We start from the raw sequence: 71,655 nt of genomic DNA, 5'->3' as shown, positions 1-71,655 counted from the left end.
AGGGAATAAGGTGGAGAGTGATAGAGAGAGAGACATTTGACATTCTCCTTTGGCCTACACACACATGAATCCCCTGGCATGTATATGCACTCATGCACCGTACACACATGAAATTTAAAAAAATCAGAAAAGCACTGCAGATACAAGCATTCACTTGGGGAAATAGCAACAAGCCCAACCCTAGGGCAGAGGAAGCAGCACAGAAGGCACAGTGAGTGTGGCTGTGAGTTCCGTGCATCTAGGCTTCCCACCCGTGGATGCCTGCAAGGCTAAGATCAGGGGCTCAGCTGGGCGTGCCTCCTTTCTCCCACTTGCCCTGGAAACTCAGTCTGCCTTGTGACTGCCACCAGGGCTCTTCTAGGAAATAAACACCTCCCTCACAACCACGTCTATGACATTCATGGCCCCCATGTTAGGAGCCGGTCCCCCTTCGCAGAATAGGGTTTGTTTATTCTGCGGCAAAAGTCCCTGTAGTCAACTAAGCACGCAAGCAAGCAGCTCACCTGTTCACCCAAGGTGAGCCAGTAGGTCGGGGCCAGTCACTTCTATCTAGGCTCCTTGTTGAATACAATCACTAACGCCTTTCATTTCCCCCAGTGAGCCAGTTTGGCGAGCCCTGTGGGTGGTACCTGCCGATGGCCAGTCCTGCAGTACAGAAAGTCCTTCTAAAACTTCTGGAAGCCTCAACACTCTAAGATCCAAGCCATGAAGACAGTGTAGGCTCATGGGGATCCTAAGGCCACATGGGCTCACCTTAGAGACGCTGTGTGGGGGCAGGTTGTTTTGGCTGGACTCTATTCCTGGCTGCCCCCGTGACTCTGTGGGAGCCACCTTCCTTCTTGTATTTCAGACCCCTCCCCTCTACTCCACTGGAGTTTGCTTAACAGAGAAATCACATCACTAGAAAGCACTAGGTCCTGCTAGTGCTTCTGCAGGATAAAGCAGCCCGTGTGCCTCTGTGCTTGCTCTCTGATACCCCCAGGTCTGTCATCTGCTGGGGTCGAGGGTACCAGGACAGACAGAGTGGCACTGACCCCAAGGGCTTCAGTCTAGTGGGAGAAGGACTTCTAGAGAGATAGCCTAGACTGGGCACTATGGGTGATCAGGCTAGTGTCTGAGCTGTGTGTGGCACGGGGCCTTCTGGGCTAGGTACTGTGGGTTATGGGTAGCCTGCCAGGCTGAGCACTTCAGAGGAAGAGTAGCCTCCTGGGATGGTCGCTAAAGGTGATGGGGCAGCTTCTTAGGCTCCTCCCGCCAGAGCTGCAGTCATGGATCTGTTCTCTTGAATGTTCTGGATGTGGCCCTACTTCATACTCAGCCTCTTGCTACAATGGAGCTAACTGCTGGGCATCTCCCAGACCAGTCCCTGGTTCTGGCACCTGTAGGGCCGACTGATCTTCTGGAGGCTAGCGGGGGTGGGGGTTATCTGAGTGTGGATGGCCCTCCCGTGCTTTGCATCCCAGAAAGTGCAGACACACAGGGACCACATCCAAGAAGCGGTACTTGGCCAAGCCCTCGGGACCAGGGTTCCATGAGAACCGTTTTTTATTGAGAATTGTGGTATGTAGCGGATTGAGAAATTGCCATAGTCGGAAAAAACAAGTGGAAACCCTTCCAGAAAACAAACACTGCAGAAGGAAGTGCCAGGGCAGGGAGTGTGGAGCCGGTGGGAGACTGAGAATGACTTCGGAGGAGTGCTGGGCCAGCCAGGTCCCGGGGCCTGCGGATTTGGCCCGGTGGCAGCTCTCACTATATTTCAGGTCTGAGAGATTCTTTGATTAATTTCTGTGGACTTCACCAGAGTTACAGCAACTCCCCGAGCACTAATTAAGGAAGAGAGGCGGACAGTGACTCATGCTGGAAAGAACCCTCCCAGCCCTAAGAAAGCATTTCAGGTCCTCACGCAGTGGGAATGGCCTCCAATCAAGGCGGCTCTGGCGGAAGGTCAGCAAGATAATGGCCAGAGTTCCTACTAGTCTCTCAATCTCTCTCTCTCTCTCTCTCTCTCTCTCTCTCTCTCTCTCTCTCTCTCTCCCTCCCTCCCTCTATGTCTCTCCCTCACCGTCTCTCCCTCTCCCCCTTTCTGTGTGTGTGTGTGTATGTGTGTGTATGTGTGTGTGTGTGTATGTGTGTGTGTATGTGTGTGTGTGTGTGTGTGTGTGTGTGTGTGTGTGTATGCCCACGCTCACAGGCTCCAGGTTCCAATTGTGTGTTTCCTAGAAGAGCTGACAGGGACATCTGGCATGGCTTCTGTTTGCTAGAAGCTGACAGAACTTCTGGGGTTTAAGCCCAGGGCCTCACATATGTAAGGCAAGTGGTTACCCCTGAACTGTGCTCTAGTCTCCCCAGAGTTAGATTTCAGAAACCCATGACAAGGTACTGCCACCACCCAGGTTGGGAGTCACAGCATCCATCTGGCTCCAACCATACAGGGCCGTTTTGGCTGACCAAACATTTTCTTGAAAGCTTGGGTGGTAGAGAAGGAGACCAGAGGTCATTGCCTCAGTCACATGCCGGGGAAGGTTGACAAGGCACACACCACACTTATCCAGCATAGAAACAGAGCGTGCCAAGAAGGAGAGCAAATTCAAATGTGTATTTTCTCTCCAAGTGAGAAGTAGCTTGGAGACTTTCCTGCCATGTGACTGCTCTGGCTATGGATCTGACCTGGGGGACCACAAAGGAACCACAGCCTGGGACTCTTTTAGGAGCCAAGGACCGAGCAACAAGGGTAGACCTTATCCCTAGTAGAACTTGGTCCAGGGCAGACAGAGAGCTGAGTGCCGCAGGTAGAGTGTTATTGAACACCAGAAGAGCAGCCTTCTGAATGGCTGATGGAGTACTGTGCTCTTACAGGGCTGCTTGTCTCCAGCCTCCATTCCTGTGAACATTCTGCATACAGATAAGAACCAGCTTGCTCTTCAGCCAAAGGGAATAAATCTTCTTTAGACCAGGAATGGGTCCTAGGGTCTGAGTCTGGACAGCTGGGCAAACTACAAGTGCCGAGAACCTTGCTGGAGCTGACAGAGCTGTCTGGGTTGAACAATGCAGAGCACCGGGTCACACAGCTCTAGCCACGCAGCCAGTAATGGTCTAAGCAGCATGCTGGAGACCAGAGACCCAGCACGGAGCACACACATGGTAGCCAGGTCCTCACGGGACGGGAGTTGACGGCAGAAGAGCAAGCTCAGACTGTGTCCTCTTGGGTCTCACAAAGGGAAGTGAGGGGAAAGCGTTGTTGGCAAGAACAAGAACTGGGGAGAAAAGGGGCTGGAAGATTCAAGAGCTGTTTATGCTGTGGAGGCTTTCACTGATCACACAGAGAGAAGTCATAAACCCAGGCCAGAGTTCACCCAACACTGAAGTCACCTTTCAGTTCCAGCTTCCCCATGGTGGTTGCTCTCCTTTATCTAGTTTTAGTTTATGGGTATGGGTCTTTGTCTGCATTTGTGTATATGCACCATGTGCATGCAGTGCTGGCAGAAGCCAGAAGAGGGCACTGTATCCCCCAGAACTGGAGTGGCAGGCAGTTGTGAGCCATCATATAGGTGCTGGGGACTAAACCTGGGTCTTCTGCAAGACCTAGCAGTGTTCTTAACCACTGAGCTATCTCTCCAGCCCCTTCACTGAGTTCATGTCTACATCATGGCAATGCAGAGGCACTTCCTCACAGCTGAGAGTTGTATTTTCATGTAGCATTGCTGGTTTCAATGAAAACATTTAATCAAATGATTATAGATTCACAGGCAGTTGTTAGAAATAATACTCGGAGGCCCCATGTGGCTTCTACCTTGTTCCCAACACTGGAACACTTTGTAATAAGGAATAACAGAAAATGAGACCAGAAACCTGATCTTATGTAGCCAAAGCAGAACAGTCTACCATCCTTCCTCAATAGCTCTGATTCCTGGGTCTCTTGTCCCCAGATCTCTGACAGTATCCTTTAGGGAGGGCTTCCCTCCCTCCTCCCTTAGCCCTGCAATGGCTACTCTGTTCCCTGGGTCTATAGTTCTTCTGCTATAAAAATCGCTCTGTCCAGATGCAATCTTTTGGAATTCACTCTTCCACACATTGTAATTTTCTGGAGACTTATCCCAGCTGTGCTTTGCAGCTTCTCTCCATGGTGGAGACATATTTGTTGCTGTGACTACAGCTCAGCTGATGTCACAGTTTGTCTTAATGAAGACATCTGCATCTGTGAGCAGGTTTCTCTAGGATACAAGCCCAGGACCAAAGTTGTTGGGTCGCCGGGCAGTTAAGTATTTAGAATTCAAAACCTTCCAAACTGCTTTCAAGTGTCCATATCTTTTAATGGTCACATGGGTGGTATGAAGTAACCTATGTCCTGGGCATCCCTTCCAGAGATCAGGGTGTCACTGTATGCAACCATTGTAATGGTTTAGATAAAATGGCATAGTTCCTGACCACGGAGGGCAGCTGGTCCCATCACCCAAGGCACAGCACCAATGTAATGGTTTAGATAAATGTAATGGTTTAGATAAAATAGCCCAGTTCCCCAAGGGGCAGCCGGGTCCCACCACTGAATGCCTCTGTGGGTCCCAGGAAGGTGGGAGGTGGGAGGTGGGTGGTGGGTGAGAGACCTAGGCAGGTCATTGGGAGCCACAGGGGGTAAGAGATGAGTAGACAGCATGGAGAGAAAGTAAGTATAGTTTATTTAGTGGGTTATGGAAAGGAAGGGTGAAGGGGAGAAGGAGAGAGGAAGGGAGAGAGAGAGAGAGAGAGAGAGAGAGAGAGAGAGAGAGAGAGAGAAGGGAGGAGAGGAGAAGCGGTAGCTACCTCTTCTGAAGAGAGAAGGGGCAGAGAGAGAGTGCAGGATGGAAACAGAACTAATATCCCCTTGCCTGGGTGGAAGGGAAGGGGGAGTGGGCAGGGCTTGTCTCTTAAAGGGACAGGACAGACGATTACAGCCATTCTGATGACAGTAAAGAGATATTACGGTTTCATCTCCCTGGTGGCTAATAATGCTTTGTTATCATAGAGTCTCTCCTTTGAAATGCCTCTCACAGTTTTTGCCCCTTTTCTGTTGAGTCTCAATAAAAATACAAAATATTTTATTTTGTCTGATATCTCCACATCACAGTCCATCATCAAAGGAAGTCAGGGTAGGAACTCAAAGCAGGAATTAAGAGGCAGGAGTCAGAGTCACATGTAATTTGAGTTTTCATTTTCTTTAAGAAAACTATTTCTCTTGTTTTTGCTTTTGGGTGTGTGTGCAGAGTTACAAGAGGCCGTGAGTCACCTGACATGAGCATTAGAAAGCAAACTTGGGTCCTCGGGAAGAGCAGCACGCAAACTCAACCACTGAGCCCCCTCTCCAGCCCCAGTTTTTCATTTCTAAGGAATTGCTCACTTAGCAAATGGCTTTCAGTTTCCATGAATCCAGATCATCAATGTTTTCTTTGATTTTTCTTTGTAGATTGTGTGTTTTGTGTCAAGTCCGTGAACTCTTTGTCCAACTCTAGATCCCAAGCTTCTCCCCACCTAAAACTTGGTGCTCTGTGGTTTTGTGTTTATGTCTGTGGTCCATCCTGAGAGGATGGAGGTTTCCGACTATGGTCCACGCTCTGCCTGTGGCTGTGCAGCTGCTCCATTGCCACACACTCCGGTCATTTTCATCCCTAAGATGACCCCACACCACATCGAATCCGCTGGGTGTATTTTACGTGGGTCTATTCTGGGCTCTCTTGTGTGGTCATTCAGGCAGTGCCACAGTCTTGAGTTCTTTAGATACACACTGAGTGCGTTTTAAAAAATCAGGGTGCTAACCTCTCCTGTTTGTTCTCCTTTTGCAAACTCTCAGCTGTTGTTGCCTTTCTGTAGGAATTTCTGAATATTCTTGCCTACTTCTACAACGACTAGTGCTGGGGTTTAGCTTGGAATTTCACGAAATCTGCGTATCAGTTTGGGAGACATTGACACGTGTGTCATGCTGAACATTTGCACCTACGAACATGGTAGACCCCCCCTCCCCTGTCTGCTTTCATTAGCTTGTGTAGTTTTCAGTGTGCAAGTCCTTTGCAAGAGTGACATCTCCGAGCTTCCACTTTCTGAACAGTTGCAAAAGCATTGCATTGTTAAGCTCACTGTCTTAGAATGTCTGTCACTGTGATAAACACAGTAACCAAAAGCAATTTGGGGAGGAAAGAGGTTTATTTCGGGTTATAGTTCCACATCACAGTTGCTCATGGAAGGAAGTCGAGGCAGGAACCCGGAGGCAGAAGCTGAACCAGAGGTTGTGGAGGAATGCTGCTTACTGGCTTGCCCCCAGGGCTTGCTCAGTTTGCTTTTGTATACAGTTCAGGACTACGTGCCCAGGGGTGGCACTGCCTCAATGGGCTGGCCCTCCCATATCAATCGTTAATCCAGAAAATGCCTCATAGGCTTGCCCACAGCCCGATCTGAAGGAGGAATTTTCTCAGTCAAGCTTCTGTCTTCCCAAATGACTCTCGATAGTGTCAGGTCGACAAGACACGCATCAGTCAGCTCAGTGACCCTGTGTTCATTGCTAATACACACAAATGCAATGAATTTTGTCTGTTGGTCATATATCTGAAAACCTTCTGAACTCAATGAATGTTCTAGAATTTTAAAAACTAGACTCTGGGATTGGGTGTCAGAGGGCACGTCATTTGCAGGTGGCAGTCTTGTTTCTCCCTTTCCGCTGTGTTTACATTTTTAACCTTTTCTTGGTGTATAGCTGTGGCTGGACTTCCCACCAGCGTGTTAATTTGCAGTCAACCTGACACTATCTCTCTCTCTCGCACACACATTCCATCTTTTGCAGTAGATGTAATCTGGATACGGGGACTTGGTAGATGCTTTTACCTAATTAAGTCTCTTCTATGTCCACTCTTCTGAGAACTTCGCTTCTCACCACCAGTGGGTGCTGAACATAGCCAAATGCTTTGCATGTCTGTCGATAGGCCATCTGCCGTTTCATCTTTATTCTTGCAACGTGAATACACTGTACTGGTCGTTTAAAATCTTCTCCTCTCATTTCTTTTATCATTTGAGAGTTTTATATATGTATATAATGTAGTTTTTTTTTTATCAAGTTCACTCCCTGTTCCCTCTACTCCAACTCCTCCCCTATCTTCTTACTATTTTTCCCCACACAACTTCATGTGATTTTTTTTTGAAAAAAAAAAAACCCACTGAACCTATTTAGTGCTGGAAGTATGTGTATGGGTGTAAGAGCATTCCTAAAAACTGGGTCTTTTTCTTCCCTAATGGCCACCAGTTGCCAGTAGTTCCTCGTTAAAAGGTAGAACGTCATGAGCACTCGCTCACCTATGCTGGATTGCACCTGGTTTGATCTTGCGTGAGTCTTGTACATGTAGTCACAGCTACTGCGAGTTCATGCGTGCAACAGTCCAGTTGTAGCCAGCAAAGCATGCTCTACTCTACTGCAGATGTCACTACCTCAGGCTCTTACAGTCTCCCTGCTCCCTCTTCCTTTATGATCCCTGAGTCTTGGGGGGAGAAGGGTGTTATACAGCTGTCCTCTATAAGATACTACAGGAGTGCAAGATTGGTTCAAGATTTTTCTGTTGGATTTAAAGCGCCCCCCCCCCCCTAGATAAGATGGAGTCCCTGTATGGTACATTAATTGGGCCAATCCAGATGGCTTGCTAGGTCTTAGATCATAGGGAAGAACCTGATACCATTATTATACTAAATAGAATAGTGATAAACTGCCCCCACATATAGTGTGCCTCCACCCCTCATCAGAGAAACTTTTTTTAACAGCAGATGACAATAAATACAGACACAATTAATTAAGGAACTGTGGAGTGCCCAGTTACATATACATCATATGCATATACAATGTATAGAGGTCAGAGAACAACTTTGTGAAGTTGGTTCTCTCTCCCTCATTATGTGGGTCCTGGGGGTTGGACACCGATGGTCAGGCTTGTGCAACAAGTGCCTTTACCTACTGAGCTAGCTTGCCAGCTCCATCAGCTCTATGTTGCAACTCCTTTGTGATGTATATACACATCTAGGGTAGCTGAGTGCTTTTGGGTTTTTCTTTGTCTTGTGTTTTAAATCCAAGCTGGAAATTCCTTTCTATTAGTATCTCTAGACCATTTACATTTAGTGTGATTATTGCTGTGTTAGGATGTATGTATGCTTTTCTTCTTTCAGTATTATTTGTTATACTTGCATTCCCCACAGCATGTTTGAATAATTTTTATAATTCCACTATGGTTTTCTTCCAGTCACCCAAGAAATGTAAATTTGGGGTAAATATGAATCACGTTGTTAATGCTTACAGCTTCTCACAGGTGAATTTTCCTCTGTGGTCTGCTAAGCACCGAGACTGTTAAAGTATTTTGGGTGTAGAGTGGGAAATGAGGTGGCTGGTTTGGTGACAAGAAGGTTTCAGAGAAGTGGAGAGAGTCTTTAAGGAGAGTCTCCCTCTTGGGAGGTCTCTGCTCCCCGCAGACTCTCCAGTCTGCGCGGTCTGCTGTCCTTGAGACACTGGTGCTTGCAAACTTTGCCGCTGTTCTGGATCCACTTTCCTTTATATTTTAGGATTTAAATTTTCTTGCAGCTTTGTTTTGAACAGGAATTGGTTCTGATGACTTTGTCCCCCAAGTTCCTAGGAGTAGGAGATTTGGATCCTTTGCTTTGCTTCTCCCTTGGGACAGAGCTGAGAATTTTGCTCAGTGTAATTTATTTTATAAAATACCCAGGAAATGTGAGATTAGAGTGGGATTTGAAAAATAAAGAAAAGACAGAAGACCTGGTCCGAGACACCCCACTGACATGGATGTCACTGTAGGCAGTGGGGGCGCCGTTGTGCCAAGAACTCTCAGCAGCCACTGAGCAGATGGCCTCAAAGTTGTCCCACTCTGGGACCTGGAGGAGCAGGTTTATCAGAATTGTTCCAGGTGTGTGAACCTCTTGCACTAGCACTCTAGAATGGATGAGTGTCAGATGGTTAGGGAGCCCTGGGTGGAGAATGAGCAAGCCTGACTGTCAGGACACACTTCCACCCAGTCTGTTCCTTGGTAGCAATAGAAGCAAGAGGTGGCTTAGGAGGATGACAGAGGTGTGGCTTGAAGGTGGCAAGAAAGGTTCCTGGGTTAAAAACTTAATCCCCAAAGTCATACATTAATGCAAAGTCTTGGGGTAAACAGGACTGGATGAGGGTGTGCCTCTGTGGAGACATTGTTGGCTTTCTGAAAGGAGAAAGAGAGAGCTAGCTAGCATGTTTGCTCTCTCTCACCATGTACCACCTCTGCCTGCCCACCCCAGAAGTTGAGTAGGCACCAGTGCCACAGACTTGGGCTTCTCAGACTCCAGAATCATGAGCCAAATGAACTTTTCTTCTTTATAAATGACCTTGTTACAGGTATTTTGTTATAGCTGCAGAACATGGACAAAGACCATCCTATGTACTGTAGAATGTCCTGTTAAGTAGAGGCCAGCAAGGGCCAGTAGACTCTCTTCACCTGCTCCTGGGCAATGAGTTCATCTCTCCTCCCTGCGTTGCTCCTCTGCCAGCCTACTTTCTCTGCTTCCTCATGGTTTCTGTTTTTCTATCTCCCAGTTTGCTTAGGGTTCACATGCCACCACCTCCCCCACCCCTGCTGCTGACTCCGGAATCCTATCCTTTTGGCTTTGGTTCTCGCAGCCAACAAGAGCAGCCTCTGTTCCCCAAACCCCTAGAGGACCCTGCTTGGCCCAGCTCATCCTTTTGATAGAGGCCACCCATGCCTGGGCTCTTGGCAGCTAAGTGGTTGTCCAGAGTTCACCTCCCCTCCAACCAGCAGAGTGGGAGGGACAGAGATGGCTGTGTGGTGACCGTCCACATGGAGGCGGAAGACATGGGAACAGAGAGCGGTCTTTGAATCCCCCCCTCACCTTTAGAATTCCTCAAAGTGGACAGTGGGAGGAACCGGGCCTGGAGGTCAGTGGGGCCATCCAACTAATAGAAATTCGCAGTCCCTTCCAGCTCCTTAGCCTTGTCTGCTTTTGTTTAATCTGTGAATTGCTGGGTCAGTTCCAATATGATAAAGAGTCACATTTGTTAATCTTGGCATCAAAACAGTGTTTTAAAATCGGAACAAAACTAAGGGAGCAGTGCGTTTTCAAGATGTAAGGCCAAGAAAGAAGGAGTGTTTTTGTGGAAAGTCTATAAAGCGAAACACGGAGCACAATAACCCTGGGTTGTGTGAATCTCAACCATGGTGGGAGGGGCAGTGCTTCCATCCATTGAACAAGAAAAGATTAGCAATTTGTAGCAGCACAGGCAGCTCTCCTGCACATGCCCTGTCCAGAGCGTCCTGTCCCCACAGACAGAGGGGTCCCTAGGCTTATCTTCAGCATGTCAGGATGAAATGACAGACCTTCCCACTCATCCATCTGGCAAGCTGGCTTGCATGGGGTGCTCAGAGGTGGGTGCTGACCTTATCAGGATTTCTTCTCACCCCTAGACATCTGCGTGGCCCCAAGCACTGGGAGCAAACATCCAGAGGTTTACCTCAAACTCTGCTCCTCCTTGCCTGTTCACATTGGAAACATCCCCCGGGGTGGTTTTTTGTTTTCACCATCCTTCCTTCACAGACACTGCTTGCTGTTTCCCTGTGCTGTGGATCTTATCAAGTCACAAAACCATCTCTGCTCATTCTTTGCAGGGACGCATGGAGGCCTTCCCAGAGCCTGGAGAGTATTCATGACCCCAGGGTCACAGCCATCTGTGTTCTAAGAATATCACACCTGGCTGTGCTTTTCCTCGGAGCCAGTGTCAAGGTTCCCGTTTGGCTGTGGTCTCTCAAGCCATCAATGTGTAAAGAAAGTTTTCTGTGTCTTTCATTGTGTCAGCCTGGCCATTCTTAGCAGTCTTCTAACTTCTGCTCTTAGTGGAAGCGTCGGACATTCATTTGTTAAAACGTTCTGTTATAAGCAGAAATCCAGCTCAGAGGAGTGTAGGACCATGAAGTCCGGAGGAATCTGACCCGGCGTCGGTGGTGGGATAAACGTTGACAACCTCTGGGTGTCATGCTCTCCCTGGGTCACTGGTGGCTGCCTGCGCTGCTCCCAGCAGCTATTCAGAGGGGGCTCTGCCACCCCATGCCAGAGAAATGGAGCCGTTCCCAGCAAGAGCCCCACGGCTCCCTCCAACTCCTTCTCGTCCCTTCCACCAGAGCTGTGCTCTTTAAGAATCCTGACGCCAGATTGCTCAGTCAGGAAAGTGACTGCCAGCATGAAAACCAGCCTGGATCCTCACACTTACATAAAAAGCTCAGGTGTGGTGGCGTAAGTCTGACCCCAGCACCCAGCCCTGGGAAAGCAGAGCCAGGCAGGTCTTTGCAGCAGCCAGCTTAGCTGAGTTGACAAGCGCCTCAAGAAACAAGGTCAGTGAGATGGCTTGGTGGGAAAGGCATTTGTCTTCATGCCTGATGGCCTGGGTTTAGCACTGCTTGACGGAAGGAAAGAGCTGACTTCTGCAGATCTGCACGTGTGTGCCATTGTACACACGTGTTCACATGTATGCTATATAAATAAATGCCATTAAAAGTAAATAAGTAAATGATGTGGAGAGTGTTAGAAGACACCAACTGCCAAGCTCCTAGCTTCCACATGAAGGGATATACACAGACACATAGACACATGTGTGCACACAAACATATATACACACACAAATAAACATGTGTATACACACAAACGCACACATACACGCACACATGTATATACAAATATGTACACACGTGTGTATACACACATAAACATGTGTATCCACACACATATACACAAATACATGTACGCACATGAACACACACATACATGCACAAACGTGTGTACACATGTACAATACACATTTGTGCACTCACACACATACACCCACACATATGTACACCCACACACATGTATAGCCATACACACACACACATACACACAAACATATACACACGCTCACACATACTTGCCCATTTGCCGCAGGTAGTGGACCTGTGTGGCTCTTGTTTCAAGGCACCTTAAGAGCAGAGGCCGAACCTCATGAAGCTCCCTACAAGACCCTCCTCCTTCTAACCACTCAGCAGCCAATGTGGGCAGCCTGTGCCCAGCCTTACAGAGATCCCATTTTGAGATGGATGCCTCTTGCCAAATCCCAGGCCCCCCAATCCTATCAATTGTCAGTCCCTGCAGTCACTCCATGTCTGCTGGCGTCACACTGCCAGCCTGTCCCCACAACCCTTCATTTCTGCTCTTTCCCCTAAGGCCCTCTATCCCCTGCACCCTATATCTCATAGATGGCACTCCACAAACCCAAGGATCACCCCACATGTGACATGTGACCTGCTTATGGCTTGGCCCATGCTGCCTTCAGGCCTCATTCCTCCGGCCTCTTCTCTGCTGTCTGCCCTGTGGTCACTGTGCCAGCCTCTCCTCTGTCTTGCTGCATGGGTAGTGGCCATCCTTCGGTGTCTTTTGCTCTGTAGTCACCACCTGGAAATGTCACTGGACTTAGCGCACACTAGATGGTGTCAGGATTTGAAACCCCTGTGACTGGATTGTACTCTTTCCTGTAGGACATTCACCCTCGACAAAACCTGAACATCACACAGAGACCTCTGACCCCATAGCCCACAGGAGTGGAACACCGCCAACTCCAACATTTTCATGGTCTTACAGACACACCCTCATGTGGACACTTCTCCAGCCACCTCTGGTGACACAGAGCAGTCGCTGTCGGGCTCTGGTCAAAGGATGTTCATCCTGGCAGCCTCCTATTGTCCCAGGAAGGAGAAACTGTAAGCCACGTGCTCTAGGACATAAATGGGGTTTTGCTCTGAAGGGACAATTTGGAGCCTTTGCTGATTCCTGGCCTTGAACTTGGCCAGGCCTCTCCAGCGGTGGGTCCCTGACCCCTTTCCTCTCTCTCTCTGCTTCCCGACCACTGGCCACTGTGAGATGAGTAATTTCCCACCACACTCTCCCCACCATGGCTTACAGCCTTGCCACAGACACAAAAGCAATGGGACCAGCCAGTCACACACTAAAGCTTCTGAAGCCATTAGCCAAAGAGAGTATTCCGTCTTTCAAGTTGTCTCCCCGTTTTTGTTTGTTTGCTCGTTTGTCCTTCTGTTGTCACCGGGACAGAAATCAACACACTTTGGTTCGTAGGCTTAGGTCTGCCTACACTGGCGTTAACACCTGAGCACTGCTGCCTTCTAGAAAGTTCTACCACTAGCAATGTGTGGAGAATCAAATGCATGTCTCTCATCCTTGCTCGTCCCCTTCAGAGTGACAAGGTGTTTCGTTTCTGCGACCCTTTCGGGCGTAGAGATGAGAACAGAGGGGCAACGGCAGGGCTGTGCGGGCCTCTTTATTGTTCTTGGGTGTGGAGCATCATACACAGCGCGTGGCAGTCACTTAGCTGCTAAAATATCTCAATAAATAAACAAATAAGCAACATATACACTGAACGGGGACTATGAAAAATAGCTAGCTGAGCAGGCCACGGAGAGATAAAGAGCAGGAAATGTGTGAGCAAGAGTTCCAGGCTTCCTCGAAACAGTCACGGGAGGTCTGGGGTGGGAGGGGTCTTGGGTTCTTGTTCTGAGAGCCTTGGTCCAGTTTAAACAGGTTCTACAAGAATGCACTTCTGTTTTATTTAAAAATATACATTAAAAAAAGGCACTTAGAGGGAAATACAATCCAACATATCCTTACAAATGCACTCCTGAATCTAGAGCTTTCCATAAAGATCCCCCCCCAGCAAAACCAAAACCCAGGAGGAGAATCCAATGGTGAGGAGATGAGGGCACAAAAGTCACTGGCAGGTAGGCTGGTGCCCATCCCATGGGTATCTCTGAGAAGGATGTGAACCTGGGTCGCTGCCCCATGCCGTTGCTGTCCCTTCTGAACACTCAGCTGGGGCACTGGGGGCATGAGGAGCCACGAGGTTGTCCAGGTGCCAGAAGTCAGAGCCGCAGATGCATCCGGTTCCACCCTTGCCTGAGATGTGCAGGCAGGTCTGAAAGAGAAGGAGAGGGGATGAGATGTTACAGCATCTGACATTTGGGGAAGTACGACCGTTCTCTGAGGGAGCCTGGGGCTGCGGGTACGGAGAGCTGGCCCTGTATCATGTGTACCACTCTCAGATGCCACACCCTGCAGAAGCTGGACAGGTGCAGGGCCAGACCTCAGAGTTCCCAGGCCCTGGAAGGTCCACATAGCGCAGTGTTGACTGAGGTTTCTGTCCCACTCAGTCCCACAGTCATTCAGTCCCAAAGAAACACACAGAGGTCTACAGTCATCATAAACTGATTGGCCTATTAGCTCAGGCTTCTTATTAACTCTTTCTTACACCTTTTATTGGCCCATTATTCTTGTCTGTGTTAGTCACGTGGCTTGGTACCTTTCATCAGCGAGGCATTCTCATCTTGTTTCCTCTCTGATTGGGTGATGACTGCAGACTGCATCTTTCCTCTTCCCAGAATCCTACTGTTCTTGTCGCCCTGCCTCTACTTTCTGCCTGGCTACTGACCAATCAGGGATCATTAAAAATAATACAAGTGATAGGATAAAAGACTATTGTCCCACAGAAGTAGAGCACCATATTCTTCTCAGGGTCACACGCTGACCCCTGAGAGAGACGCCCACAGTGTACGAGGCTAATGGGAAGCCACTTAGGTGGTGGGCTGCCCAGAGCTAGGAGAGATGGGGTGAGGATCAGGAAAACAGACTGCTGCATGGGGGTGGGCCATCAAAGGCAGGTGGATTTCTCTTTGCAAATTCTTGGGAATTTATACTTAAACTTTATATAATTATATATAATTATCATTTATATATGAAATAATATATATTAATGAAATAAATGAAATATAAATGAAATAAATAAAATATAAATGAAATAATGGTAGAGTCCCAAGAAGTTGCATTAATGTGCAGAAAACTTCTATGAGCATCTCAACCCTTTTCCCTCAAAGTATAATCTGAGACCTAATAGTACGATAGCTTCAACATCTGTATAGGCCCGGAGTTCATTTACACACTTTTGTGCATGGTGTGGGGCATACACGCGTGTACAGGTTGAGTGGAGAAAATGTGTGTGTGTGTGTGTGTGTGTGTGATACTGTTTATGTGTAGTATGTAATGTATATAGTGTGTGTGTGGTGTGGTGGTATGGGATGTGTCTGGATAGTGTATCTGTGATGTGTGTGTATAGCGTACATGTGTTGTGTGTATAGCATGTGTGGTGTGTGATATGTGTGTAGTGTGTGATGTATATATACTGTGTGTGTGTGTGGTATGTGGTGTGTGTGTATAGTGTATGTGTGGTGTGTGTGGTGTGTATATATAGTATATATGTGGTAGATCTATGTGAGTGCATAAGATTGCGATGTATGTATGCAGTGTGTGGTATATGCTATGTGTGTATAATGTGTGTGTGGTATGTGATGTGTGTACATAGTATATGTGTGCTGTGTATAAAGTGTATACATGATGTTGCTTAGTATGTGTAGAGTGGGTATTAGTGACATACATGTTCAGTGAGGTGTGTAGTGTATATTGTGTTGTGTTTCTTGCTCCCTCGGCTGTTACTGAGTTAAAACACTCCTATCACTACAAGGTCATACAGCTGGTTTTTAAGTCCCGTGAGTCAGTGAAAATGGAGCCAATGAGGCCTGCCGCTCACTCCCGCTTACCAACTCTGTTCTGACCAGGATGTGGTGTGGGAACCTTCTGGGTGCCCCCTAGCCCAGCCTCTACTGCTGCCATTTCCTGCAGCATTCCATATGGGCAGCCCAACAGATGTCATGCTGGCCAACAGAGCTGTGTTCACGTGCCATACACCCGTGACCTGTGAGGCAACACACTTACACATGCATACATGTATACACATATGGACATACATACGGCCCTCTCTTAGTGAAGACTAGTCTGAAACCACACTGCTGGAAAGGCATGTTGTCTAGACAGGACAGAGGACAGCTCTTTGGGGAAGGAGCACCTGTGCTGGAGGGATGTCCCGTCTTTGAGGGGTCCGGTGGTCCTGACAACAGGTCTCCACCACACATCTGTGCCCACCCTGAGTTCCATGAAGATGTGCAGCGAATTGCTTAGACGCTGGACTGAGGGTCAGAATGAGAAGGGGGTGGCCACGTAGTCCAAGGTCGCATTACTGCCACGTGGTCCACAGGGGGAGGAGAAAACAGGAGCTGGTTCAAGCTGCTGTCAAGCATCAACAGCACCCTGAAAGTGTCGTGGGGGTGGGTGATGAAGTCACTAAGGGTGGGAGCAGCCAGGTCTGCTGTGGCCACAGTAGGGGCTGCATCTGACTTGTTACTGACCGTCCAGGGCAGCACACCACACTGCCACGTCTGCACTGGCTGGTGTGCAAGGGTCTCAGACATTCAGCCATATTGTTCCCAGGACCTGAACTCTGTGAGGGGCTTGTCAAAGCTCCCAAATGCTTTCCCCTGGAATCAGGACAACAATCTGGAAAGTCTAAAATAATTTTCCCTAAAATTAGGCACACACAAACACACACACACACACACACACACACACACACACACACACACGTGTGCTTGCTCGCTCCCTCTTCCTCCCTCTCTCCCTTTTTTCAAGTTCAGAGTACTCCAAATATTTAAGCCTTTTAAAGTGGTCCCGGGCAGAGAGTCAAAGGCTGCTCTATTGGAGAATGTGGTTATAATTAGATAATTAATAGGGGCGGGGGGAGAAAGCTAAATGGAAGCCTTCCTCAGTGGGAGGAAATAATTACAACAGCTTTTGATATCTGAGCTGAGCCAGCCCACCAGGGGAAGCACAGGATAGTCCATGAAAAGCACAGAATGGCAGGGGCTGTCCCAGTAGGGTACATTTTGGGTTTGACTTCATCTGCCGGAGGGGCCTGGGGCTCAGGCAGAAGCAAGTGGCAGGTTCATTAGTCTTCTTGACTGAGAGCCTCCCAGCCTAACCCCCTTGATGTCACCTTGACCCCCACATGTCTGTAGACATGGGCAAATGTAAAACATCTGGGCTCAAGATGGCCTCGCCACTGCAGGGCTACCCGGGCCCCGTGCATGGGCCTCCTGTGGCTCCCCCCGGCCCTGCCTGGCCCCAAGCAGGCTGCAGAGCTGCTACAGCTGGACTGAGAGCAGTGCCCCTGACCACTGGGTACTAAGAAATCATAAGGGCCTCGTGCTGACCAAAGGAAGGCATGCCACACTGGCTGTGAAGTGTCCATCTGCTCCATGTCTGCCCTCTCATCACCCCCCACTCTTTCTTCCTTCCCTTCCATTCCTTCCATCCATGCGCACACTCATCCACCCCCCAGCATGGCCTGAGTGTCTGGCATGTGCAAAGAATGGTGCCGGTGGCTGAAAAGGCTGAGATGAATCAGAGTGTCTGACAGCAGAAGAAACACATATATAAACTAGACACTGAAAACTGTCTCAAGGAAAGTGCAGGCCAGATGCTGCTGCAGAGGAGACTTAGCTGGACTGTCAGAAAGAGCACATAGTGTGCACAGGCAAACATACATCCATACACACAGACACTCATGCACACACATACACACATGCATGCATACACACATGCACACATGCATGCATATGCACACATAGGGAGACACACATGAATGCACACACATGCATGCATACCCATATAACCATACATGCATACACACATGCATATTCATGTGCACAGAGACATACATATATGCACACACATATACACATGCATAAACACACATATACATGTGTCATGCATACACATGCACATGCATGTATACACAGTACACACTTTCATAAACGCACATGCATACACATGCACATAATAACACATGTGCATATACACATATGTACACATGCATAAACATGTACATACATACACATAATGTATGTATATACATGTATCACACACATATATAAAGGCAGATACATACACATGTGTACACGTACACATGCATGAGTGTGTACACATGCGCACACATGCACATGCCCACATATATACATACATGAACACACATATACACACAAGCATTAGCACACATATATACACATTCATACATATGCTCATACACACATGCTTGTTCACACACGCACACACACATATATACACACATGTATAAAAACACACATGCATGCATACACACACACATAAGCATACAACACATTTGGGTTTCTCATGTGGTGCCCCCAGAGGTGGAAGAGGAAGTGACCCCAGAAACACAGGTGTGGCCATCATCTACAGCAGGAAGAAGCCCAGGGTTAAGGTATTAAGTGACCCCTTTGCCCCTAGAATGAGAAAAGGATGACCTTTGCTCCACTGGACCTTAAGGCCTTTCAGTTTGTTCGAATGGGTCAGCCCCTGCCAGTCTGCTCCTGCTGTCCTGCTTTCTGTATCTTATACTGACACCCTGCTATCCCTAAAGCCAAGTGGTGGGCTGGGTAGGAGTCAGCTGGATTAGAAACTGGGGATGGCATCAGTGTACATGGGCCCCATTGTTTACCCCACTTGGGGAGCACTTGGGATCCTAGAGAATCCTGTCTTCCAGTTTGGGGTCCTTTCTATTCTGGATGAGTCTGGACACAACTTCTGAGCTGCCCATACCAACCACCACTGGGGTGGTTGAAGAGAGACAGGAAATAGCATCATCAATCAGGAGTCCCTAAACGATCGGAGAAGACACGTAATGCACACTGGGTCAAGAGCAGAGACGTCCATGAGGAGCAGACACGAAGAGGCCCCAGGGAAGGAGGCGGTCTGCTCTGAAAGAGAAAGAGCAGGTTCAAAACTATCAAAAAAGACTCTCGGGAGCTGGGTGGTGGTGGCACATGCGTTTAATCCAAAGACTTGGGAGGCAGAGGCAGACGGATCTCTGTGAGTTCAAGACCATCCTGGCCTACAGAGTGAGTTCCAGAACAGCTAGGACTGTTACACAGAGAAACATTTCACCCCTAAGCTTTCTGGAGCTTCCAAGGGTCTTTTTTTTTCTCTCTTTGAAGACAGGAAGTGGTTTTAATCCAGGAGGCAATGAATGAGAAAGTAGACATTGAGGAGCGAGTCCTGAGGTCAGACACTTCTGGGGAGCCCCCTATCCTGAGATGGGTGTCAGCCATTAAGGAGAGAGATGAGGAATATCCACTCAGTCAAAGTCTTCAGATTAAAGGGGGACTTGGATCTGGAAAGAAAGGGGGACCATGCCAACAACGAAATTTCTGGATTCTGGGATGAAGAAAAACCTATAGGAGTTCAGACCCAAAAAGGAACAAGACCAGTCAGACTCACAGTGGCTTCCCACTGTGTCTCCTACCAGACAACGATTCTTTAAGTCCAGTCTTGATGGGAAAAGTGGGCACCAGGGAGACTGGAAGTCCCAGCTATGGGACTGACGGGACCTTGCTTGGGTGTCCAGTTTCTGCCTCCACAAGTGTGACAAGAGACAGTATAGGTACCCCTACTGCCAAATGAAGGGCAAGAAAGAGGGGGGACCTGCAGAGTCACTGTGGACTGGGCTGGGAGTATGACAGGCTCTGGAGCTGCCTCTTAGGTTGGGATCCCTTTGGATGCTGGTAACACTGATTGTGTCTTCGCGAGGTTGCAGCGGGAAATGCCACGAGCAGGTGCTTGGGCTGGGTGGTCCATCTGTGAGCTGTCTCCGCCTCCACTAGAGTACTGCCCAGGTTGCCCTGAAATTTGCAAGCTTCCTGCATCCCAAGTGCTGGGATTACAAGTGTGAGCCACTATTCCCAGAAGGTCAGTCCCTAATTGCTGCAAGGCTTTATCTAACAAACCCAGCGGGGGATGGGGGAGAACCTCAGGAACCCAGAATGGACCGACGACTAACTGCCAGCTAAAATGCCCATTTATCAAAAGTCTGTATGGATCCATGTGAACAACTAAACTCGGCTCACAGTGGATTTAATGGAAGGCAAAGGACAGTAGTTTCTACCTTTGTGACTTCAACTATTTCCGAATGTAAGCAAGAGGGAACATTTCCTGTTTTTTTTTAAACTCATGTCTATTAATTTTAGAGTCTAAATTTTTGTTTTTGTTTTTGTTTTTCGAGACAGGTTTCTCTGTAGCTTTGGAGCCTGTCCTGGAACTAGCTCTTGTAGACCAGGCTGGCCTTGAACTCACAGAGATCCACCTGCCTCTGCCTCCCGAGTGCTGGGATTAAAAACGTGTGCCACCATTGCCCAGCCTTAGAGTCTAATTTTTACAGCCATTTTAGGTTGATAGCATGGAGATTTCTCATCTATGCTCTGTACTCATTCAATTACAGCCACCCTGCCACAAAACGTCAAACTCAGTTGGATACCAGCACAATGGTCCAAGACCTGAAGGATGGAACGTTCATCCAGCATCTGAATTAAAAACCCTAAGGCATCAGCAAACCAAGTTGGACTTTGGTTGCTTTGGTTAATGTTGAAGGTAGAGTCTCAGCACATAGACCAGGCTGGCCTTGAACTCTCAGTCCTCCTGCCTCAGACTTCAAAAAGGTAGGATTACAAGTGCTGGCCTCAGCAATACTTTTAAGAATCAATTCCAAATGACCAAAAAATGTTAAATTTATGGATTCACAACAGATGGCAAGCTACAGGGAACCTGGGGAAGGAGGGACAGTGAAAATCCCTACATCAAGGTCAGGGTGACAGGTGACGGGTCGACAGCTAGATCCTGGGCTGAACCCCAGCATCTACTCAAGAGTGGGGAGGCCTGGGGAGTGCGGTTCACCCTCTCTGGGCGAACAGACTAAGCAGGAGTAGTGATCGGCTTTACTGTCTGGGAGCTCTGAGGGTCACGGGGACATTTCCTGCCAGTGCTCGAGCTGGTCGTGTTACCATGATGGTGACAGTCTAGAGGGGAGGAGGCTCTTTCCTTCCCTAGCTGGGAGCCTGCTCCAGATGTGGCTGTTTGAATGAGAAGGGCTCCTGTATTTGACCCTTAGTGCTCCCCCCATTGGTGGAACTGTTTGGATTAGGAGGTGTGGTCTTGTTGGAGAAGGTGTCACTGGGGGTGGGCTTTGAGGTTTCAAAAACCCATGCCAGGTCCAGTCTCTCTCTTCCTCCACCTCCATTCTCTCCCCTTCCTCCCCTCCCCTTCTGCATCTCCTTCTCTGCCTACTGCTTGGGGGATCAGGATGTAAAACTCTCAGCTACTGCTCCAATGCGATGCCGGGTCTGCTTCCTGCCAAGATCACCGTGGACTAGGAAGCTGTAAACACGTTCCCAGATAAACGCTTTCTGCTAAGGCCCTAGTGCTTCATCGCAGCCATAGATCAGTAACCAAGACACTTGCCAAGAGCACCTGACTTGCACTTAGTTGCTGTTGAGGGAAGGGGGAGACACAGTGAAGAGACCAGAGAGGACCTAGCAGCCCACAGAGCTTAGAACAGGGCCTCCCACCATGCCCGGTGATCAGCGTCTTCCTACTGCAGGAGAATTTTACTAGGCCAGTGGCAGCTTCACGCTTGGACAGGGGGCAGGGAACGCAAGTCCTATCTGCTGGTCTCATCCTCCATACTGTAGGGAGACAAAGGAGCTGCAGAGTACTGAAGGTACTACAGAAGGACGGAAGGATGGAAGAACTGTTGGTGAAGACCAGACTGACGTTATTAGGCTGAGAGAAGACACTGCTGACTCCGCCCTCAAGCCAGCTCCCTTCCCTACCACCTGAGGGGGCCTCTAAGACCCCGAGACCAGGTCTGTGCTGGCACTGTCACATGTGGTGCGCCTTCTCAAAGCTGGCCGCCAGAGCGCTTTTCCCACCTTGACAGAGAGGTGGAAGGAGCCCTGGGTAAGAGGAACCACCCCTCCCCCATCAAGCAGCTGCAGGCCTCAGGCTGGCACACCAGATCCGTAGTGAGTCTGCTCGACCGGGGAGCCTGTCAGCTGTCATTTGGGGTCCCAGACCCCACCTGCAGAGATCAAAATCTCCACCTCTTCTAGGCTGCTTCTGAGCATGCGGAGTTGGCCGTTCATATCCAGTAGCAGCCTAGCTCTGTTCAGAGGTAAACGGAGACTGAGACAGCCCATGTCACACAGGTTAGACTGAGACAGCCCGCACTACAGGAAAGGTTAGAGTAGTTGCAGAAGCAAGGACGTGGGCATTTTTCTGTTCCTTGTCTGGTCCTGGCCCCACTGTGGCCCCCAACCTAAGATTGTGCCAGCCAGTTTCAAGGATCCCAGACATAGAGGCCATGGGTTTCTCAGGACAGCCTCACGTGGGCCATGCAGTGGACACTGCTGGCCACCCTGAGGGATCATTTCATCTGAAATGGCATGCACTGAGATGCTGGAGATAAGCCCGGAGTCACCTCCCTTAGCTGAAAGGCTTCATTCCCCACTGGGTAAGAACTTCAAGGAGAGCCCTGGGCCTCTGAGGGGGAACCAGCTCTGGGCAGCCTCAGGCTTGCTGCCAGCCCCAAGCTCCACACACACTCACCCCTGTCACTGCCTCCTCCAGAAAGCTGTCCTTTTGACAAATGCCTGCGCACAGCCAGGGAGGAAGCAGCGTGTTTTGCTTCTAACAGTAGAATCTTCTTCCATTCCAGATCCTCACAGTCAACTCAGTTGAGAGCAAGGCTGGGTAGGTCAGAGACAGCAAATAATGATGGACAAACAGGCTACCTCTCAAGAGCCGCAAGCCACATTAACCTGGATCCTTAGGGCTCTGGCAAGTCAGGAGGAATGATCCAGCTCCCTTGCTGGATGCTGGGTACTAGGAACTGGGTGCCAGGTGCTGGGTGGGAGTGACCAGTGGAGATTTAGAGGATAAATGTGGGGTGTGTAAGAGTTGGGCCTCCTTTCTTCCCAGACAATATGTCTTCCTACTCGTACCTCTGAGTGCTCTCTGGGTGACTTGGGTGGCTGGGAGGTCATATGGGTAGAGCATAGAGCCCCAAGACTGGCCTTGAAAACCTGGCCCACCACCGATCTGAGTGAGCTTCTGAAAGAGACCATGGGAGGAGTTTGAAGATGGGGGTGGGGGGCACTTTTCGGGATGAAGGATGTCCGTGGGGCCACGGAGCGGGGACAGAGACAGGCTGTTCTTTCTCTGAGGCAAATGAAAATTGCAAAGCAATGGGCCTTCTGGGATTCATTTGTTTTTATAGTTTCCTCTGGGTGGCTGTGCCCGGGCCCCTCGCAGGAGGTTCCTACCCTTCAAAGGGCTATTGTAGCCCTCGCCTACCTGAAGCAGCGGCTGTGTGGTCTCCTTTGTGGGCTCCTGGAGAGCTGGGCCAGAACTCAGCTGTGTATCTCATCAGATAATGAGGAGACTGTGACACTAGCCACGCGCTCAGCAAAGGTGGCCAGACCAGAGTCGGGGAGCTGCACTGATAGAGGAGGGGGGTCTTTTAACTCTCTACGATGTGACACTTCTCTACCGCCATGGGTCGTTAACCCATGGGTGACATCGCATCTCCTCCTGCCTGCATGAAGCTCCCAGAGTCCCGGGAGGATGACAATCTCCAAAACCCTCCCAGGTTCAGGGTGGGGCTCAGAAATATGTGTGCCATGTTGGGACTGGCTGCTCTGGTTCTGCTTCAAATGGGGTGGCCTTGGGCAGGGTCATCCCAGTGCACCTATGATGGTGAAGGTTCTGTGTATTTTGAAGATCTCTGGGAGACAATATCCTGGCACCCTTGAGCCCACACAGGAGAGTCATTTGCAGGAAGAATTAAGGGGAAGGTGGACATAGGTGGCCAGACAGGTCTTCCCCGCCTCTTCTCTCTCTTTAGCACCATGACCGTGCATGCATATGGCCTGAGTTTGCCACGTGTGACAAACGGGACCCCCACCATTTCTCTCATTCCCGCTTTCCCTCACACTCACTTTCTCATTGGACTTGACTCCCTCCTCCAGGAACTCCAGGCTGACTTTTTGGAATGGCCAGACCACATGGTCCAAAAACAACCAGAGAAGCTGGCGTCTATCCCAGTGTCACTGCGCAACCATTCTCTAGCCGCCACCGACTGATGACCCCACGTCCCAGGAGCTCGTCCCGTCCCTCTGGTGGGAGCTGCCACATCCCCCTGTTTTACTGGCAGCCTCCTGCTCGGTGACACCTGACTTTTCTTCCTCAGAGGCCAATGAGAGGCTGCAAAGGGGGGCATTCCTCAGCCTCAGAACCCCAGTGAGTCAGATCACCAGAGAGGAGTTGACCCCTTTCCAAGCCCCGTGGCTTCCACATCCAGGAACGACTTCACCAGTGACTTATGACTTCCTCAGATGTCACAGAATCAGCTCCCACATAAAGCCCAGGGGAGAGAAAGGAGGATGAAAAACGGCCCCATCCCAGTCTGGTGGGGACAGAGACTCCTTCAGGGACCATCTAGTCAAACATTGTCATCACAGAGACAGAGAGAACACGGGACACAGGTGGGCTAGGACGGGCAGCCAGAACACAAGCCTTGGCCGGAAACACTATTTCACAAGCAAGGCGCCTGACACGTAAGCGCAAACTCTGGGGCGTTAACTGAGCAAATGCATTCAAGGGGAGCCAAAGAACACCTGCTCGCCCCCTGCGGCAGCACCAGCTCAACAGAATCTGAAGGACGGCTGTCTGCATGCAACATGCAGAGATGACCACAGCTGGGACCGTGCTGAACCAGCTCGCTGCGCACTTGGGGGACAGACAGTACAGCAAATTACAGCAAACATACCGTGAGCATCCTAACGAAACAGGCATGTAAGTCCACTCAGGACTGTAGTGCTGTGGTATGGAGCACAGTCAATACACATTCCAGACACAGTTGCAGGGGAACACGGCAAGGTCTTGAAAATCCACAGCACTACCTGAAGATGGGGCAAGAAGGGCCCAGAAAGAGAAATGAGGTCCAGCCAAGCAGGCAAGGGTGAGGATCTGGGGTGAGCCAATATCACTTTGGTGAGGGGCCAGAGAGACATGGGATCCTATATAACACCATGGAGATGGAGGTGAGTGTTGCAGGCATGGACGTATTTGATATGCGTTGTTGAGTTAAGTCTGGTCAGAAGACATGTACCCCAGTGACGAGAGATTCCTCAATGGCCCAGAAGATTGGGGATACAGACTCAACCAGGTCAGTGGCGAGTCACAGAGGCCACACTGATTTGCTCACACAGACCCAAGAGTAGATCAGCTTCCAAAGGAGGTCCTCAGAAGAGAGAAATACAACCATCCATGTGAAATCTGGGTAACTTGCTGTACTAGGATTTGAACCTGGGTCTCTGGGGTCCAATGCTGCAGCTTTATGCTTCCTGCCTATAATAGAACTCACAGAGCAAGCTGAGAAAAGGGTCTGGGAAGGAGCATTCCTGTAGGAGGTAAAGTGGGAACCTACTGCAAGAGGCATCCAAGCAGGCAGGTAGTAGCCCCTTCTGTCCAGAGGGCTGGACCCGCAGCACAAAACAAAGAAGGACCAAAGGCTGGACTGTAAGAGCGGGAGAGAGGAACGGAGAGGGGGAGATGACTTAGGAACAGTCTGAATGGGTACAACAGAGAATGTATCTGGACCTTGGTGGCTGACAGCTTGGTCTTCTTTCTGTGTCAAGCCCCGTGCTTTGTTTGGCTGAAGGCATGCGACACTCTCACCAAGCAGATGTTTGGGGTCCACATTTTAACCTGAGCCCCCACCCCCAAGGTTCTGCAAGTCCATGCACTGTCCCATTCGCCAAGTGGAGGAGCAAAAGGCAGGGAGGCAGAAGCCGGTGTCCAGCAAGCCTCGCACAGTGCTCAGAGACACGAGCCAGGAGAGCTGGGGAAAGGCTCTGTGGTTGTCTCCCTGGGCAAATGCCCTGTCACCTCACACCACTTGCATGAAGTGGAGACATCCAGACAAATGTTCATAATTGCTAAGTATTAATTAATATTCCTGAATTAAACTCCCATGTTCATAAGTGCTGAGCGACTGAAATGAGTTTTATGCATTGATTTAGTTTTCCAAGTGTTGTTTAAATAGGGAAACAATGACCCTGTATTTTCCTAAACAGTGAATCTTTTCATGAGTAGAAAGTGACAAGAATGGATGATAGCACATTTGTATGCATCTCTGGTCCTATTTCTAGAGAAGAAAGCCTCGGTGGGAACCAATTATGGCTATGGGATGCAGGACGATCCTGGTTTCTAGAACTCTGGGAATCAAGGTGAGAGCCATGGGAACCATGGACCTAGTAACATCAAGCAAGGCACCCTATGTCCTTAGTGTCAGTTCCTGGAACACTCACCTGACTCTGTGGGTTTGGCTTTCAGGGCAATCACTTCTCAAAGAACTGGAGACATGGCTCCAAGGGTGACAGGTACCCTACGGACCCAGCAAATGACTTACTTGGTGGTTTTGCCTCTCTGGTCCATGGGGAGATCACATTGGCTTTTGCCCAGGATATCCAACTTCCTTCCTACAGCATCTCCATCAGTGTTTCCTCTGTATATCTTACCTGATGGCATGCATAAGGGTGGGACCATCCTCCCTGGGGCCTCCATGGAGACACAGGCTGAGTCGGGCTCACTTCCATATAGGGATCTCTCCACTCCTACATGCCAATACCTCAGGGACAGGTTGGGGTGTCTTTCTCTTTCTCTCTCTCTCTCTCTGCAATCCTTGTCTCGTCTGTAAAATGGGCAGTGCAACCTTCCCTGAAGCCGAGGAGAAGACACCTCGCACGTGACTAATGTCACTACAGGTTAAGAGCTCTGTAGGACCCATGAGTCCCAGGGCAACTGCTAACAAATGAGGCCACCAGCCCATGAAGGAGGAGGGCTGCCCCAGGACACATACGCTGGCTTCTCTGGGACTCTAGGTACCTGTTCCTCCAAGGTGCCGTAATACCAGAGACCACAAACATCTGAGTACCAGCAGAATTTTCCCTGGAGGCCATCACATAATAGCAAACATTGACTACACAAAACAAGCAGAGCATTTGCTCTTGGTCGAGAAAGCAAGGACCGAGGGGGAGAGGTTGTCGAAGAACAGACCATAGGACTTTCATGCCTTGGTATCACACAGAAGTGACATATAGAATCATCCTTGTGTGTCCCAGCACGTGTGATTCCCTCACGAGAAATGGAACGGTATTTGCAGAGTGCCCACACATCCTCCTGTAGACTTCAGCAAAAGAGGTTTCTATGCTTTGACCAAAAAATGTCAATAGACTTTACATCATGTCTTGATGGCATAGAAGCCCTACCATAATGGGACTGCTATGTATGTGATTGCTAATGCTACGTGGACAGGCAAAATCACTTTCAAATGTTTCCAATCCTAGATTGGTAGAATTTATTTATAGGCAATATGCACATATGCATATGTACGAATATATATCTGTGTGTATGTGTGTATTACATGTACAAATATATATATATGTGTATGTGTGTATTGCATGTGTAAACTCATATATATGAAACACCATGTGTAAAGGCATATGCACACACATGCATGCATACACATACATAAACATGCACACACATGCAAATACACATTCACATATACACACTCACACATGTACACATATAGGCTTATATATACATGCATGGTACACATACACACACACACACACACACACATACACACACACACATACACTGACACATTTCTTCTCTAAAAAGGGTAACTTGTACCTCGTTTGCTCTAGTCATTATTTACTGAGCTCATGGGTTGGGGCAAGAACTTGAAACTCTCGTGGTCCCGACTAGTTCACCACCAGGAAGTCATTGTGAATGCCGGAACCTGAATCAGTCAGTCAGACCCAGGGCCTTTTCTTGGCTGGCTTCCGCATCACTCCCATCTCTGTCCCTCTGGGAGAGACATCCACAGGTCTGCTGACACTGGGAAAGTGGGGTGTGTGGACATGTCCAAGGAGAGCAGTTTTTTTGAGGAGCATAAGTGGCCATTGAATGTCTAAGACCCCCTCCAGTTTCTTTGTCTCTGATGGTCTTGGCCTGGAAAGTCATTTATGGGACTCTTAGATCCACAACCATGTCCTCACATTTTTTTTTGTCCTATTGAGAGAGACAATATTCTTAAATTTGGAAGCCTGGGGTGACTTTTATCAGAATGACAGCAAAGCTCAGAGCCTGAAATACCAAACACAATCTTGGAAGCAACAGAGCTGAGGCATTACCTGCGGTCTCCAAATGTTTGCTACAAACTGCACAAGAAAACCAGGGCTGCTCTATGTCAGAACCAACCCTGTCCTAACTCCCTATTAAAAGCTTTTAATTAAGAGCTGAACTCCGTATTAACATTCTATAGTCAATTCTTTTGCCAAGACGGATCCCATGAATATGCAAAATGGTTTTAATGTCGATTTTATAAGCAAGTTCAGCCATCTACTCTAAGGCCTTGATCCAAAAATTCACCTTCCCTCCCAGGTTCTCTTTAATCAAGCTCGGTCAGTAAGTAGATGTGATGCAGATGTCCTGTGTGGCTTTGAAGCATTCAGGTTGAATTCACTTTAAACAAAACACTGCCCCGCAATCAAATAAAAACGGATGAAAGTAAACCAAGAGGGGGGAAAAGATCAACAAAACCCTCACCCGAGGCAGGACTCTGAAAATAAGGTAATAAATCTGTACCACAGATAAAAACTTAAAATAATACTTATGGAAAGTGCAAGACGGCTTTTCTGCCTTCTAATCTTGTGACTTTAAGGAAATCTGATCTCTCCGAGCCACGTCCAGGGCTCACATGAAGTCCTGGCCAAACCCTGGCACGATCTGATCATTTGTGGAAACCGGAGTAAGAAGTGCTTTCCACAGCTGAGCGCTTGGGGCGTGGATCTTAAAAGGCTCATTTTATCCATCTCTTCTGGAGGACCCGCATCTCACAACGCGAGCATCTCACAAAGCGTGCGTACTGACAAGATTTTTCAGGAAGACGTGGGAGACAGCAATGCATTCTGGGATTGCTTTCCCTCTCAGCAGTGCGGTTCTGTCAGAGTGCGTTAGGCCTCCCTGCAACAACAGACAAGCCCTTGAATCGCGAGGTTTAGTGGGACATTCTTTCTATTCTGGCTGATTGGGGTTGGCGTGGCTTGGCTCTCTCTCCACAGTCAGGGTGGGGCTCAGGCTGCACTTCAGTATCGTATGGGCTTCACCGTGCGTCATTTTCAGGAACTTGGGACAGCAAGAGACGTTAGACTGACACATGCCAGTTCCTCCGTGCTTTAACCAGGATACACCAGCACCACTTCCTCCCGAGGCTCATTGGTTGGAACCAGTCACATGGCCCCACCCAACATCAAGGGGATCCAGGAAGTCTGAAGAAATTCAACTTGTGGGTGTTCCATGGAATCTACAAGTGCTAAGTTTCAAACGCAGGTCTGTGTCAAACAGAAAATAATTTATAGACAGAATTTGAGGCACTGTCAAACTTAAGCAGAGGTTCTCAACCTGTGGGTTGCAAGCCCTTTCGGAGAGACATAACACATAGCCTGCGTATCAGATCTTTACATTATGATTCATAACAGTAGCAAAATTACACTGATGAAGCAGCAATGAAATAATTTTATGGTTGGATGTCATTGCAACATGAGGAAATGAGGGGCACATGCGTGAGGAAGGTTAAGAACCACCGACTTAGAGACCCACATTGGAGCACTGGACTGAGCCCCCCAAGGTCCAAATGAGAAGCAGAAGGAGGGAGAACATGAAAAAGGAAATCAGGACCGCGAGGGGTGCATTCACCCACTGACACAAGGGGACTGATCGAATGAGAGCTCACCAAGGCCAGCTGGACTGGGACTGAACGAGCATGTGATCAAACCGGATTCTCTGAATGTGGCTGACATGGGGGCTGACTGAGAAGCCATTTACAATGGCACTGGGTCTTGTTTTGTCTGCGTGTACTGGCTGTTTGGGATCCTAGTCTGTTTGGATGCTCACCTTCCTAGACCTGGAGGGAGGGGGGAGGAACTTGAACTTCCCACAGGGCAGAAAACCCTGACTGCTCTTTGGACTGGAGACGGAGGAGGAGAGGGAGTGGGGGGAGGGGAGAGGGAGTGGGAGGAATGGGAGGGTATGGGGAGGAGGGGAGGAAGTGAAAATTTTTATAAACAAACTAATTAATTAATTAAAAAAATAAAAATAAATAAAAAATAAAAAATAAAAAAAGAACCACCGACTTAGAGAAACCTCCACCTTGTGCCCGGATTTGATGCCTGCAAACTCATACGGTCAAATCATGTCTGGGTGAGCCCCAGGTGTCAAGAGAGGTGTGGCAGAAGGACGCTTACTGAACCCTGAAAAAACTTCATTATTAAAACCTTCATGAGAATTATGTGATAATGCAGGCAAAAAATCTCAGAAAGACGGCACAGTGACATCTCTGTTTTGTTAATCTTTTCTTTTTCCTTTTTTCTCAGTTTTAAATCAGCTCTTTGCAAATTTTATACAAATTTTGATCATATTCACAACTTCCCCAAGCTCCTCCCACACGCACCCTCTTTCCCTACCCATCCAGCATTATGTCTTAAAAAAAAATTAAAAAAAAAAAACAGCTCATTGAGTCTAATTCATGTTGCCCAATCGTCTTGGATTTGTGGCTATCCCTGAGCATGGTCAAACTGCCACAGGCCATATCTTTCAAAAAGAAAAAAAACCAAAAACCAAAAAACAAACAAACAAACAAACAAAAACGACCCTACCAACCCTGTCAACGGCCCATACGTCCTGAGCAAGGGACGTGACTTCCTTCGTGTGCTCCTCACCTCTCCGCACTGGGAGTCTGGCTTGGCGTCCATCTGTGCAGGCTAATCGACAGGCAGAGCAGTAAGTCATTAAAAGTGGGTTTACTACCATGTCTGTTTAGCAGAATCACAGGGGGAGGCTCTCCCAGAGGGTCCATGACCTCTCTAGTCATGGGTTCTTTGCTTTCTAACAGTGCCATGTATGGGTTGCGATGGTGTGGGACTCTTCAGGCTTCACCCCTGCTTCATCAAGATGCTGGGGAAGAGTGGAAGAAGAGCAGACAGCAGGTACAGCTGGGCTGGGAGGTCCTCCCTCTGTGTTCTCTCCATCCTCAGGGGATGGCTCACCTGTGTCCACCCAAGATGACGTTGGTGTCACTGTGTGACTTCAGGAGGCTTATTCTGGTTGGAAAGCTCTGGTCATTGTTCATAGGCCCAGGCTTTGATGAACAGGTCTCTTTTGTCCATGCACAAAAATTACAATTAGCTTGAATGAATTAGCCTTGTTGTGCTGAATTTCTCATGTCCCTGACACCTCCTCCTTAGATAGACAGCTATGGGATATTCAAGCATGTTCTGAGATTCCCTGACATAATCACTCCATTCCAAATATTCCAGGGCAATAACAGCAGAAGCCAGATTTCTCTCCTTGGTCACTGCTGCGGTAGTGGAGTTTTGGTGTCTTGACTAGTATGGCCCCCCATAGACTCATGTGTTTGAATGTTTGACCAATATAAAGTGGTACTATTAGGAGGTGTGGCCTTGTTGGAGGAGGTGTGTCACTGTGGGGTGGACTTTGAGGTTTAATATGCTCAAACTATGCCCAGGATGGGATACAGTTCACTTCCTGTTATCTACAGATCAAGATACAGAACTCTCAGCTCCTCTCTGGCACCATGTCTGTCTGCATGATACCTTGCTTCCCAAAATGATGATAATGAACCAAACCTTGGAAACCATAAGGAAGCCCCAAGTAAATGTTTTCCTTTATAAGAGTTGCCAGTCAGGGTGTCTCTTCACAGCAACCTGAGACCGGGGTGAGGCTGCGGAAACAGTGTTGGGGATTTCTGTGTGACTATTCTTACTGGCGTCAGGGCACAAATGCTCACCTCTTCTCCCCTCGCATCCCTACTCCCCCTTCCCTGCCAACCTGAGGCACTGGCCAAATAGTCATCACACTAGCATGGAGTCTCACAGACACCTCCCACCCCTGTCAACCAGAAGACAGCCCAGAAGCATGCTGGGATGAGGGACAAGGTGAGCTCATGATGGGGAGAGAGAGCAGCGCAGCCGTCGGTTCTCCTCACTTGAGCGTCTACAGCGTCTGAGAATTAGAATTCCCCTGCAAGTCTTGGACCGAGAGCAGAGAACCGCGGATGGCACTTTAATTATCTGGAAGATCTGAAAAGAAAACACTGTCTCCCTCAATGGTCTACCTGGAGTTTGGGGTGGCAGAATTGGGTGGTTGGAGACACACTTAGCCCTGGGGAGAGCTCAGCCAGAGGCGCTGCAGTCACTGGTCCATAGTGCCACTCCATTCTCAGCCTGGAACACAGTCACAGACGAAGGTCTGGACAGGCGTTAGAATGCGGGCGCCGTTCTGTTGGGTTAGGCTAAAGCTCACTACATGGTTGTCTTCATGGAGAAACGCCCAATGATGTGACTTTTAGACTGAAACCCAAGTATGGTTTTAAGAACCACAGATCAACCCCTTCTGTGACACAATCCCAGGGCTCACCACACTGCTCCCCCCCACTTCCCCGGAGCCCTCGGTGTGGTTCATGGCATGGCTTGCTGGATTCCCAGGGACCCCGGCAGTGAGTCCACAGCACCATTCTTGACGACACTGATGGAATCTAAACCGGTACCAAACCCCAAAGGCAACGGCGAGGCATGATACATAGACCTGGATACCTACATGTTGTGCAAGCAGGAGATGGTCAAAGCACTGGGAGGTGAGAAGTGAGCCAGTCATAGGTACTAATCTCCAGCCTTTACTGAGGTGGCTCTAAAGCTACAGAGGCCATATCTCCATTCTCCTCCATTCACTGCATGAAGCAGGCCAAGTCGGCTAGCAGTTATCAGCGAGGAGGTACCACGTAAATCCCTAGAAGTGGCCACGAGCTACAAGAGCTGTACTCCTGACTCTGTAGAGCCCTGCCATGGCCCAGGACCTAGAACCAGAGATGCGAGGCAGGAATTGGGCACTGCTCTGAAGACCAAGCCAGAGAGACCTAGAGAGAGGGCATGGCCTGGCTAGGATGGCTTAACCTCTGCCCATCTGCATGATTTGGGCAGGATCTTCAGACTTCCAGGAGCAAAGAGTAAGGAAATGTGGTTCCCAGGGAAGTTGTGCCTCCAAGCACATCTACATTGTAAATGAATGGCAGACAAGCTCCTGTCTTCTCTTGGCCTCCACCTTTACTGTCTCCAGAGAGCTAGATGGACCTGCTAAGTGATAGATGTGGGGGAAAACATGCTATCTGCAGCTCACACACAGGGCTCCTCCTCAGGGAGGACTGAGCAGTCTGCTGAGAACCCAGTTCATTTCGCTCTTTGCGAGCACTGGGGGAAGGGGCCCTTCTTATCAGGGGACATTTCTGTTATCTTAGTCACATATCAAACACCCAAACAGACAGAAGGAACTGTCCATTCCCTGCCCCCAGCTTTGCCCTGGGGCCTGTGCAATGGAACCACAACCTTTAAGTCGGCTCATGAGTCATTCCAGGCCTAGAATCTTGTTTTGCACTTAACCCTCAGCATCCTTAGCACGGCTAGGGAGCCAGCTTTGAAGGTCTGTATGAATGCCAGGTAAAACACAGGGGAGTCCCTGGGCTGGGTGGGACCTCCCACCCCTCCATCTGGGATGGGGCACAGGATCTCACTTGCAGCATGAGGCAAGCAGGCCTGAAGGTGGCCCTGGGTAGCAGGACCCCAAGGCAGTGATGAGGAGGCACAGGAAGGCCCCACATCCTCCCCCAAGCACTGTTGGTATCCACAGTACCTTCCTTCTAGGGAGGAGCTAGGCTGCCCAGCTTCACCCTAAGACTCCCCGAAAGGAGGGAAGTGGCTGGGAGGGTGTCAGATAAACAGGGTGGTGGAGGGAGGGGCTGAAGGCCATTAATGCTGGGTGAGGCAGACCAAAACCAGAGCTGGCAGCCTTATCGGCTGTTAGTCACCGGAGTCCTGAAGAGGCAAAAGCCCCAGTTCTGCGCATCTCACAGCTGGGAAGGCAGAAGCAAGCCCCTCTACTGCCTCGCAAGGCGGAGCATCCCCGTCCTTCCCCAGGGCCCTCTCTAATGCCCATGGAACCAGGAATACATCTTATCCAGCTCCCTCAGTGGGCTTCAAACTCCTCCCCAGCCAGGCCTCTAGAAAATTATTTGTTTCAAGTGCTAAATGTTTTCCCTGATATGTCTTCAAAATCCCACACCTTCTGGCTCTGCTGGAATTAGGGACGAGGGGTGCTGAAAGCCGCTGGGCAATCTCTGCCTCGCAGTGCATACAGCTCTGCGTCCTCTATCCTCTCGCGCTTCCCACTCTGTCTTTTCTCGCCTGATTTTTCCTGTTTAATGTCAAGTAAGCCAGCCTGGCTCCTCAGGGACCCGCAGCTGCAGAAGCAAGCAGGAGTGGATTTTAAATCAGCAGAGAATTTTAGAAGTGAGTCAAATGGAAAAAAGAGCTGGTATGTGACCCTGGGGCTCTGCTGCTCCCACCAAGTGCAACGCACCCACCCTGTATATCGATGCCCTGCGTGCACGGATCTTGGTGTGCAAAGAGCTCGGTGTGTGCAAAACTCCCACTGTGGGCATGGAGTCCTGTGGACACAGCTCCTACTGTGTGCACACATCCTTGTGTGTATGGATCCTCATGTGTTCATGACTCTCACTATGTGCATTGATTTCTATATGTGCATGAATCTCCCCATGCACAGATTCCCACGTGTGCACAGCTCCCGTTACACAGATCCTTGTCTTTGTAAAGCTCCTAATGTATGAATGGATCCCCATTATATACAGCTCTTACTGTGTGCACAGATCCACATCTGTCCATAGTTTATTGTGCATTGCTCCCTAGGTCTATTCACATTGCCTTCGTGTGTATATAGATACATGTGTGCAGAACTTCTAGTGTGCATGAATTCCCCTATATGTGCAGACCCAGTATGGACTCCCCGATGCATGCAGACCTGGACTCCTACAGAGAAGGACACACTATTCACAGGGCATTTCCACAGGAGGAAAGGGGTCAGAGCTTACCACACAGTCCAGACAACAAAGCAGGAGTCGGTGAACCCCAGGTTGTCTCCTGGGTGCTTCCGACACTTCTCCAGGGAACACAGCAGACGGTGGAGACTGAGGTACAGCTCAGCAGGAGGGCACTTGCCTAGTCTACGTGAGACCCTGGTTTGCATAATCAGCCCCACAAAGTAGCATAATAAGCAAAGAATCCTAGAGAGGAGAGACTCAGGAACTGCAAGCGCTTGTTCGGGTTCAGCAGAGAGGCAGAGCAAAGAGAAAAGGGCATGGCAGGAAATCCTATATCCCTCTCATTCCTAACTTGAAGGACCAATGTTGGAAGTTGCTTGTTTCCTGTAAAACCCTGGCATTCCCTGGCTGACTGGTGTCTTTGCCTGGGCAGTTCATCCTGGAGGGCCACACCTGGCTTAGGAAATCCGATCCTGGGTGCCCCAGCCTTCTGGCAGAGCAACTCAGAAACCATGGTTATATTTTGTTTTCGAAAAACCTTTGTCCTTGGAGGACTTTCAAAATTGAGTTCTTACCTCCCCGTATTCCAAACAGACCCCACAGCCCCCTCATCCCAAAGCAGAAAGCAAGCTGTAGGTTGCAGCACTCTGCTCCTGCAGGCGTGTGGTTCTGAGTGTTTTCACAGGCCCTTAGCTCCTGGTTGGGAGGCAGGCCACAGAAAGAGGCGACACTCAGTCACAAGACCAGTGGGAGCCGTAGGGAGGCTGGGATGAGAGCAACAGGCTTCAGTTCCTTCATGCTTCCCAAGGACTGTCTGTTCTGTAAGGCAGGGCATCCTGGCACCGCGAGGGACACCGGGTTTTTGTTTCTGTTGAGGCCACAGCATGAAAGCAGAAAACCGTGATGATGCATTTTCCAGCCTTCGTTCTGCTTGATGGCCTCAGAGGTCCTGAGAATGCAAGGTGGTGCAGGTGGGCCCCTGAGCTGCAGAAGGACAGGGACTCCATGCCCTCAACCACACCACATAGCTGAGTTCACCCAAGGCCTGACCTTGCAGTGGGACAGGTCTCAGAACCTGAGAAGTCCCACACCCTTGCTTTCTGTATGACTCTTTAACAAGGGGTGCAGGAGAATGTGGGTGGGTGGAGAAGAGGGGGTGGTAAAGGCTGGCATGGCTGGGAAACCCAGGCCCTCAGAGGGAGTACCCTTCTCCTCCGTGAAGCTGGGTAATCTCTGTACTCCATCAGAAGGGCACGATGTTCCTCCAGGAATGTAGGTACAGGATGCTCATGAGACTTGTATAGGTGAATGGATGGGGATCACTGAGACCGGGGGTCAAACTGAGTTGAGATGGGGTGGAATAGAAGATTCCACAGTAAGACAACTTGCCTAGTCTGTTCAGGGCAGAGACCCCAGACTTTCCTAACCGTGTCCTTCTCTTGAGACAGCAATGTTCCTGGAACTTAACCCCTAAAGGAGCCCCCAAGAAATCTCTTCTTTCTGGGACATTACTCCCCAGCCCAGACAGGTTGAAGTCATGACTGAACACACGAGCAAGGGAGGGAGTGAGCAGGTGATTGGGGCAGCGATGGGTACAGGTGATAGAAAACAGGTTCCCCCAGCTGGGGCTGCTGAGAGAAGAACCCTGGGTAAGCCTGACCAGTGCCCCACACTCACACAATATGCTGTTAATTATGAGTAATTGTCTAATATGTCAGTGACCTGGGCTGTAGCTGAGGCCCTCTCTCTACATACATAGCATGCACTCTGTCCCAAGAGAACCCACTTCTGTCCATCACAGACTGTTGTTAGCTAGTTCTTCATAAACCATCTCTGTCCATTTCCCTTAGCAAGCCCCTCCACATCCCATCTGCACCCATGTAACCCCCTCGCTTCTGCATATTCAGAGGGCCTCCTGTGAGCGCTGTCTGATGGAGCAGCTCCCCAAAGCTGCACCAAAGCTGCATATGCACACAGAACCGCCAGCAAGCCTCCTGTACACAACTAACTGGGCCTCTGGACTTCACAGGGATGCTTTTCAGCAGAGCGTATGGGTGAAGAGCAAGGACCACGGGGCAGAGGAAGGAAGGCATGCCTAAGGCCCTGGAGCAGCAGGTCTGGCAGGGAGAGCACGCCTGGGTGAGGGTTGCCCTATAGAAAAAGGGGATTCTGAGGGTCAAGCATGCTCAGTTCTAAGAGAATGGGCTAAGATAGTTCCTCACTAGTGGGGAACCCATTTTCAGGTTTTTAAATAGCCTATTTCACCAAGATAGGGCCAATCATAAACCCTTAAGATGCTCAAGTCAGATAAGTCAGATCAGCTCCCAGTGAGAGGAAGAAGCCAGGCAGGCTGAGTTGCCTCAGGATGGGTCAGCTCAGGCTTTTCTGTGTCTGGGGAATCTTTCTCCGAGCAGAGCACACAGGGCAGCTTGATCACGTGAAAGTCTCTTGCGGCATCATGACCTCACTTTTTATACACTGGGTGTTTCAGCCCCTAGAGTGAGGTCATGTGCTCCTACACTAAACACACCCACCCTTACCACTGTCTGCAACATTCACACTTAAACACTCAAAGGCAGTCAGCTGCAGAAGGTGGTCTGCTCTAAAGAGAGGTGCACAGACCATACCCACCCCACCCCGCTATGAGGCCCACATCCTTCTGCCTCCACTAAATTTGTCCCAGCGGTCACAGGCAGCTACCGGAGACTGTTTGAGACTGAACTCCACATAGCCACTATTGTTCGGAACACGCTCCTTGTGTGGCATCTCCCGAAGGTGCAGAGTCCAGAGCAGGGTAGAGAACACCTGGGAAAAAGATCGGCCCCGGCTGCTATTTGCTATGTGAAAGCCAAGGGCAGAAGTGGACCCAGATCCCTCCCAGCTGGGCTCTGACAGTCCCCAGAGCACCGTACACTGAGCAGATCCATGGAGTCCCGGGGCCTTAATAAGCCCCGGACCCTCTGGATCAGTGGGGCAGGCAGGGGCTGCCTGTTTCTGTTTTTCAGGAAGCTCTGAGGGTGCCCTTGGTGGCTGCTGCAGAACCGGCACTGGAGGGCTGTAGGGAAGGTGCAACATGGAGCTAATTCTGCCAGGGAAGGTGAGCTCTGACAGAGCACATGGTGGCCCATTCTTGACCAAGAACTAGGCAAGAACTAGGAAATGTCTCTGGGCAGGACCCCCAACACACAGGCTTGAGGACCGGCCTCAACCACAGGCCCCGGTGTTCTGCCTTTTCCTACTGCCTTCACCGTTCAGTGAACTGAGCACGAGTTCATGATACTGAGAATAACTCCGCCCTTCCTACCCAGGGACTTGTACTGTTTCCTTCGCCTTACCCATGCATGTGACAAGTGCTGGCTTGCTCTTAAGGACGCCCCGCTCACACCATCCCTTTCCCATGTGCTCCCCAGCATGCACCCAGATGTTTTAGACAGTACCCCTGAAACAGCAGCAGCAGCTGGAGACCCCTCTGCATAAATCTTGATGCGTCTGTTGCCCCAACTCTCACAGCTACCTGAGAGCAGAGCCTTGCAACTTTGAAGCTGTTACATATATGATCAGGTAAAGAAATGACACGCTTAGCGGTGTGTTTCCACACACCCCCCATTGTAAGCAGAACCAATCCTTCAAAGCCACGGGCTCTTGCGCTCCCCAGCTGAGACTTCTCTGCGTAGGGAAATCTGCCACATTTCTCAATAGGCATTTATAAGGTCGTTATCTATCTTTTGGAATGTATTGCCTTGTGTTCTTGCGCATGTGTGTACATGCATACAATTCAGAGGGTAACCTCAGGGGTCTCTCCTCAGACACCACCTACCTTTCTTTTGAGAGAGGCTCTCTTACTGGTCTTGGGTTCAAGGAGCAGGCAAGGCTGGCAATCCCTAGAGATCTCTACCTGCTTCTGTCCCCAGCACTGGGATTACAAGCACACCCCCACCCACCACCATGATTGCTGTTGTTGCTTGTTTATGGTTTTGTTTTTGTGAGATCTGAGCATCTGAACTCAGGTTTTCGCGCTTTCTAGGTAAACACTTTACTGGCTGAGCCATCTCTCTAGCTAGTCCGTCTCTTAGTTTCTGTGCCCAGCATCTTTTGGTCACAATAGGGAGCAGGGGGCTATTGTTGATGTATGTGTGTGAGAGGATGCTGAACTCCATCCTTGGGAAGAGCTGAGCTTCTTCATAGCTTGCTCTTGGGTCCTACTGATTCTGAACAACACTCGTCGTGGTAATAGGGTGGGGAGCAGGGCTCCTGACAGACAATTTATCATCTCCAAATATTTATTTTTCTTGTACTCTTCAGCCATCCCACTTTTCGTTTCTGTGGAATTACTTTATCTTATTATTTTTCAAATTAGCGTGCAAGGTCTTAGAAGCCACTGTGGCATTTTTGAAGGAAGTGTGCTTTGTCGATTCTCTTTCTCCCTTGCCATCCCCTGTGGAATTATTTTAAAAGACAAAAACAGCCTACCAGACACCCCTGCTGACTCAACACAGAGCCGCTCACAGCTCTGAGACAGGAAGAGGCTCCTGTTAGGAGGTTTCAAGTAGCAGAGGGATTGTTCCAGAAGCATTGTTGCCACACGCAGCTTCAGGACCCACTGAGTCCAGCACACCTATGCGCTTTTCTGATTATAGAAGAGCCCTGTAGTGGTTTGAATGTAATCGGGCCCTATAATCTCATAGGGAGTGGCACTATTTGGAGGTGTGGCTTTGTTGGAATGGGTATGGCCTTGTTGGAGGAAGTGTGTCACTGTGGGGGTGGGCTTTGAGGATTCCTATGCTCAGGATATCGCCCAGTGTGTCAGTCAACTTCTTTTGGCCTGCAAGATGTAGGACTCTCAACTATTCCTCCAGCACCACATCTACCCGCACGCCATCATGACTCTCATGATGATAGTGGACTGAACCTCTGAAACTGTACATGAGACCCCTCAATTAAATGTTTTACGTTTTAAGAGTTTCTGTGGTCATGGTGTTTTTTCAGAGCAATAAACACCACGTCTGAGACATGCTAATTAACAAAAGTGATCGAAAGAACACAAATAGATTGGTGCTCCTTAGCACATTTGATGGAAGTATGTTACAAACTTTGCAAATATGTCAGTGTTAAACTACCTTTACATCCGTAAATAAAACCTCCTTTTCCCGATGATGTACTCTTTAGAAAGATTTCATTTTTCTTGCAAATGTCCTAGAATTTAAGCTTCTGGGGAAGTTGATTTCTTTTGCTTCTGTTGTGTGTCTCAGTGACCTTGGAGTGAACCATGATACGCTCTGTGGGCTCACACACTTTTCTTCTGATCTGCTTTCTGTCATGTTGACATTTCATAGATGAGGACTTTGTCTCGGCCACTGCTGCTGCCTAATAATGGGGTGCATGGGGGTAAAGGGAGTAGGACTTAGCTAGATATAAGTTTGTCCAGATGGACGTCTCCCCCATCCATGGTGCTCCTCTTCACCATCTTCTCAGGCTTCGTGCATCTTACGTATGTTTGTAAAATATTTTATTTTGGTTTATGTGTACGCATGTGCGGCTGTGGATGCAGTTGCCTATAAAGGCTGAAAGAGGGCGCTGAGTTCCCTGGCACTGGTGTTACAGGTGGTTGTGAGCTGCCTGGCATGGGTGCTGGGAACAGAACTCGAATCCTCTGCAAGAGCAACAAGTGCTCTTAACCACTATATTTAGCATTGAGATGAGGTCTCATGGCTCCTGAGGCTAGGTAGAACCTTACTATGTAGTTGAGGCTGGTCTTGAACTTCATGTTTACTGGAGGTGCTTCTGTGTGCACATAAATGCATACAATTGTGTGTGCACATGTGTGTGAGGAGGGTGGGGCAGAGTTTTCTTCTTCAGTTTATTCAGTTATTTTTCTTCTTCAGTCTATCTTATTTTTTGAGACAGGATCCCATCTCATCTCACTGAATCTCTTGGTTGACTTGTGAGCCCTAGGGATGGATCCTCCTGTCCCTGCCACTGCAGTGCTGGGAATGCAAGCGAACACCCCCACACCTGGTTTGTGCCTCTCAATAATAGGTTTCCTGGCAGTAAGGACCGTAGTCTCTAAGGGGCACAGATTGCCACTGTCTAGGTTTCTCTCTTTACAGAGTAACTGTCCCCACAGCCAGATATGCAGCTGGAGACTTGAACCCCGATCTGGGGCCTGGGCCCTTCCTGTATCCACTTCCCTCCAGCCCCAACAGTCCATAAAGCCCATGACCAGCCACCTCCTTTGTCTTCTCTTCCTTTATTGCATCAGAATCTTCTAAAGTAAACTTTCACCCAGCCAGGGCTGTGCAAGGCCGGAGGGCTTTGCCAGGGATCTGAGGTAACTTTCCATCTGTTTGCTTATGCTTTGGTACTTGGGGACAGGGGAGAAAGGCACAGGGACCCAGGACTCCCAGAAACTCAGCCAGTGACTGACATCATGGGAATCTGCATGGCCTGACTCACGGTGTCTCTTGGTGGAGGGAGCAGGGCTCCTGTGTCACCAGGAATTCACAGCCTTGCAGCCCCTGGAAGCCCAGCCCTTGGAGACGGTGTGAGATCCCATAGTTTCCAGCTACATGCAGTACAAAGTCACACGGACCCTCTCTGGGAATGTTGGCCAGCATCGTGGAGTTTTCCAAATTTCCTCTCTTTTCATCTCTTGGCTGAGTCCACCTTCACCCAGCGAGGAAGCTGCCGGAACTCATCGTCCCAATGGGCCGCGCAGTCAGAGGGGTCCTGAGGTGACCCCATTTTCTGCTGAGTCCTGAAAGCAAAACCCCCCTTTCCTGCCATGAAAATTCCTATAGGAGCTGGCTGCCGGCCACCGAGTCTCAACACAGAGAAGAAAAATAAAACTGAGTTTTCTGAGGCCCAGGAGAGTGACAGACTCCAGCTGTCCCGCCCTCTCCCCGGCTTGCCCAGTTAGATCAAACCAGTTTAAAGGAGGGGACTCCAACAACTGTGTTTTGTAGCATCTGCATTGTTTCTGGAGCCTTCTAGTGGCAAGAACATGGTGAGTCCGCTCAGGCCGTGATGGGCCCTGGTTCTCTGTTCTCCAGCTAATGTCTTTCCTGATGGGCTGCTTTTATGCTTCTTCGTCGTCAGGAACAGAGCCTACGTGAGGACGGCTGGCCACAAGGAGGGGACTGGTGTGGCCGACAGAACACGAAACCCAGAATGTAGCTATAAGAGTCCACTCAGGTCTGGAGGGTTCTGGTGCTATGGGGACCCAGCTGACTCATCTATCTGCATCACCCCGTGATATAGCTTTGTGAGCATGAGAAAGAGTGAGAGAGGGGTCTATGAAGAGATATGCGCAAACCTTGCTTGTAGTCACAGCATTCATGAAAGTCAAAAAGTGAAAAGCAGGCAAGTGTCTACTAACAGACCTGTGGGTATACATAGGGCTGTACAACATGGAACATCACTTATCCTTGAAAAAGAAATCTTCTCATAGCTGTAAGCTGGTGGACTTGGAGCATATGTTGATGAAATAAGCTAGTCACAAAAAGATAAATATCGCAGTATCCCTGTCTTATGAGGTCCCCAGAAAGTAGAATGGTACTAGAAAGAGATGGGGAGTTGGTCTTCAATGAGTACTGAGTTTTAACCTTGGGGATAAGGATGTGGAGATGGGCGGTACTGATGGTTCTAACACTGTGATTGGAATCAGTCACTTAAAAAACAGTACAAACGTGATCCACGCCACGGAACCACACACCTAGACTACAGAGTGATCATGATTGGGGCCACAAAATCACATATCTAAAACAATCAGCATGAGTGTGGTCGGTGCTGCAGAACCACACACCTAAAAAACTCCATGAGTGTGGTTGGTGCCACGGAACCACACACCTAAACTACAGAGGGAGCATGATTGGGGCCACAAAACCACATATCTAAAACAACCAACATGAGTGTGGTCGGTGCTGCAGAACCACACACCTAAAAAGCTCCGTGAGTGTGGTTGGTGCCACAGAATCACACACATAAAATACAGAGTGAGTGTGGTCAGTGTGACAGAACCACACACCTAAAATACAGAGTGAGTGTGGTCAGTGCCACAGAACCACACACCTAAAATACAGAGTGAGTGTGGTCAGTGCCACGGAACCACACACCTAAAATACAGAGTGAGCGTGGTCAGTGTCACGGAACCACACACCTAAAATACAGAGTGAGTGTGGTCAGTGCTACTGAATCACACACCTAAAATACAGAGTGAGTGTGGTCAGTGCCACGGAGCCACACACCTAAAATACAGAGTGAGCATGGTCAGTGCGACAGAACTATACACCTTTAAAAAACCAGCATGAGCGTGGTTGGTGCCACCGAACCACACACCGAAAGCAAAAAGATGAATGTGGCCAGTGCCAGAGAACCAGACACCTAAAGCACAGTAAGGATGGTAAACTAAACTTTATATTATGTTTTAAAATTAAAAACAGAACAGGAGATGTCCCCGCCATGGTCACTGCAACTGCGTTTCTGACCTGTTGCATCACATCTCCTGCAATGTCTCCAGTCAGAATTCCTGGGTCACTTCTAGGTGTTCAGGGTCAACTTTGTGCCCTTGAATGCTAAGGCTAGCCCAAGTGAAGGCCATTACCCATCTGAACTTCAGCCCAGGGAAATAATATTATAGGCTGCCATGGTAAGATCTCACCAGGTCATGGTCTTTGCTGTAGGCCAAGGTTGGGGTCATGCCATTGTGGGTTTCGTAGGTCAGAACAGTGTCCTTAGGTGTATGCCTTATGCATATCAGGCGTTCTAGCAACTTTTTTGTTTTTGTTTGTTTGTTTTGTTTTGTTTTTCGAGACAGGGCTTCTCTGTAGCTTTGGAGCCTGTCCTGGAACTAGGTCTTGTAGACCAGGTTGGCCTCGAACTCAGAGATCCGCCTACCTCTGCCTCCCAAGTGCTGGGATTAAAGGCGTGCACCACTACCGCCCGGCCTCTTCTAACAATTTCTAACCTAAAGCAGAGCTACCAATTTCCAAGAGAGAAGGTTGTGTCTCCACAGTGACTGGGGGCTGGGTGTGTTGTGTGCTGCACTATAATAATAGCATGTACCTATGGACGAAGAAGACAGGCATATTCAGGGAGCAGATGTGGGTCCCATCACATGCTCACAACACTGCTGATAGTCAGTCAGACAAGTAACCATGCTAGCTCCATCTACAGAAACCTTCACCTCATGAACTCATGGCCTGGGTCCACACTGGAGACAGCTTAGAATGCTCTTACTGGTGGAGCCTTGGGCTCTGGGTCCTTCTGTCTCTGAGAGATTTGTGAAGTGGACTTGTCAGGAATGCTCCTCAAATGTGATGTCAGAGGATGAGACTAGAAAGATGTGACTCTCTGCTCCCTCAAGGGAAGCTGAGGTCTAAGATCCACATCTGATGTTGCTGTCCCCGGAGCCAGCCTGGAGACAGGTCCACTACTGTATAAAAGTTCAGAGCCGTGTCATCAGCACACGGCACACTCCACACTTGCTGCGGGCACCCCAGGTTCCCAAGCATCATCCCTCCTCACTTCCTCATTTGGGGACATTGGAACAACCAACTTAGTTGCGTCCTATTCTTTCGCAACAGCAGAAAACACTAAGGAAGGAAGGCTCGTGGGACATGTTGCCTTGTGCCCGGATGTCCGTGCCTGAAAGCTTTGGGGTGATTCTTATGTATGGATGACTTTGTCCTGGATTCTGGTTCACACCCATTCGTCCTCCTGCCAGTAGGTGTCCATCTGCCATTGCAAGCAGCTTCTTCTGTGGGCACCTGAAGAGGCTCCTCCATGACCAGGTCATCTCTCTAACACTTGCTAATGATTCTCTTATATGCTTTGCTAGAAGTTTCCTCCCAGGGATGGGGTGGAATCTCACGGCGGTTTGCATCTGCACTTCTCTGAAGGTCAGCCATGGTGTGGAGCATTGCATGAGCTCACTGGTCTTTGTTTCCTCTTTGGAGAAAATGCCTATCCATATTTTTGACTCATTTTTGATTCAGATTGTCTGATTTCTAATTGTTGAATCTTTGGAATTCTTTATATGTTCTGGATATTAACCCACAAAAGTGTGTGTGTGTGTATTCATTCAATTGTGTGTGTGCTTGTGCATTTATGTGTGTGTGTGTATTTATACAAGTACATATGTGTATGTGTGTGTTGTGTGTATACGTGTGTGCATGTATGTACCTATGCTTGTGTGCACTCACCCTGTGGACCCAGAATGATGCCAGGTGTCCTCCTCTATTCTCCATTTTATTGTTTGAGACGTAATCTCCCCTGACCTAAAATTCACCATCTCAGCTGTGAGATCTGTATCTGCTCCACAGTGCTGGGGCTACAGGTGTGTTTCCCCACATTCAGACTTTTATGTGGGTGCTGGGGATTGCTGGGGATCTCCCCAGCCCCTTGGGTATTAACTCTATCAGACCCATGACTTGTGCATGTTTCTTCCCGTTCCACGTGTGGCATTTTCACTGTTCTCAAATTTTCCCATGCGGTTTTAAGGATTCATGGAGGCAGACTGTTTTTGCCTTTAGTGCCTGCCCTCTGTCAGTTTAGCTGAGAGCCCAGATTGCTCTTCTAGCGAATGTGAACTTCTGTCTCCCCAGCAGCACACAGACCACAACAGCAGCAATCTGAACCAGTCCTTTATTTCCCGAAACCTCTTCCATAAACTGCTCCTCGCCGCGCTAGGAGTCAACTCCCACCCCGCGCAGACCTTCTGCTCGCTCCAAGGGCAGCTTTGCTGGAGTTCTCTCTCTGTTTGTCCTCCCCAGTCTCATCTTTTGCAAGGAAATCCTCAAATCTTTCGCTGCTCCTGACGACCTGCCATTTCGCCATTCCTTAAGTCACTGTAGCCTTCTCTGAGGGTGCTAATCCCGCCAGAACCCTTAGGCCAGGCTAAGTCATCAGCGCTTTCCACCTTTATCCCAAACCTTCCCAAACACTAGGGTAACACAAGCCTCGACACCACCCTATGGGACACAGAATGATTGATCCTGTCCTGGTTTGTGGCTTGGACACCCAATGCCTGCTGGCCACTTTGAGGCCTACTTTCTGCCTCTTGAAGCTCACTCTAGCATAGACAGTTCTAGGGCAAAGGCTACCCTGAGTCTGCGGCAGTCACCCCGTACTGCCTAGATGCCCACTCTCAAACCCCAGGAAATGCCATTTGGGTTTCCTGGGGGGTAGCTTGGAAGGTGACTGGTAGCTAGTGTGTCTGTACCTCTGACTGCTGTGGGCTGAACTCCTGGCCCTGCTGAGACTCCTTCTGATCTGCTTCTGGACTTAGTAAGTAGGTTTGGGCACTTTTCTTTTCAAATACTGCCTGGACTGTGAAATTCGACAAAGCCCAGTGTGTGCCACTGTAGGACAGTGCCCCACAGGAGAGACGCTGGAAGCGTGAGGCCTCTGATGTCAGGTCCTCCCTGCGCTCTGTCCTAGACTGTTGTGCTTGATAAGATCTCGGGGCCTTTCTTTCAAGGGGTCCAGAGCCACAGCTGGGCCAGTACACGCAGACTCCAGGGGCAGGTGTCAGCAGGACAGCGACCCTTCAGTAGTCACCACACAGACAGGAAGGTGACTAGACAATGCCTGTTGTCTTCACAACCTGGATTTTCCTGGGAACTTTGGTTCTGTTGCATCTATCCTTTGCTTGTTTGTTGAGCTGCTCCAGACGGGGTCTCTGACACTGCTTGCTGCTTCTCATCTTCAGCTTTTGCCCATCTTCTGCAGCCTTCGCGCATCCTTCTGTTTGATTCCAGAACCATGCCCAAAGCCTCCCTTAGCCTTCCCCGAGCCACAACCCTCCACCCACCCTGGGGGCCCTGCCTCTTCAGCTTCTAGTTCTCAACTCTTGGCCAGTGGTGAAGCTTCACATGAGTGTGTGTGTGCGTGTGTGTGAGCGCTCACACATGCGCGCACATGCTCACGCAGGCACACACACACATACACATGTCGAGCCTGTGTGTGGGATTCAGCCACCCTCTGTGCATGAAACAACCCTTTCAATGTTCTTCTGTCCACATCTCTGCCTGGAGAAGACAGTTAGATGTGGACTCACAAATGACTCTGACAGAGGCACACGGATGTCATGGCTAAGGACCATCTTGGACCAGGAAGCCCAGACAGTTACAATAAGTGCCAACAAGGATGACTAAGAGCTCCCCATGGGTGGAGGCAGGTGCTGGAGAGGGCCAGAGGGGTGTTCTAGCTAAGTGGCAGGACATCAAAGTCACAGACCATGAGAATGCCAGGTTTTAGGGATCAGCACCTGGATTCCTGCCACTCTATTCTCATGGGCACTGGGCACAGTGGAGAAGTCAGGCTCAATGTAGAGCAGAAGCAAGATGGGGCAAGATCAGTTAGGTTGGCCAAACTGCTGGGCAGTGGGCATGAGGGTAAAGGAACCAGCATTTAGCAGGCAATGCCACACACCCTGTGGAACACATAGCTCCTATACTCCAGGAACAGTGTGAGTCCGGTCAGCTTGTGTACAGGCAGACAACATGAGGAACAGCCAGAGAAGGTCAGGAAGGAGATCACCTGTCCCTGCTAAACACTACAAGGCAGGGGAACCAGAAACACCCCGTAACTGGGAGGAGCATGTTGATCACACTTGACATCTTCCTTGTCAGGTTGACTGGACTTGGAATCACCTAGGAGATACACCTCCCTGTTTGCGAGGGTTTTTCCAGACAGTTCTAACTGAGCGTTGAAGACATCTCCTAAGTGTGGGTGGCAGTATTCTTTGGATGAGGGGCTGGGTAGGGGCCTAAATAAGGAGGAAAAAGGGGACCTGCATTCATCTTTCTGCTTCCTGACTACGGAGACAAGGAGGCCAGCCACCTCCTGCTCCAGCCGCCATGCCTTTCCCTCTGTGATGGAGTGCAGTCTCCCTCGGTGACCAAAGCAAGCCCTTCCTTCCTGAAGCTGCTTTCCCAGGCATTTGTCACAGCCACGAGAAACAAATGCAACATGGTACAACATCAGGACGTGACTCCTGTCAAGGAGACAAGCGAATTGTTATTCACCCTACAGGTGGAAAGGGGATTTGCTGCCGAGGCTTTCAAGGGCTTCTGGTGGGGAAAGGAGCTGAGAGCTGATTTCTCATGTCACAGCAGGAAGACCAGCCCCCAGAGAGCACACACCAGCTACTCTCTCCCCTGATCCACTCTCCCCTGATCCCTGTGAGTATAAAGGCCCAATCTGCAGACTTGGGGGGTAATCTCCCAAGCCATGGACGCAGCAGGTGACACCAGTGCTGGGCCATATATTCTATCTCCTCCTGGCAGTGAACACTTTGGGTCACCCGGAAGCAGTTGACAAGATGATAGGAAATGCCAGCGAGGTCCCGGCTGTGACCCAGGCGGGGTCTCACCCTTAAGACCACACATAACAGCTGGGAGGGGAAGTTGTCTCACATTTGCAAAACGTATCTCACTAGAACCTGGGACACAGTTCACGAGGAAAAATGGAATTTTTTAGGCAATCTGCTTGAAGTATAGTCTACCTCAGTTTCCCTATCTGTGAGATGAGGAAGCCCAGCATCCCTAGGTCTGTTTGTACTTAAATGCACTCTAACAGTGCTGGCCATCTATGCTACTGCGCCCACTCTGGCCTTCGGACTCTGCAGAGCAAGATTGCTGTGTCCTCGGGAGCCATCCAAGAGAAGGGACTCACTGTCACCTTGCAGCCAGGACCTCTGAACCTTGCATGCTGAGAGACTCCAGAAGCCTTTTTCTTACGTGGGCAAAGGCCCAAACCCATCCACATCCTATGCTTTGGATGCTGTCGGGGGAGAAGACAGGAGGAGGAGATTTCACCACCAAGGTTCTCTGGTTCTCGGTGCTCAGGAAAGGGGTTGGGCAGCCAGTGTTTCCCAGGGTCGAGGTAGAAGGACTGGGGAGGCACATGCAGGAGGGGTGGCTTATGTGTCTTTGTAGCCCAGGCATCAACAACCCCAGAGCAGATGCCTACAGTAGTCTATTATCAGAGTATCTCAAGACGCCTCTCATAAGACCTCTGCTCACTGGGATAGCAGGCTCCCCAGTACCCACTGGTCTGTTCCTGCCCTGCTCAGCTTCTGTTCCAGTGAGGTCCAACCTTCCACCCTGATCTCCCTTCCTCAGGCTGACCTGGCTCTTGGGCTGGGTGGGGCGTCCTCAGAACTGGGAGCCACCTCCCACCCTGCACCCCCCCCTGGGATCAGTCAGACTTTCCTGCTCTGAGTCACCCTGCTCCCAGGGTTCTGATTCATGAAGGAGGCCCCTGCAGGGGACTGACCCCAGCCGTTAACTTCTTGCTTCCTTGAAGTCTCTACAAAAGGAACCCGCGGTTTTGAATCAAGGACCAAGGTACAGGCCTGGGAGCGCTTGGCATGTTTATGGTGGAGAGCATGGCAGAGGGGATCTGAGCGTGGGAGAGCTTGCCCCTCACCTCTGGCCACTTCCCGCCTTGCTGATGGAAACTCACAAAAATGTCAGTCATTACTCTGAAAAAAGATTTGGTCATCTGGCAAGTGTGGCCCTAGAATTTGCCAGGAGTATGCGTCAAACGTGTGAAAGAAAACAGAAATAACAAAAAATTAGATTACGGCTAAGACTCCAAAAGGAGACGATTCAGCCCCCGGGGAGGCTGAGCTGGTGGTTCATCCTATGCAGGGGCTACAGAGAACAGGCCCCAGGAAAATGGACACATACAGGGAGGCCCAGCCCCGAGTCATAAGCTAAATGCACATGGTATCACCAGCCTTCCCGGGTCCTAAGCACGTGCCACATGGAACACCAGGCTGGGTCCTGGGTGCTGAGTGGCTAACTTGTTACCCTATGGAATGGCAATACAGACACCTGCAGGTGAGCAACTTCCTTCCTGCTCCTGGACTCAGGTTGCTTTAGAGCATTCTTCCCAGCACGGCTCAGGGGAGTGGTCAATGAGTCCATTAAGGTGTGTTTGTTTCCTGTTTCCGGCCTGCTTCCACAATCTGCAGTCATTAGCACACACAGAAGAGTAGAGACTGCTGAGAGAAACCAGAGTTCTGAGGTCGATCTGCCAGTGAGATGAGCATGTGGAGTCATGGGATCTCTGACCTATAGCTGAGCACCGGCCAAGGACTTAGGGGTAGATGGCTCTGGCAGATGGAGTTCAAGGTGCAGCCTCACAGTCAAAACCACAGCCCCTGTGGTCAAGGGGAGACTGTGAGCTACGTTGGTGACCTAAGGCAGAGGAATGCCCCAGATTAACCCCACAGTCACTGTATGAGGACCTGCACGGGGTCGCTCGTGGATTGAGGAAAACATGATAATGTCCCTCAAAAGGCCACTTCCTAATTTTTGCCGTACAGCTTGGGAATACATCCAAGGCCTGCAGCATGCTGGGCCACGCTCCATCACTGAGCCACCTTCCTGGACCACTTCAGTAGAGGTAGAGAGGATGCTAAGAGAAAGTTCTAGTGAGAACCCATCCTCCTGGGGAGGGGGCAGTGAGATGGTGTGGTGAGCACACTGCTTCGTGGAGGTGGGAAAAGAGGGTGGCCAGCCTCTTCTGTAGGAAGAGGCGCTAGTGGGCATCCTGGGTCTGTAAGAACCACTGACCAACTCTGGGTCTGCGCTCACAGATAGTGAAAGTGATACAAGGTATCTGCTAGCCATTATAAAGCATGGTGGTCTGCATCCCAGGCTCACTGCGCATGGTTTCAGGCTACTTCAGTGTATGACAGCCTGAGGGGTTTGCTACTTTGTATAGTAGAGGTGAAGTTGGAAGAGGGGGGGGTTCACATGACTCTTCTGTGTTTGTTATTGATGATTATTACTTTTCCCACTGTGTCAAGTTTATGAATGAAGCTCTATGGTGCCGCAGGTAGGAGAAAGTGCTGTGCATGGTGTCTCGTACTATCTGCAGGCACCAGGGACTTCAGCTGTGTCCCCGTGGACAGGGAAATCAGCTGTGAGGAGAAACAGGAGGAAAGGGAAATATTTCCTCGGGTTTCTGTCCAGTAGCGCCCCCCACCCACATCCCCTGCCATCTGGCAGCTCTCTCTGGAGCATGCTTAGAATTTCCAGTCTGGGACTACACGATCGCCACCCTGTAAACAGTCCCTTCATACTATCCAGCATCTGTTCAAAACATAAGTCTCTTGAGTGGATGTGGAGAGTCCTGATGTGCGGCTAGACTATGATTCAGGGCATCTCAGAACTCGCCAGTGGGAACAACACTGTGTAGATTTCTTTGTTGTTAGGCAGACATGCCATTATTCACTTAGAGCAGTGGTTAGAGCCTTCCTAACGCTGTGACCCTTTAAGACAGTTCCTCATGTTGTGACGACCCCCCCACCATAAAATTATTTCCTTGCTACTTTGTAACTGCCATTTTGCTACCATTATAAATCATAATGTAAACATTACTCCCAAATGTAAACATATGACTCCCAAAATGGGTCGAGAGCCACAGGCTGAGAACCACAAACTTAGCAGGATCCCTGGAAACAGTATTTCTGGTTCATAGGGTACTCCAACTGGGGTGTGGCTCAAGGGCAGAGCACCTGCCTCACACTCCAAGGCCCTGACTTTCACGGCCAGCGCTGCAAAGGGGTGTGCAAGAGCGGTAGTACAGATAACTCAGAAAGCGCTTTGAAAACAGATATTCCCAGCCTGGAAAACCAAACTCTTCTTAGGCAAATTGCATGATTATCTTCCAGGGCAGGGATGGATGGGAAACAAGGCCCATGCCCCACCTTTCTCATATCTGAGGATGACCATATGTTTTCATCTAAATGAACCATAACATCTGCCTATTTAATTTAAGTTTTCCTGTACTATTGTTGAAATTTTTGCACTTTTCGTAGTTTTTTAAATTATTGTGTTTGCATATTTTTGCTAATCTTTTCTGAGTTACCATTGTTTTCCAATGTCTACTGGGAAAATGGATCAATTGTAAAATAGGCCACAGGGGATATTCCTGGACAGAAATGCTGAGGAAACACCTTCACAGCTGTCTGAAGACCTCAGGTGTGTTTTAAACATGATTGGCACAGTTTCTGTCCTATAGAAGGCTAAGGTTTGGTTGGTGAAAGTCACTCTTTGGGACCTGTCCTGCTACACTTAGGATGGGTAGCTAGAGAAACTGGGAGCCAGAGAGATCCATCCTGAACAGACACCGTGGGGACCTGGAGGGCAGTAACCTCAATGTCTCAACAGCATTTGTCTATGGTGCGGCAGGTGATTATCCCTACTGAGTGCAGCCATAGGAAAAAATCCATGTGCCCCTGGGGACTCACCAGCAAGTCTGACTTTGTTTTCAGTTCTCTGGGAACAGGTATGCTGAGAGAAAAGCTGACTGAGTGGCTGTTTTCCCAGCAGCCCTCAGCTTGGGGAGAGTGATGAACTAGGATAAAGCAGGAGGGGGGATTGCCCGCCCAAGTGCGCTGACCTGGCTCATGTCACCTGTAGGGCATCTCTGGAAGTCACAGGAGGAGAGCGATGGTACATAGGTGCATGTGAGCAGGGATGGGTGTGACAGAGTCTCAGCTGAGTGACCGAAAGCTAAAGTGGATGGAGAAATGGGCAGTGTCCCCAAGAAAACGAGTGTGTGCACTGGCCGTACAGGCAAGCAGTGTGTGGGAACCAAAAGAGTCCCACAGACGCAGGGCAGCCCACTCGGGGCAGGAACAGAGGGGTGCAAGACCATAGGTGTCTATAGTGTAGAACGACACAGTTCTTTCATCAAGCCAACATTGTGACTTAACCAGGGTCTCAGGCTACTCCTTCTGTTCCACCTACACTTTCGGATCTCTTTCCCTTGGGGTAGGAGGAGCAGTGTCACATGAGGTGAATTTGTCTGCTGGCAGCCTCCTGGGGATGTGCAGGAAGGTCCTTCCTTCCCAGATTCTCAAAATCCAGATGTCTGGGTTTTTCCCAACATCTCTGCACCACAGCGCATGGTACCACCAAGTGGTACTACCAAAGTGATGGCTTTCGTAAAGAATCAAGACTGCGGACCTGTGAGATGACCCAGCAGGCAAATGCACTTTCCATCAAGACTGAGGACCTAAGTTCAGTCCCCAGAGCACACATGGTGAGAGGAGAGAATCAATGTCTGCATGTTGTCCTCTGACCTCCACACATGGGCTGTGGCACACTCTCACAGTACATAGATGATGATGATGGAAGGATGGATGGATGGGCAGATGGATGGGTGGATGGGTGAATGGATGGGTGGGTGAATGGGTGGATGGATGGATGGATGGATGGATGGATGGATGGATGAATGGATGGGTGGGTGGATGGGCGGATGGATGGATGGATGGGTGAGTGGATGGGTGGATGGATGGGTTGGGGATAGGTGAATGGGTGGATGGATGGATGAATGGGTGGATGGATGGATGGGTGGGTGGATGGGTGGATGGATGGATGGGTGGTTGAGTGAATGGGTGGATGGATGGATGAATGGGTGGGTAGGTGGGTGGATGGGTGGATGGATGGATTGATGGATGGATGGATGGGTGTGTGGGTGGGTGGGTGGGTGGGTGGGTGGGTGGGTGGGTGGATGGATTGAAGGATGTATGGATATGTGTATGTATGTATGTATGTGTGGGTGGGTGGGTGGGTAGATGGAAGAATGGATGGATAGATTAGAAGTAGATAAATACATAGTAAATACAATAATTTTTTAAAGAATTGAACCCTGTCTACAAAAATGCAGAGTTCCTCTTGGCTGGCTGGATGGCTTTGGCAATGTCTCAAGGACACACTTGGAGCACAGCAGAATTAACCAGTCCTGAAGAAAAGAAAACAAAAGAAAGGTGCAAAGGAAAGAAAACCTAATTGCCTTGAGTAACGTGATGCCGCCTTCCTGGTGTCCCTCCCTTCTGGGGACAGCATCTACACAGAAGGTGGGTAGGGATCTTACGTCCTTGCTGTTGGCACCAAGGCTTGGAGGGTCTCTATCTATACACCAGTCTGACGAGGTCAGAGGTCTTCTTATTAGGTGGACAGCCTAGTCCACGTGGGTTTGTCCTGTCACTAGGTGGGTGAGGTAACCTTCATCCACCCCTTACCAACATGCAAAATGTTCCCTACCCTTGTCAGTGGGTGCCCACACATTTGCTCTACTCTACCCCAGCCCTCGGAGTTCAGGAAGTCAGGCAGGCTGTGAGACCTGTGAGCAGACATCTTTCTTCAGTTAGAGGCAAAAGAAGAGTAGGCTACCAGCATTTCTGACGTAGGAATCAGTGGGGGTGGCAAAGAGAAATACACAGACTATAAAATCTGTGATTTGAAACATTTTTAACTATTCCATAACTATAGGATCGAATGCATCCTTGTTGTGGAAACACCATCACTAGAACACTCCAGAACATTTTCCTCGCTTCGTGTAGAAATCTCACACCTGTGAGCCATCACCTCACTTCCCTGCAACCAGCCTCTGGCCGCCTTCAACCAGTTTTCGGCCTTTCTATACACTTCGTATAAATGGAATTGTACAAGATGTGGCCCTTTTCAATTCATCTCTTGAGCTTCGCATTTTTTGAAGTTTGACCCTAGTGGTCTGGCCTTCTTCCTGTGTCTAGGTGGAACTCCTATTATGCATGCCCTCCTGAACTGATAGACACGGGAGCTGCTTCTGCCTTCCAGCTGTGGTAAACATCTCTACACATGCGCAGGCTTCCGTCGGCACACGTGTTTTTAAGGTTCCGCATCAAGTATCCGTGATGGAGCTGCTGAACAAGACTGGCACGTTTTGGTAGTTGGAGGGCTATCAAAAACTTCCACCATTTTACAAATGGGGAAACTGAGACCCAGAAAGCCCTCCTACATACACAGAGACACCTCAGAAAACTGCACACCTGGGAGCAGAAAAGGGTCCCTTACTCCATGCCTGACTTCGGGTGTCTCATTGTAGATCATCCATTAGATAGAAGGCAGACGGTTTTGCCGGAGAAGGCCCCTGGGGAACCAGCCTGCTTCCCACAAAGGCAACAGACTTTGGTTTCTGTCTAATTAAAAGCTCCCAAATTAGAAAAATACCACGTCAGAAGTTTCTGAAGGGAAAGACTCACATGTGATTTATTCTGGAAACAGTGACCTAAATTAATTGCAAAATCCATTGTGTGGAGTCACGCCGCTCACACACAGCCGCAAGCATTCATTCCCGAAGGCCGCAGTCGGCAGGCACCACGCAGGAGGGGCCCAGGCGGTACCCAGGGACAGACACACGGGGAGATCTGCTTTGTCTTCGCTTGCCCTTTCCCTCTCTCTGGGCAGAAAAAGTGAAACTACGTAATTGGCATTGAACAATACGCGCTGTAAACACTGAGAGCTGCGCAGCACGGGCCACTCGACCAGGAGACGACTTCAGGAAAGCCTCCGCGTGGCACCTTCTGCCATCGCCCGAGTCGCGCTGCCCAGGGGGATGGTTGCTCTACCGGGTGGTCTGGGTCCGCTTTCTCTGAGTCTGCGACACCTGGCAGGGTCTCCTCTACAAGTCGCTCTCAAACGCACAGTGGCTTTTGAAGCATCGGCGACCGTGGAACTGTACCTACGGTTATTAAATCCAGGAGAGAACAGTAAACTGAATAACTACATCCCGCTTCCTCTCTTTAGCTCTGTGGAGGCTGATGGCGCTGGGTTCCCACTCAGAGAGGGACCGCTGTCTGCCCAAGGCTTCGAGGCCCTAGAGATGACGCCAGGGTAGGGACAGCTCTTTGTACACAGCCCTCGGGGACTTACTCTCACTGTCTCTATTGTCTACAAAGGGTCTTTTCGGGCCCCTGGCTACTCAAGCATTCTTCCCAGGACCCCATCTCCTGTTCTGAGGACCTCAGCTTTCTCTGGCATCTCGAGGCCTTTGGTTCCAGTAGGGGCCTCAGAAACAGGACCACTGCTGTAGTTTTCCCTTCACAGAGCAGGGTTGATGCCTGGGAGCCAACAGCAGCCCAAGACTCTGGACCCTGTGGAGTGGTCTATCCTGGGGCAGCCTGGGCCCACAGGACTGCTGAGGCTTTGTACCGCTATTGTTCTGGAAAGGCAGGCAGGGCAGGCTTGTTCTGATAGACTTCTGTCTCCTCAATCTCAGTGGCTCTCAACCTTCCTAATACAGTTCAACCTTTAACACAGTTCCTCATGTGGTGGTGACCCCTGGCCATAAAACGATTTTCATTACTACTTCACAGCTTCACACAAGGTAATTTCGCTACCGTTATGAATCATAATGTAAATATCTGATATGGGACCCCCGTAAAGGGTCGTTCGCCCCCCCCCCCCCCCGCAAAGGGGCCATGAACCACATATTGAGAGTTGCTGCTTGAGGATTTCTGGGCTGAGAGGATGGGACACTGTGCAGGGGGAGCGTGCACACCCTAAAGTCTTCCGCTTCCTCCCTAGAACCCATCTCACTGAACTCTGTGCGGTTTTTTCCTGCTTGTATCTCAGTTTCCTTCACGACTTTGCTCTTCTTGGGAAAGGGGGCTTCTTCCTACTACAAATCATAAATGGTCCACGAACATGTACAAAGTTCCCTGGGGCCCGTGCTGAAGAGGAGTTGTTCCCGTACTGAAATCACGCAGCACTACCCACTTTGGAAGCGCAATACACAAAGAACAGCTGCGACCTGAGACCAGTATCTGAGATGAGCAGGGGGGTCAGCAGGAGGACTCGGATTGTCCCCCCCACCACCACCCCCCCCCCCCCGGCTCTTTAGAAGGTACTGAGGAAATGGCTCAGAGGGGAGTTCTGAAATCAGCAGCGATTTGTCGACTGGAGAAACACCCCCTCAAAGTCCACGCAGCCTGGCTACCTTTCCAGTCTAGCTTGCGTACATGACACGGCCATGCCCTTGGAGGCACAGGAAAGATCAACCCCATAACTCTCTCAGCTCTACTTGAAGAAGTTACCTGTTCTGCCACACCCTCGGGTAGGGACATTCGGGTCCCCTGTGCAGTTTGGGGTTAGGTAAAACAAGTCATTTTGGAAGAGAAAAGTCTCTTGAATATGGATTTAGATATCTGATTGGGGGTACTTTGCTCTACTAGTTAGAAAAAGAATTCTAGAAAGCAAGAGCAGCCGCCAGTTAAAGAGAGGGGCCTCCAAGCACGCATGTGAGTCTTGGGGTCTGAGAGAGCAGTTCCCACTGCATGAACTCCCAGGACTCTGGAATGATGGGACCCTTACAGAGGGCACGTTTGCCACTCCAGTGTGGCCTTGTCACTCTGGGGGACCTAAGACCAGGCTTTACGTATTCCTCTACAGCCTTTAGATGGGGACCCTCACTTGGACCTCAGTAAATCATTTTTATGAAGTCGACATCTTAGTTAAAGAGTCAACCAGGGCCCTGGGTCAGAGGAGGAAGGACAGAATTTCCAGAGGAAGGACTGCTCGCCAGGCAGAAAGACTCAGTAGCCAGATCCTTCACTAGAAGGCCCCTACCTACAGGTAACAGCAGAAGCAGATGTACTTGAAGTGGAGAACCCTGGTGACTGGGCCCGCACTAATGGATTGTCACAGTGAGAAGCCAGTGTACACACAGTCTGTGGTTCAAAACCAATTGATTTCAGGAAAAGCAATCCCCAGAGAAGATGCAGTTCCATATCAACCCCCAAAAAATATCAAGAGAGTCATGCTGATGCTCAATTAAAAAAAAAAATACCTCCCCCTCCTCCTTTCTCTCCCACTTTGCAGACATTCAGTCATTTTTCACAGAAATAGTAACAGCACTTTTATTTATCAAGAGAAGCAAGCTCTTTAAGAATAAGATTACAAGTTTGCCCAAGTTTCCGGAAAGCGCCCCAGTCAGTGTTGAGTTTACCAGGCCTATCAGTGACCTGGCCTGATTCACTAGGGTCACCCCTCTGACCCCTGGGGTGTGAGTCTGAGAAAGACCATTGACACTCTTATCTTCTAGGGTAGGCAACTGGCTGTTGACTACTGATCTCTCGGCACACCCAACTAAATCAGTCCACTTACACACCTCAGAGAGATGACCAGAGTCTTCGTCTCTAGATGGGGTGGAAAGAAAATGCTGGCTGTGAGCATTTCCGCCCAGGGAGTGCTAGCTCTGAGTGGAGCACACAAAGGCACCCACGGGACAGCAAAGCATCAGCTTCTGAGACGCAGGCTATGTTTCTTTTCTGGAGTCTCCTTATTTTACAAGGCAGCCCCTTCCTGCTGTCCAAGCAAACAAGACTTTCTGGGACCTTCTGAATAGGGGCCACAGAAAGGCTGGGTACAGGGGTGTTACACCGAAGGTTCAGGAGTCAAAAGTGCTGGCTGCTCTTCCAGAGCATCCGGGTTTGAGTCTTAGCACCCACATGATGCCTCATGACCGTCTGTAACTCCAGTCCCAGGGGATCTGATGCCCTCTTTTGGCCTCCAAAGGCAGCAGGCACACATATGGTACACAGACATACATGTAAGCAAATCACCCACATGTGTAAAGTAAAAATAAAATTCTATGAAAAGAGACATAAGAAAAGAAAAGAGAGCCGGGTGGCGCTTGCCTCTGGGACAGCGGGAAACGGTACACAGCGAGCGTGGGGGCCTGCCTTCTTTCCGAGTCGGGCAGATGGTTACTGAGAGTTGAGGTTTCCTTCAAGTCCAGCCCTTCCCAGCCACACCCCAGATAAGCCAGAAACACAGATGAACTGCAGAACGTCTTTCCCCGAAATGTGCCTTTGATGGACATGCTCTTTAGGTAGGATGTGAGCTAGGCAGGCAGGTTTAGAACCTGGTGCCTGATAGCGAGTTCGGAGTTCCACCCCATACTTCATGAAAGCGGCAGAAAACGGAATCACAGAATTCAAGGGCTCAACTAGGTCAAAGATGCTTCTCCTGAGATCCCAGAAATGAAGTCACAGTTCTAAGGAGGCAGAGACTGGGTTGTCCCATCTCCCCTTGGTCATATGATGAAGGGAAGCATCAGAGAAGGGGCTGAGCCCTGAGCGGCTCCATAGACCCAGAACCTGGGGTTCTCAGCCCTGCTCTGTCTCACTCATAATTACAGGACTTGGCAAGATTCAGAACAAGAGTTAGGGAACAATAGCAAAAACCTTCCACACTGCTCCAACACTGCTCAGGACGACAGTTTCCCAGGAGCACCGAAGCTTCCCTTCATGTTGGAGTAAAAGTCACATGCTAAACCTCTTCAGCTTCGGACCCAAGGTTCCCTTTGATGTGACAACCATTGGTAATCACCAAGACGGGGGAAGGGGGGTGGCTAGAGAGGAGGAGCTCCACTGTGCCTCAGTTTACACCAGCATGAAAATTACAGCCCTAACATCACATTCTCATCCAAATAAACACTAAATTAAGGCAAGTTAAACATAGCTAAACCACATCGGAAGGCTTGCTGCAGAATGGAAACACAAATGTGTTCTCAAGACAAAGTTCATGATTTGAAATCTCATCCTGTGTCTCTGTCTCTCTGTCTCTCTCTGTCTCTCTCTCTCTCTCTTTCTCTCTCTCTTTCTTTCTCTCTCTCACACACAAACTCTGCAACTTCAATCTTTTCACTACTTGGTGAGCCGCTCTAAATTATCCTTAAACATTTTGTTTGATTTTTTTGTTTTTCAAGACAGGGTTTCTCTGTAGCTTTAGAGCCTGTCCTGGAACTTGCTCTGTAGACCAAGCTGATCTTGAACTCACAGAGATCCATTTGCCTGCCTCTGCCTCCCGTGTGCTGTGATTAAAAGTGTACGCCACTACCGCTCAGCTGATAGCCTTAAGAATTTTCCGTGATTTTGATGAATATAATGATGGGCCAATATGATATTAACCTCCTCAGAAGTAGACACATTTCCCTTTCAGACAAAATTGTCCACAAATGTATTTGCAAAGTGCCTTCTCTACTAGTCTGGAAGTTAGCTCCTGCTGGAATTGATGTTCCCTTTCACATTTCTGGGATGCCACTCTTCACTTGGAAACTTCCAATTAATTATATACTGAAACTATCTCAAGACCTCAAGTTCTATACAGAAGTACAATAACACAAACAAGGAAAATATAGATGATTGTATAGATTTTTAGTTTATTACCTAGAGATAAATTTTTTTTTTTTTTTTTGGTTTTTCGAGACAGGGTTTTTCAGTAGCTTTGGAGCCTCTCCTGGAACTAGCTCTTGTAGACCAGGTTGGCCTCAAACTCACAAAGATCTGCCTGCCTCTGCCTCTCGAGTGCTGGGATTAAAGACATGTGCCACCACTGCGCGGCCCAGAGATTAATTTTTATAGCATATGTTTAATTTTTTTTTTTTACTGTGAAGGGGAATTGGGAAAAGTGGGAGGGTACAGGGGATGAATATAACCAAAGATGTGATATACTTGAAAGAAAGTGTCTTCATGAAACCCATTGCATGGAAAACAATTATATGAAAATAAATACTTTAAAATATTTTAACTTTGTGATGACTTTAATTTTTCAGGAGGTTCTGTTCTTTTACTCATTTCTCCTGAGGAGTCTAAACTTCGTAGCCCCTAGAGCTTCAGGTGTTATTATTTTATTCGTGTGTGTGTGTGTGTGTGTGTGTGTGTGTGTGTGTGTGTGTGTGTTCAGTGCCCTGCAGTTATGACAGGTGTAGGCTCAGGTGACCATGCCTAGTATCCTCTGAAGCAGTGTCTGACTTCTGAGCCTCATCCTGGCTTTTGAAAACAGCCATGCCTGTGTCCCTTCCATCTCGTTCCTTCTGTAGTCACCTCTCCGCTTGTTGGCTACAGTAATTTATCCATCTCTTTGAATTTTATAGCCTCCTTCATGAACTCACGGCTGGGGGAGAGCTTTCTGGAGCACGCTTCTGCTTCCCCAAGAAAAGAAACAAACATACTCCGGCATTCCTGCCCCATTCACAGGGCTCTTAAAGACACCAGGGAGACTAGAAGGATGCTGATACTAAGCCGAAAACCTGCCCAAAGTGTAGCCTTTAAACTTCACTTATTAAAATATCAGTTTTTTTTTAAAGTCCAGATTTGAGCTCCAGCTATGAGTTATAGTGCCCTGCACACAAAGAGTGGACCTCATGATGTCTTTGCCAGGCAAAATTAGCCCCGCATCTGTGCCTCTTCTACTCGGGAAAGACGCAAGCGAAGCTGGTGAAAAGGCAGTGCTTCCAGGCTTACAACCTGTTTGAAAAGGAGGCATTTTTCGGACAACCGCCCTAAAGGACAACATTTTCAAAGGACCTCGGGACACCACTCTTCCAGTCCCCACGCCAGTCAGATGGGAGGCAGGGAAATGCTCTTTAGAAGTTCAATCTCCCCGCAGCTCTCACTGTAGGGAATTCCTTAAGACAGTCTCCCTGGTATTTCAGGTAACTCAGCTGTTGGGTCTGGTCTACTCCACAAACAAAAGCCCCGCGGCAATTCTGCATTTCCGCTCCTCTCCAGCAAGAGTTTTCTTTTGAGACTAACTAGCTCCCCGATACAGCAAACATCTCCGCGAAGCAAGCCTCCAGAGCTCAGGAGAAGCTGACACGGGTTGGAAGGTGTTGGGGAACCCACATGTTGTCCATAAGAGCAAAACATGCTCGGGAAGAAAAGAAAGAAAGGAAGAGAGAAAGAAAGCAAGGGAGAGAAGAAAGTGCAATGGTTGAAGGTGAAAACCCATAAAGAGTTGGCAGGATAGGAGACGACACCTCCTTCAATCAGGATGAAGACCGCAGAATAAATTATGGACGAGAAATGGCTGCGTTTCCCTGTCCCAGGCCAGGTGACAGCGACCCTGCTCAGGGGTCTACAGCATCTCACAAACACTCTGGGCCTCTTCGGAGACTTCTTTCAGTTAGTCAAGTCCCACTGACTGGAAAGACCCCCTGGCACCTATTTTGAACACCCAGCCAAGGAAAGATAGAATAAACTTTAGTATAAGCTGGGCTTCGTAGACTGGGCCATGTTTCTCTCCACAGTCAAGGACAATTTAGGCTTTGTGTTGTTAGCAGAAATATGTCACAATAAACATTAAAAGTATATACACTTCACCGAAATGTCTAGGGACACCCTGCCCACAGGCAGACAATGAATGTTTCTTGGAAATGTTACAAAGAAATAACTAATTGCAATTAGCAACATTTCCAGGAGACTAAAGTAATTACAATTGTATTTAGGCTCCTTAAGAGGAATGGGTTAACAGCAAGAACACAAAGGTATTCCTTAACAACAGGTAATAAATTAGACCAAGGCAGGTTCAGCATCAGTGTATCAAACATGGGTGCATTTGGAAAGAGCCCTCTGTGAGTTCACACACCCCTTACCTGACTAGTTGTTGTCTTTGATTATATAAAAGTAAACATGCCTATATCTTGCTTTCCAGCTCAGTGTGTTATCTGATAGTTTAATGCCGTTTTATCCAAATAAGCTCTTAACATTTTTCATTTGTTTATGACAGATACTGCATTTTGATTTTAAAACATACTTGATTACAGTGTGTGATTAGGTCAAAGCTTTTGAAGAGAGCAATTATCTTAAACCGAATTTTCAATGTCTTCACTAAATTTTTGCATCAGGGTAATATCTATCTCCCGGTGTTGACTTTCAATAATTTTCTGAAGGGCTATCTTAGCAATAATAATGTTGACATTCTCCTTAAACAAATGTGGTGTGTGTGTATATAAAAGATGGCGTATTTCATCTGCTCCTGCTTCCTCAAGCGTGCTGTGAACCACGGCGGGACGAAGCGTGAGTGGAAGTTAACTAATGGACACTCATAATTTAGGCAGCAAAAACCAGAATTAATGTATTATCCCTCTGTAGCTTCGCGTACTTGGCCAACCCAAACTTGCTTTCTTAGAGAAATACGTGATTGAGACAATTCCCATCTGCTTTCGACAGACACAGGGGAAGATTCCCACAAGTGACTTTGTTAAAAGCTCTTCTTAAGGACTATAAAGTGGTCATGATTCCGGGGCTTTATTTCATCAAAACAATTTTTGGTGATAAGAATAAAGGATGAAGAAAAGAAGAAAGAAATAAAGAAAGGAAGGAAGGAAGGAAGGAAGGAAGGAAGAAAGAAAGAAAGAAAGAAAGAAAGAAAGAAAACCCATTGTATGATACCAGTGTTTTGTAGCCAGAGCAGCAACTTCCAAGATATTATAAAATGATAAAAATAGAAATAGATGTTTAAGACAATGGGTGGCCATGCTGATCATGATTCATCTAAATTTCTTCGGTGTGAAGTGGAGACTTTCATTTAAAAGATATATTACAAGATGTGTGAAAAAAAAAAAACTAAGGGAAATTAAGTAGGAAGGATTTTTTACACCTCTCTCCCACAAAAGATCACAACAAGGCCTCCAGAGAGCGGAGCCCCTCAGCCTTGCCTGGAAGACATTGCCTCTGGGGCTGCCTAGAGAGTCTGCTAAGCAGCTGGCGCAGGACGTCCTGTCCTAAATGCTCTTCCAGAGAGAAACACACCTTCCAGGGCTCGGCGGTGTCCCGCGCCTTTCTCCCCATGCAGGGCCTAGCACTCACTGCTTCCTCACCTCCCCCGCCACACCATGCTCAGACCTGTTACCCCACTGGATCCCTTGCGGTTGCTTGCTGCAGCGCGGTCAAGACCCCTCTGTGTCTTTCCAAGTTCAAGACTGGCAAGCTAGGCGCCCAACTCTAGATAAGATTCACCTGCCTGCCTGCATCATTCGACTCCATGTCGCTGTATTCACCCAGGCCTGGGTGCTTGGGATCTCCTGCGCTCCTGGCGCCCAGCAATTTGCTCCTTATGGCTGTGACCCTGGAGCCTCAGCGCAGGACAGAAACCTCCCTGCCTTCCCAGGTAAACTCCGTGGCGACACCGGCCGGCATCATTGTACCTAATGAGCGGGCTAAGTAGGGCTCGAACGCTCTAGCATCCGAGGCGAGGGCCGGAACTACAGTCAAAAAGAGCTGGTTGCCTGCACCACGCGTGGACTCTGGCGCCGCAGAATAAGCGCGAAGCAACAAGTGGGCCACAACCCAGAGGGCATAGCATCTCCCGGCCTCTGCTGGCCTGAAGAAGACGTTTTGACAGCTGCTCCCCACAGGGTCACCCACAGACACCCAACCCCAAAAAATGGGAACTGTGACTATTTGTCCAAGAAGTATATTAGGACCCTGCTAAGGAGCCGCTAGCCGGAGGGTTCCAAACTGATGCCCCTGGCAAAAGGCCTCGGAGGTGCCTCTGGGACAGAGGAATTTTCCCATCTCCCGCCAATCTTTGCAGGAGAAACTCAACCCTTCCGGAGTGGTGGCCTGAGGGATCTCTACGATGAAGGATGCTCTGGCCCGCCCGCCCACCAACCCGTGCATAGTGAGTACTCGTCACACTCAGCACCTACCCTGGCGTGCGGGTCCGGAGGTGGGTGGCGCGGCGCTAGTGGGAGGCGGACATGGACCACGCTCCCTCCATGCGCCACACGGAGAAGGCGTAGCTGAGACGCTCGTGAGCCACGTAGCTGCAGCTGGTCATCTTATTGTCCATCTCGTCGCTCTGCAGAACCTGGTAGAGGAAGTCTATGTACCTGGCGGCCAGCTTGAGCGTCTGGATCTTGCTGAGCTTGTCAGAGGGGAGCGTGGGGATGATCTTGCGCAGCGCGGCGAAGGCCTCGTTGAGCGACTGGGTGCGCTGACGCTCGCGCACGTTGGCCAGGATGCGCTGGCTCTGCAACTCCTCGAAGGACTGCGCGCTCGGACTGCCCTTCTTGCCGCGCTTGCCTGGGGTCGGGCTGCCATCTTCGCTTGACTTCTTGCTGTAGCGCCGCTTCCGGCCGAAGCGCTTGGGCTGCCGCTCCAGCTCTTCCTCGCTGGTGCCCAGACTGTCCACGGGGGACACAGGCGAGCTGGAACCCTCCTCCATGGCGCCCGCCCGGCGCGCGTGGGGCTGGGGGGCGCCGAGCGCACGCCACTGGCCAAGCCCGCGACCGCGGAGCACAGGCTCCTGGGTCGCCTGCAAAGTCTCTAATTTCGAGGCCGGCTTGTGCAAAACCGAGGTCTCCGGGAGAGGAAGTTATTCTAACTTTTTTGGAAACTCTATCCCGGCTGGGTTGCTAAATAGCTGTCAGGAACGAGGGCGGCGCGCTGATTGGCCACGGTGGCCAGGGGCAGGACAAGTTCTGGGGCCTTCGCCGGCCGCCCCCCCCAAGGAGGGGGGGGGCGGCACTTTCAGTTTTGTCTCCTCTTTTTCGGCCCTGACTATGGCCGGCATCTCGGAAACCGGGTCCGAGCGTGCTGCCTGCTCTGCTACCTAAGCCGCGGGCCGCTAATCAGTGGTGTTGATCCTAGACTCAACCCGCCCTGGCTTTGTCTGAGCCTCGTGGAGCAGATTTGGTCCCTGCCAGGGTTCAGGATCTCCACGAGAGGTGGAGGAGGCGAGTCCAAGCCCAGATGTGCTCCGTGGACCAAGGACGCAGCTGGGAGCCTCTTGGGGCGCGCACTGAGACCTCACCGTCAGCAACGCGATCCTGCCCGCAGTGAGTGGAGCTGTGCAAGCAAGCTGAGAGCCACGACCCCGGGCAGGGCAGACACTTTCGTGTTGGCAGAGATATCCACCTCCACAGTCTCGCCTCTAAGATCCATAGAGACGCCGCCCCTCTCGGACCAGGATGCGAGTTGGAGGACCCTTTTTAATTTCGACCTTCTGGGTGAACTTCGATTTGGACACCTTTTCGGAACCTATCTCTAAATGCCTTAAGCCTAGGTACCACAGCGAGCCTCTGCGGGAGCGCCGGGTGCCTGCCACGCCCGCCTGCCTGGCCCTGCCCTGAGTGCTGGGTCCGGGTTTAGGGCTCAGCCTCAGCCTCTGCACTCTGCTTCGTTTGCAGGCGGGTGGTGAACCCAGAACACGGAGAATAGGGAGAGGCAGGCCCTTCCTGAAGTCCCCTGCTCTGGGCACTGGTGGGTAGCTTCGGCAGGAGGGCTCCAGGATGCAGAACATTGGGCCAGGCCTTGGTGAACAGACATCACCGACCCCGGCCCTTTGCCATCTGGACGCTCAGCGCCAGCGCGTTTGAAGTGCTTGGGGTCTCTTTGTTCGCCAGGCCGCTCTAGCTGGGGCCTGGAGGTGGTTTACAGCTTCCTTGCCTTTGAACCTATTCCCAGGTGACCCGGGCTCAACTAGGCCGGGCTTGAGCATGGCTGTCAGAGCAGCCCTGTGATCAAGGGCTGGCTAGGTCTTATTGAAGTTGAACCTGGGGCCAGAGACTCCTCAGCATCAGCAGCTCCTGGGGGAAGGAGGGAGGACCACGAGGTGGGGCCCGCGGGCTGAGACCACTGTCTTGGGAAGCTGGAAGGGCTGTGTATGGCACCTCTTGTCCTCTCACCGAAGACCTGGTTCTCTGATCTTGGGGACATCCAGCGCCCACCACCAGCAGCACCGGGAACAATGCTCCATGGCGAGCAGGCCCACTCGCAGAGGACAGTCACCGAGCTACATGTAGTTCCCTAAATGCTCTCTGTCTTCAGGAGGCTAATTAAAGTTTTAGTCACTGTGTGCAGCCTGACCCAGGCTGAGTGCCTTCTGTCCTGCCTTCTGGGAAGACCACATTTTATTCAATACCCCAAAGTAGCCTGCTTTCTTCTTTTAAAAATTCACAACTAATTTTAGGAGCAAAAGAGGTTCCTGCCTGTCTGGGGTGGCTTTTCTGGAGACTTCCGGGTTAAAGGGTACAGACAAACTAGGTCAATTTTGCCACCCTATATCACTCAGGGTGAGGAGTTCCCCTTCCACACCACCCCCAGCCCGGACCCTCTTTAAAGTCTGGCTTAAATAAATCAGGTGGTTTTGTCCATTCCCTAAAACCAAAGGGTGTTTTCCTGACAGAAGCCTTCCAGTGTCCAGCCCAGTCCCCTCCCCCTATTTGTGTCTGTGTGTTTCTCTTTCTCACTCTGTCTTCTCCTCTCCCCTCCTCCCTTCCTCCTGGAGGCAGAGGTCATAGCTGAGGAGGAAGGGAGAAGCCTCCTCACAGGTCTCAAGCCGCCCAGGTCTCAGTTCAGCCTGAGGATGAGGGGTGGGGACATTGTATGGAACATAGAGCTGCCACTAAAGATGGGGGTTCCCCTTTACTAGGACAGTTTACCACTAGGGCAATGGTTCTCAATCTTCCCAATACAGTCCTTCATGTTGTGGTGACCCCCAATCACAAACTTACTGCGCTGCTACTTTGTAGTTGTAATTTTGCTACTGTTACGAATTGTAATGTAAATATCTGATGTGCGACCCCCCAAAGGGCTCCCGACCCACAGTTTGAGAAACGCTGACCCAGGAGCTAAGCATTTCGTCCAAGGCCTGGGTGGTTCAGCCTTTTGTGGATTCTCAGCCAGCATCTCACTTTGGTCTTTGCTCTTCTTCAGTGTGGGGTGGTGGGGCTTTTCTATCTTAAACATTTCTAACAAATCAAAATTGTACAGAGTCGGAGACAAACCCTTGCTGGTGGAATTCGGAACACCTTTCTCTCTCAGTCATTGCTTTAGTTGAAACCTAAAAATACAAAAAAAAAAAAAAATGAGGCATAGACAATGCCAGAGTCTCTCCAGAGTCGTGAACTGGGTGACGGCAAGGTGACATTCAGCCTTCTCTTTCTCTCAAGTTGGTTAAAATAAAATGGTAATGAAAAAGGAACCGGATTGGGAAATAATATTCTGGCTATTGATATTGCCTGAATTTTTTTCCTTTTAAAAGCCACGTTTTTAATAAGGTTAATAAAACCAAAGTATTAATAACTCAGGAACAAAATGTGTTTGTGTGTGGATACCCCCCAGACCACCCAGGCTCACTCAGACATGTGTGAAATATCACGCAATAAGGGTTCATGGGCACGCATGCAGTTCTTGGTATATTTATTCATTATCGAATGTGGAAAATCATGTCAACGCTTCTTTTCATGTGTGTAAAAATGTGCGCTTTGTTTCACGGAACCTCGATTTATTAAATAAAAATATGACCTGACGTTTGGAAAGCTTCTTCTGTAGCTTTCTCTGAACTCGGTGCCCTGTTTGCACAGTGAATTTAATGGCTGCTGGCTGGGTGTTAGTGACAGTATAGAACTGTCACCTGGAGATGGTCTTCAATGCTAGGACACTATCAGGCGGCCCCTAGGCTTTATTAGGATAATAAAATGTGTGCTTGATACTCAGGAAATATTTTTTACAATCCCTTAGAAACTACATAGAAAGCAATAAATATACGTTCAAACGCTACGGCTGCTACCTTTTGTTGAATCGCAGGTATAGTAAGCACACCTGTCTGCTCCTGCAGGCTCGCTGTAATAAAGCTATGAGGGATGAGATCAGACATTTAGCAGGGCTCCTGTGTATGTGCTGGTGAGCTGGTGGGCTGTCACCTCCTCTTGAGTTGAGTGAGGCAAAGCTGAAGCAGACGACAGAAGCCAGTATTCTGTCACAGGTGCAACAGACCCTGTGACATCTATCAAGAGGTTGACGATGCCCTCTTGACTCTTTCATTGTTCTGGGAAGCAGCTTGCTAGTGACTTGCACAGCAGGAGAATCCAGGTACCTTTCTTTTGTCTCAGACACAGGGCCGGTGAACATGACACTCTGTCTATGGGAGCCCTAATTCCAAGGGTGGACATTTGAGAATTGTGTCAAGCTGGTGGCCTGTCTATAAACCGTAGGAGTCTTTAGATTGCTTTGCTGAATGTTAGAACTCTTTGGGGGATCATATGCTCTTGGCTTGTTGACAATACCCTGTGCCACTGTCGGTGCCCTTCCTAGATGGATTTGCGTAGTTCAGAACGCTCCCTGTGTGAGCATGTGACCAGCAGGCTGGGGAGCTGAAAAGGCATTTACTTCTCACCCTAAGATCCCAGGCTTAAGAAAGTCTCCCAGTGAATGACTGACTCCTAGGTATGAGTCTAATGTCTTCCAGAAAGAAAGCTTCAGAGCCAACCCCGTCCCCATAACAGTGGCAGCAGAGGATGAAGTCACACCTCAAAGGACTAAAACTCACACCCAAGGTACACTGTAGGTCAGAAAGATTTTATTTTTAAAACTCCTTCAGGTGGATGTGTGCTGTGACCTTATGGCATCACTGTGCTTTCTGTTACCAGGAGTTTAGTCCACTGTCAAGTCTAGAAACATCTCTGCCCTCCCTACCATACTTCTCCCATTTCTTCTTGATTTGATGCTGCCCTGGCTTGTGGAACTTAGAATCAGCTGAAACACTAGCCTCTGACAACACCTGCCCTTTCCCGAGAGGTTGAGCTGAAGAGAGAGCCTACCTTGAGTGTAGGTGGCAGCACTCGAGGGGCTGGGGTGAGACTACAGAACAAGAGAAAGTGAACCGAGCACAGCATTTATCTCTCTCTGCTTCCTGTAGGAATCAGTCAGCACCCCCCCACACACACTCCAGTTGCTCCGCCTTCCTACGCCATGAGCCAATAGAAGCCCTCCTTCCCTTAAGTTGCTTCTTGCTAGGCATTCCGTCAGGATGACAAGAAAGACAATTAAGATACTGTCAGTATTCATGTTTCCAGTGATAAGATCAGCATTGTTTCTCTGTAGCCTTAATTGTAATTGTTTCACTCTTTGGGAGTCAAGGTTTCCAGAGACAAAGAAAACAGACACGGATATTATCTGGTGGTGCCCAGTCTAGTGGAACTGGGGCTCATCCTGTATTTTCTTATCAGTGGGCATCCTGGTGCTGACCCATGGAACACCTGAGATTATTGACCTTTCTGCTATCTGCAGGAATGGACCATCGGTCAAGGTCTGGAGCCAAACTTTACCACATCAGACTGGAGCATCTTTTTGTAGGGAAAGGTGGGGACAGGAATCTGTCTCAGCCTACTTGGTAATGTTAAAGGGAGAAGATTCTAGACATGGTTCCACAAGCCAGAGCAGGGCAAGATAAAAGGTCTTGGTATAATGGCCATGGATAGAAGCATATACAATATAATCAAATCCATGAATCGCAATGTCAGTCAAACACAAGTCCCAGTGCTCACCATTGGTGCTGCTAGGACGCTGGCCCACAGCTCTGGGAATGCTGGGTAAGAGGGCGGGGACAAGCATGTAGCCAGGCTTTCTTACCAAGCATGCTTCGAAGTCACTGAGCAGTCGCTGAGAAAACGGCCCGTTCTAAGGATGCTCTCAATGGGTGAGGACCCCAGCATGGTGGGGGGCACACCAGCACCATGATGCAGAGCTCTAGTAGGAGAATGGGTATGAACACTGAAGGCAGACAGAAGCAGCCCACCCCGGTATGATTAATAAGTAGACCAGCTCTCCCAGTACTGAGTTCTGGGGACCAGTTCCAGGAAATCTATGGTGAAGATGGCTGGGTATAGTGTGTCACATGGTGCTTTTGACTCTGCCCTTTCTGCACAGTTCTCAAAGGGCTCCTTGCACTTACTACTTACCAGTGGGTAAGACTGGCTGCATCTGGAGCCATGCCACTGGCTAAAGGCTGTTAAACCCCTGCACTGGAACCGTAGCTGTGGTAGGAGCTCAGGGTCTGGTATTCTTGGTTTCAGAGAGTCGAAGAGCAACTCATTCAAATATGCTTAGCGAAGTAAGAATGTATGAACTCATTTATGTGAGTGTCTTAGGCTTGTTCAGGCTTAGCTAGATTCAGAAGACTCAATGACTTTATCCCTGGCCTCTCCTCTGTGTCTCAGTGCTGCTTCCCTCTGTGTGGCAAGCTCACGTCTGAACCGAGAGGCCTGACCCTCCAAGGTGAGAACTGACTTCAGGGTTAAGGGCTGTGATTGCTCACACAGGAGGTCGGGATGGTGTCCTGAAGGTGAGAAGGTCCTTAGGAAGAGACACTGGGCTGGTGAACAACGTGTGTAGGTTTACCACCCATGGAAAGAGGTGAGCAAGCCTCCTGAGGCTCACACAGAAACAAATACTAAGTTTAAATTTCCTGCCGGTGGCAGTGGGGAGCAAAGAGATGTCCCAAGGAAGTGATGGCCATAATTGATTTGGCTTTGAAGGCAGCTCCCAAGTAGCAAGCAATTGCAGAAGACAGCCAAGGAACAGCTGCAGGTGCGCACACTAGTGTGCCAGGGGGAGAAAAGAGAGCATGTGCACCTGTGTGTACACGTCGGGGAGAGGAAAACAGCATATGCCCACACGTTTGTGCATGCATATATGTGTGACTACACACATGTGTATGTTGGAGGGGAGTGTGTGTCTGTAGGTATATGCACACGTGTGTTTGCACGAGGTGTGGAGGATGAGGGACTGATTGCTCCTGGTGTGACAAGGATGCTGAAGCTTGGCTTGGATTAGAGCGAGGTCACATTCATCCTGCACAGGACAGCAACAGTATCTTTGTGGTTTGGTTTAAACTAGTTGGGACAGGAAGGCATGCAATTTACATGCTGTTTCAGCATGTAAGGAAACAAATTAACAAGGACCAGCTACAGTGTTGGCTACAGAGAAAGGCAGTCACAAGAGACTTGATTCTGCCACTGTCATTGCCTGCGATGACCTTGGATTAGTCCACTCAATGCCAGGGGGACTCAGTGTCCCCCTGCAAATGAACAGTCTAATGTGGTTAAGCAGTTTCACTCAGTCAGAAATGAAGGCACCCTCCTCATTCAGAAATGGGAACCTATTTTGGGGACCTTAAGGCATTGAGGGAACAGAGTGTGACCCTCTCTACTCTGAATATGTTCAGGGGGTTTTGGTGGCCTCACATGTCCAAACTTCATAAAGTCCTGCTCCAAGGTGGCCTGGCCATAAACGTTCCTGAAAAGGTCATTTGAATTTATCATCCCCTATATTTTATAATTACAAATTATGGCCTCTCTTTCCCATGACAATTTTGAGCTTTAGCAGACCTTAAATTAAAACTTTATACATGTTTCAAAACAGTCGTCAGAAAACG

At 49.4% G+C, this 71,655-nt stretch overlaps 1 protein-coding gene and 1 long non-coding RNA gene across 2 annotated transcripts; both read right to left on the bottom strand.

Moving 5' to 3' along the window:
* Positions 1 to 13,344: 13,344 nt before the first annotated feature.
* Twist2 (twist family bHLH transcription factor 2) lies at positions 13,345 to 64,836 on the bottom strand. The gene is made up of 2 exons (XM_048441740.3): positions 64,145 to 64,836; positions 13,345 to 14,011 (listed from the first exon to the last, which is right to left on the bottom strand). Exon 1 carries the CDS (start codon positions 64,660 to 64,662, stop codon positions 64,180 to 64,182), a length of 483 nt encoding a protein of 160 aa, XP_048297697.1. The 5' UTR covers positions 64,663 to 64,836; the 3' UTR covers positions 13,345 to 14,011; positions 64,145 to 64,179.
* A 2,320-nt stretch (positions 64,837 to 67,156) lies between these two features.
* LOC125405306 (uncharacterized) lies at positions 67,157 to 69,237 on the bottom strand. Its single transcript, XR_007233536.3, has 2 exons — positions 69,041 to 69,237; positions 67,157 to 67,281 (listed from the first exon to the last, which is right to left on the bottom strand). It is a non-coding gene; the product is annotated as an uncharacterized LOC125405306 (long non-coding RNA).
* Between the last annotated feature and the right edge of the window lie 2,418 nt (positions 69,238 to 71,655).

The sequence above is a fragment of the Myodes glareolus genome, chromosome 1 (assembly GCF_982192425.1).
Source record: "Myodes glareolus chromosome 1, mMyoGla1.1, whole genome shotgun sequence".
Classification (NCBI taxonomy): Eukaryota; Metazoa; Chordata; class Mammalia; order Rodentia; family Cricetidae; genus Myodes; species Myodes glareolus.
This window is presented reverse-complemented; position numbering and strand designations above follow the sequence as displayed.

Coding starts and splice junctions, on each gene's coding strand:
- Twist2 (XM_048441740.3), bottom strand. CDS start 64,662: ATGGAGGAGGGTTCCAGCTCGCCTGTGTCCCCCGTGGACAGTCTGGGC.